The 71,466-nt window shown below is 51.8% G+C and overlaps 3 protein-coding genes across 3 annotated transcripts; 1 reads left to right on the top strand and 2 right to left on the bottom strand.

Annotated features, from left to right (window-relative positions):
* Positions 1 to 9,576: 9,576 nt before the first annotated feature.
* On the bottom strand, positions 9,577 to 10,107 carry CGCS363_v015039 (uncharacterized protein; the record flags this gene model as incomplete). The annotated part of the gene is made up of 1 exon (XM_036646888.1): positions 9,577 to 10,107. The coding sequence occupies one exon, from the start codon at positions 10,105 to 10,107 to the stop codon at positions 9,577 to 9,579; it is 531 nt and encodes a 176-aa protein (XP_036487899.1).
* Positions 10,108 to 27,968: 17,861 nt separating this feature from the next.
* On the top strand, positions 27,969 to 29,108 carry CGCS363_v015038 (uncharacterized protein; the record flags this gene model as incomplete). The annotated part of the gene is made up of 1 exon (XM_036646887.1): positions 27,969 to 29,108. One exon carries the CDS (start codon positions 27,969 to 27,971, stop codon positions 29,106 to 29,108), a length of 1,140 nt encoding a protein of 379 aa, XP_036487895.1.
* A 1,796-nt stretch (positions 29,109 to 30,904) lies between these two features.
* CGCS363_v015037 (uncharacterized protein) lies at positions 30,905 to 33,472 on the bottom strand (the record flags this gene model as incomplete). The annotated part of the gene is made up of 2 exons (XM_036646886.1): positions 30,905 to 32,760; positions 32,872 to 33,472. The coding sequence occupies 2 exons, from the start codon at positions 33,470 to 33,472 to the stop codon at positions 30,905 to 30,907; spliced, it is 2,457 nt and encodes an 818-aa protein (XP_036487897.1).
* Positions 33,473 to 71,466: the final 37,994 nt, after the last annotated feature.

The raw sequence follows: 71,466 nt of genomic DNA, 5'->3' as shown, positions 1-71,466 counted from the left end.
GTATATGTATCCTAGTACTAGTCGCCTGGACTACATCGGCTATACGCTAAATCGAGAAAAGCTGCAAAGTAGCAACTTCAAGAGGGGGTAGAGAAAAGCGCTGTTTTGTCGTCTCGGGGTCTGTATTGGCCTAGTCCAAGGGGAAGGGCCTTGCTAAACTACCTCAGGGTTACCTGGGAACACTGGGTAACTAGGTGAGGCTTCTGGGAAAGGGACGTATGATTGTCTCCTGCTGATAGAAGGGGAACTTATAGCGAGGCGGGGGGCACCGTACAGAATTGGTCATAGATATCTAGGCACGGAATCAGGAGAGGGTGGCTAATAAAGGTGCTCCAGGAGAGGTTCCCTTTTCTTTTCTTTTCTTTTTTACCTTTCAGGCAGCTATCACGTGATCCTGCCTATGTGCAGGTACAACTGCCAGAAGGAACCAGGAGCGAGTAAGGGTCATTCAGCCAGGTGTGCCCACTCAGCGCCTGATGATGGGAGGTAGTCTGTACTGCTGGACCGAATGGTATCATTGCGGCCTTGGGAGAGCGGGGCGGGGGGGCTCTGTCCATCCGAGACAGGGACAGTACGCAGCTCTCGGCTGTAGCGCGTGAGATGTATGGCAGCTAGCCCGTCAGAGCCACAAGGGGCGACCGAGCCTTCTCGCATTTAAGTAGATGCACGAACGATTGTCGGCGAGGAAGGCCCTGGCGAGGGAGATAACGGGCAGGCCAAGAACGACCGTTTGTTAAAGTCAGTCGAGGGCGTGCACACGTCCGACTCTAGACTGCTCCTGGGAGCAGGGGGACCAGGTGCTACAGGCTGCGGTGATGGCGGTGGGGGCGAGCCGGCGATAACGGGATTGTTGGAGGCGAAGGCCGGCAGCTTGACCGCGGGCGGACTCACAGGTGCCGATTGGGAGGAGGTGCTGCGACGCCCGTCGACGTCGGGGCCCACGGGACGGGCAGCGGGGGACATGACCGTTGCACGCGTGACTGGGGTGCGGAGAGGCCTCGAGGACTGCTCCAGAGAGACAGCGTATGGCGAAGAGATGGTTTCGGGGCGAACAACGTCTGCTAACTGGCTCATGGGAGAATCCTTAGGGTTGATCCCTTGCTGTGAGGCGGGTGCATCCTTAGCAAGCGCGGCTGGCGGGGGAGGCGATGGCGGGTTCAAGGTGTTCTTTGCGCCCGGCCTAGCATCAGCTATTGTCTGCGGGGAGGCGGAATAGGCCAGTGGCATCTCATCCACTGACGTAATCGCTGATCTGATATCCCGTTGCGGGTCAGCGTGGGTTGGAAAGGCCAGGTCTGCGACAGGATGTGGGGACGGCGGCTGTTTGGATACGTTGGATCGGGCTGGGCTTGTAGTGGCAGGATGCTCTGGAGGACTCGGCTCATCATTGGGGGGCGCCGGCTGTTCGGATAGGTGGACCGCAAGGCTTCACAGAGGAAGACAGGAGCCCTCTACCAGGCTCAACTTTAGGCGATCCAAGGACGTGAGGAGTGCCAGGCGTGATCCTTTGGGGTTCTCTTGCGGCGGATGATGGGGGCGGGCGCGTAAGCTGGACGGACGGGCTGACGGCTTCGGATTGACGCTTGCGTTTCCGAGGAGGCTGGACCGAGGGTGGGCCGCTGGATGGGGATGTGCTGCTGAGAACACGCTTCCTCGCCCGGGCCGGTCGTGGGGCTGGCTCCGAGGAAGAAGGAGGCTCGCCAGCTGGGCAGGGGCCGGCTGCTCCGCTGGGGGAGTATGGGATGGCAATCGGACTCGACTGCCTTGCTAGACGCCCATGGCTCCCACGAGCAGGCCTCGTGACAGCTATGGGGATGACGGAATCCGAGTCGGACAGATTCATAGCGATACCTCGACGGCGACGACGGCGAATTCAGTACCATAGCGCAAGTTGTCGCTGATTTACCGCGTAGCTAGCACGGTTAGATATAGTAATGCGTTGCTTGTATCCAGACTGAGCTGAGGGGGTTAGGCGTGGGAGTTCCCGGTGGACGGCTCACTCTGTAGTACTAGGTACCTCTGTCGCCTGAGATGAGGGTTCAGATGGTGTCTTAGCTGGAGTGAGGGGATGGGAGGTTGACGACGGCTTGGCTGAGGGGAAGTTGTTTCTTAACGCGACATAGGTCTCATATTGCTCCTACCCTTCAATCAGCATATCCATAAAAAACCGTCTGTGCTTACCAAGCGCATCGTACGAGGTGGAAACATACGCTCCTGCTGAACGATCTGGCTGTGTGCTTGCTGATGCGGGCTGCAGGGACAGAGCCGTGGATATCTGCGGGGGGTGGGGGTGGGGGGAGATGTTAGACAGATATAATAGAACTATCTACATGAGATAGGTAGGCACATTAGGGATAATGATAGGATACCTAGATCGGTAACCTGAGATGTGTAACCTTGTGAAATAAGAGCGCGGCGGTAGCTACGGCTGCTAAGGGCGACGGCGAGACGTAACAGAAGGAGGTTGCTGCGAAGCTTACAGGGGCTAGATATAATAGGGTGTGGGAGGAGATGTATCATGTTGACCTGGCGTTACAGGGGGAGGGGATTTCAGGTTAAGTTAAGTGTGGCCAGGGTATAGGACAGAGACTATTAATGATTGGTGTAATAGACATATATAGATAGTAATACCTAGTACCCTATAAAGGGGAAAATGTAGGAGCTGAAATAGGATAGTTTTGGGGTATGACGAAGGACATTTCAGGAAGTGCTGGGGAGGAAATAGGTATTCTGATCGCCTCAGCTCATTCAATAAGAAGATTGATCACTGTGCTAGGGCGGAATACAACCTGCGGAGAGAGTTTAGGTGGTTAATAAACGGAAAGGATAATGACGCCATAGGCGGACTTGTATTCCGAAAGTGGGATGTATGAGGGGCTGAGGTACGGGCTGTGGGTCGCGAAACCAGTTCATAAGCTAATATATGAACGAGGGTGTTAGAGACGCCGGACCGGCTTGCACGTAGCATAATAGGCGTGGGCGTCGAATCAGACAGGTAGAGGCGCTTTACTTTACACATATATGTATATAAAAATGACTGCTGACGTCTTCCGAAGGAAAGCAAATCTAACTATCTAATAATAATAATAAAAAAAAAGGGCGTTCTGTTTAGGTTTAGGCAGAGGAAATGTGCGGCTTATACTAGATTCAATAGAGTATATACGTGAGACAAGCTTATTTCTATACATGAGTGCAGGTGCTCATAACATGGTAAAAGCCATCCATGGATGTAATTTATAGCTCCAAGCCCTTTTTTCTTTTTCTTTTTTTTCTTTTTTTTTGTTTTCTCTTTTTTTTCTTTTTCTTTTTGGAATTCCTTTCCCTTGCTGGTCTTACGTGACTGAGGTAGGTAGCTGATAGGGAAAGCGATCGCGGAGCAGATCTACCATTAGTTGAATAAGTCTGTGACTAAGAGTGGTAAGGCTGTGAGGATCTTAGATATAGCGCCCGAGGCGTGAGATGGTGCGCTAGCTATGGTTATGATACGACGGCGAGCCTTTACGTATAGAGGTGGGAGCTGTCGATTTGAGAGTTGGATGGGGAGCGATGTGAGGGGGATGAAAGAAGTGCCAAGCCAGATCGCTTGTTGAAGTCCGTGGTTGGGGAACAGATGCTGGACAAGGGACTGCTTAGGGGCGGTGAAGAGGTGGATGGGGATTGACGGCGTGGGGCCTGGACAGGATCTAGTTGGCGGGTTGCGGTCGGCGGTTGCTTAGGTGCGCCGGTTGCATGTTTGAAGAAATTTGATGTCCGTTGGCTTTGGTACGGGCTTGAGTTGCAGGTTGCGAGGGGCTGCGAAAGGTTGCTGGCGACGGCGGCATGCGAAGATTGCCCCATCTGCCAGATGCCTGAAGCACGGAGACACGTGAGTGACTCCTCTGGGAAGTTCGCCCGTACTGCTGACGGACATACAGGGCGGTCGAGGTCGGTGGTGGGACTAGTGACGCGAGCCCGAGACTTCTGGTCGTGGTGATGGAAGCTGCTGACCGCGGGGACGGGTCGTTCCAGACCTCGACGTGACGCTGGAGGGGCAGTGGATGCGTTATCGCAGGAAGTTGGTTTGGGACGCTCTGTAGCTATCGGATGTAGGGGCGGTGTAGACATGGAATCGGGGCATCCAGAGTCCGCTGCAGATGTACCGCGTCCTAGGAAGATACGGGTTGTATAGGTGCATGTATGAGGGGATTGATAGGCGGTGACGAGAGGGCTTCTGGTGGGTAGTAATGCGCCTCTATCAGTGTGTGGAGGTCTTGGGGCTCGGATAGCGTTGATAGCGTTGGATAGCGGTAAGGGGCGGCTTGGAACAAGAAAGCTCCTCTCGCGTGTGTTCTTAGCAGGTGTATCAGGAGTATCAGATCGACGCCTGCGTTTTGTGGGCTGAGCAGACGGTGGAGTGTTTGGCGAGGATGAGCAACCAGCGCGCTTCAGTGCCCGGGAATGTTGTACTGGAGGGCGGTATGCTTTGTGATTTTCTAGAGGTTGAGGCTCTAGGGGGGCGTTACTTAGGGAAGATGAGATGAGAATTGGGCTTGACGGCCTCCCTTTCCGATTTCGACTACTATATGTCGACCACGCGATGGCGAGCGGGACTTTCAGGTGTGATACTGAAGCGTCCATGAGTATATTGTAGGTACCGAGTGGGAGTGGTAGCTGATATTGAAGCGGAGGAGTGACAGATGTGCGTGCGTGGATGCGGCTGGTTTGGTAGGTGGCATTACAGTTATATATTGCGGCCTGCAGAGTCTTATAGGCGCCTTAGTAGTGCCTTAGGTTGGTATCCTTGTTGCGTCAGCGGCGGGGTCTTCTCGCGTTCCGCAGTGACGTGGCTTTACCACATATTGAAACATGCCTAATAACGCTTACTAGAATATAGTAGTAGATTCAAGGGCCTGAGATGTGTAGGTGCTATTACTTGATACCCGAAAAATTAGCTCAGGGATCAATATGAGTTGGTACGGGAAGAACAATGGGGCTAGTCTAGGAAGGAGGTACATTTTCAAGCTGAGCGGTATCTGTGTTGCCGAAGGTGAGGTTAGGGACCGGTATCGGTTATAGCTATAAGATCGAGGGGCGAATTCGGAATATCCATGTGTTAGGGAGACCACCTAAGTAACATCAATCAGGTTGTCGTGTAGACTTAAGGTGATGGTTGATAAACGAACGGCTAATTATAGGGGAGGCTTATCTATATAGCAGGGCGAGAGGCGTTACAGTTTATCTTATCCTAGACTTCAAGACTGAATATATATGGCATGTTATGTGTGGTTCTCTAAGATGAAAAGGAATGGGCGAGCTGCTGAAAACGGACGTTTGGTTAACATATTACTTCGCCGTAGTACCTGCTGTGGAAGGTATAGCCCTACGCCATTCTACGACCGAATACTAATCGATTAAACGTAGTTGGCAGTACGATTTGTCGAGCGTATATGAATATGTGAGGATGGTTGCGCAGAAGCAGGCTGGTTAGAGGAAAGAACAGGTAAGGAGGTAATATATAATAATCGTAGCCCACTGTTAACGCTATAATTGGGAGGGTAACCCTAGGAGAGAATATCTTGAGGCGACGCTTCTTCAGGAATGACAGCTAAGAGTTATAAAAGACCTCCCACGTGCTAACGTATCTATATATTCTATGTAAGCAAGAAAGCAAGAACTGTGGCCTATGCCTCGGCGTATGGCTGGGTTAAAGAAGACCAACCCCATCGATAGGGAGGGAGCCTTGCCTGCTGAGGACGAACCGCGCAATACGAAACAAAAGACATAAGTCAGCATCAAAAATACGCAATATCGGGTTGGAGCTGCTCGTGTGGCGTTTGGGACGCTGGAGGACTGTGCGCAAATCATTAGAGGCCTGCTAGGAGGGAAAACAAGAAGATCATACCACATAACCCGAACGGCCTAACCATAACCCTAACGGCCTAACCATGACCCTAACATGCTAACCCGCTGCTAGCATAGCTTTATTGCTTCTTCAGTGGATATCTGCGGGGACGACAGACCACATCCGAGCAAAGGCAGTTGCGGTTATCGTTGATTTATGTAGCCGCAAAGCAGGCATGATGGGGGGCTTATAAGTTGCTAATTCCTTGCGCTTCTTTCTTCTAATGGCGTCCTCAATTATGCTGTGAGAAGATGTCGATCTACATATATACGCCCGAAGAAAGATACACTAGCCTATCGCCTATAGCCCCTTCAGTCTGAGGTATATAGACGTTGCGATGCTTCTTAATGCCCAGCTTCTATCCCTTCGCCGACTACTACGCTAATGATACTTACAGAAGGAGAGACGCCTCCTAGGTCTGGCTGGGGGCTCCTCGGCTCCGGCCCCGGTCAGGGCGGCCTGGGGGAAGGTCCGGCCACCTCCTAGATACTGCCTCAGAGGCATCAAGAGCTCAGGTGAGATCGATGAGCCCTGGATCTTAGAAGCGGGGTTCAATACGTCTACAGACTGCGGCTTTAGTCCGTACAATTAGTTGCCATGGATATAGCAACTACATACGTTGGGCGAGGTGGGTGAATCCAGCGGGCTTGTCATGAAGGTCGTTGAAAGAGTATAGGATATCTACGTGTGTAACTCTAGGACTTTCCGGGCGCCCAATTTCCTGGTCAGGTCTAACATGCCTAAGTCTTAGTACATACCTCCACAGAGACTAATTGCTAATAAGACAAGCATATCTGCTACGCTCTGGCCAGGTAGTGGCTAGCGATGAGGGCATATAGTCGGTCTACGCGAGGGAGGAAATAAAACGGCCACGTGTAGTGCCTAAACGCCCGAAAAGCGCTCAGAGTCTGGACTGATAACAAAAGGCTTTAAAGTCCGCGTAGGCTTCATATGGGCAGTCCCGTATCAGGTGCGCTGAGTATATCGAGTGAAAGATGGGTTGTGTTACTCCTTATGCTTTGGAAAGACATCTGCTCTAGGACTATGTTCCATTTCATGGTTTCGATTAGTGTCATGGTGAAGCTTAGGTTATTATTAATGCTCTATCACTAAGTAGTATTAGAGAGGAGGGGTATAGAAGTTATCTAACAATACAGGCTAGTTGCTGCAAATAGAGTGTATAACTTAAGTCCCCAGGGCTATATATCTAATAATGGGGAAGGATGGATGTGAAATAATCCCCGGCGTGTTATGTAGTAATTATTGAAGTCTTTTGGGGGCCTTCACTAAAGCGTGTGGGCAGGTACTTATAGTCGCTCGCGTTTAATACTGGAAAATTGCAGAATGGAAGGGGCGGGCCCCTGTGTTGTAGAGTAGTAAGCTGCAGTGTTAGTAGACGATGTAGCCTACCTTACTGAACCAAAGTTTCCCTAAAAGGGTATGCACAGCAGCACAGCCTCCGTCACACGTGCACCCATCCACTGTCTACTAAGCCACAGGCGGCCCTGGTTAGAGCGTTTCCCACGGGCACCTTGTCAGGCGGATCAGACCACCCACCCTCATCGTCGTCGTCGTCGTCGTCGGATCCGCGCAGTGCCGTCTCCCCGACTTCTTCCGCTGGAGAAGTCTCGATGCTCTAGGTACCCTTCCTACTAGATCCCCGGCCGCCGTTCGCTCGTTCTTGCCGGCCGCAGCTCGCGTGCTGCATAGGTACATCGCTAAATTGAAACCGGGCGTTTCGGGAGCTGTAGTAACGGAAGCTCCACGACCGCTCGCTTGAAGTCGGGGGGGGGGGACACTCATGGTAGTGAGCTTTGAGAACGTGGATAAGCCTAAAGTATTACTGTATTACGTTAGTGGTATATTAGATATATCATATATGTTGCGAAAAGGACGGGAGGGAGATTTGACATACGCGGGGCGGCTCTCCCATTCCAAGCATAGCTTCCCTATTGCTATGCTTCGTATTTTCTGTCTTGAGCCTGCAGTGTGGGTGTCATGCATGGTCGACAGTCTCCGAAGAGGGATGAGCAGAGGGAGTGGGTCTCAAACACGGCGAGGAAGTTGGAAGACTTAAGGATGGAATCGAGGTCGGTCTCTTTCTCGTAGACCACCAGTACTAGGGCCTCACAGGGGATTAGGGCATGGTTGACGTCCGCTCTCGGCGCCTTACAGGCGTGGATGAGTAGGCGCAAGAGGCGGGAACTGTCAAGCTTTTGCTTGACGCTTGCCTACGGGTTCTTCAGCGGCAGTCCCGGCGCGCGGATAGTGTCCAGCGAGATGGCGAGGACGGGGGGCATGGGATGCTGTTGGGTGGAGCCAGCTTCGGCTTGGTTCCTGATAGCAGACGGCATTGTAGTGGTTGGACTGCTTTTGCGGGCGTGAAGGCGGCGAAGAGGTGAGAAGCGATATATTGACGTGGTCAAGTGCTGCTGGTTGCTGTCCACCTTACCTTAGAGAAGAAGTGGTTGTATAGTGGGTTGAAGCGAAACCTAGGAGGCAGGTCTCCCTGTGAGGTAAGCAGAGGGCAGGCGTGCTTTCTGTGGCGAAACCGGCTAAAGGTGAAAGTGGGATGTGATGATAAGAGGAAGGCGCTACTCGGAGAGCTTGCGAGGGGAGGGCGTGTGATAGCGAGCAAGAGAGTGAGGGGTGAGGAGTCGACGCTGGCGCAGTGGAAGGATCTATTGGTTGGTCAGTGGGACTTCAAGACCCTGTAGTGGAAGGTGGGAATGTGAAAGGGTGATCGACCGTACTGTGAGTGCAGAGCCTTTTTATAACGTGGGAAGCCTATAGGTAGGGAGAGGTTACCTAAGAGGTTACTGGAGAGGAGAGAGAGAGAGAGGGACGGAAGAGGGGAGATATGGAGGGATAGAGAGATGGAGGGATGGAGAGAAAGATATGAATTTAGGTGACGAGGTTAGGCGTAGGGAGTTCTCCACTGTTGGAAGCAGAGGGTTGCGCGTGCTAGGTTCTCAGGGAAAGGCGGAGGAGGGGATGGTGGCGTTTACTTATGTGATAGTGAGGAAAATATTAGATTGAGTGGTGTGAAGAAGGTACTACCTAAGTAGGCCTGCAATACAATCCCCCCCATGATCAACATATCTCTGACTTTTTTAGGGGGAAGGGAAGCAGGTGGGACTCTACGTATATTCTTTCGGCTTCTAGGCACTGCCCACCCCGCCTCCCCCAGGCTGGTCCTTCCTTTAGGCCTTGTCTTGGTCTGTTGAACAGCGTCGCAATGCTGGCTAGCGCTTGGCTTCCTCGGCATTTATCACTATACGAATGCAGCGGCGGTCGAAGGTACGGACGGCGCCCTCAGGCTGCCGTCCTATAAGAGACGTCGTAATGAATTGCTTGCAAAGGCCGAGTGGGGCTGTCTTCATCCACGGGGAGGCAAAGGTGGGCCTCCCCCCCCTAAGTGAACTACAGTGGTGAATTACTCTATAGAGGCGGGGGATATCAGAGATTTCCTATAGGGAAGGGGGCTGCGACGTGGATGCTTGCAGGTAAGACGACCCTTGCGTAAGTCTGCTTGAGACATGGCGTAGAAAGTATCTTATGAGCATAGAACTAATGAAGTCAAAAGAAATAGTGCTCGTCTACGTAGGGCTTGGTGACTGGTTCTCATTAGGATCGGCGTCTGTAACCATGCTATGCTTCTGCTCGCCTGCTGCCTATCCTGTCTAGTTAACTGCCTAGAAGGCGGCATCCCGCCTGCATCTTCGCCTTGTCCCACCTAGCTGTCTAAAAGAGCCTGTTGGCACGACACGGAAGTCGGCATAGGTGATCACTGAAAGGCATAGACCTCCAAAGATCGCCCCCCCCTCTGACGATATCCTTCCGTGTGGCTTAAGGCGACTTAAGACATAGATTCCTGAATGATGAGAATCATACCGGTCTGCGACTCTATTAGCGTGGGGCAGAGTGCGTGGGTGCGTTACCATACGTACATTAGGGTCGTTCTCGTCAAGCGAGGCCTCGAACTCGCCGGCAGAGCACGTGAAGAGGTGGCTGTCGTCGATGGTGAACGTCCCGTCGCTATAGAACCGACCACTGGGGACCTTGATGATGACGCCGCCAGGGACGTTGGTAAAGCCGCCGGTCTCGCGGAAGATGTGCATAATACCCTGTTTGGGCACTGCGGCGAAGCATGGCGTGTATGGCCCCTTGGCCTGCTTTTTGGACTCGTTGGCCCATGTCTCGGCTACCTGCAAAACCGGATGCATGGCGCGCGAGGGCTGTGGTGTGAAGGTTAGTACGCTAGAAGGTGCTTGGGGGTTAGGGGTACCTTAGGCTGCTGCACTTACTTTGGTTACCTGCCTGAGGATGGGATGGGGAAGGTTAGGTGTTGTCTACCAAGGTGGCTATGGTATTGATAGGTTTGTATGGATGTGATGGTTGGGTACTTGGTTGCTCGCCGTTGTGAGGTGTGGAGGGGAAGAGGTAGTAGAGAACGTTTGGGAGGGGAGAAGCACCCTTTAAATAACCCAGATATTGTAAGGGTTTGAGATAGCGCTAGACGTTCGCAAGGCATAGGCGGGAAGGTGGAAGGTGAGAATGTAGGTGAAGGGGGAAGGAGTGGCGGGTGCGATAAGAGGAGATGCTGGGAAGGAAGGCACCACCTTAGATGGGACGGCAGGAGCATGCCTGCTAAGGAGTCTGATCTATTTCGCTCACATAAGGTACGCCCAGATACTTGCAGGCAAGTACCTTGGATACTGAACTGAGGTAGGCACCTCGCTAGGACCGTCGGGTCCCGCCTTTTCATTGATGGTTAGGTTAAAGCTGCCTGTGCAGGCAGCCTGGTTAATAAGGTAGGTGTTCTGCCTGCGTGGGGCCTGTTGACCTGGGACCGAACACAGGCATCCATGGATCCTAGTGGCCGGGTCACCCTTTACCCGCCCAGCGATAACTTCAACCACAGCGTACACAGCACTTCAATCAGGCGTGCGACGAAGGCTTTGATCGAACGCGCGACGAAGGCTTTAAATTGGGCGTAGTACGGATGTTGAGGAAGTTTCGAGCCCACCCAGTAGGGGTTTTCACAGTAGGGGGAAAAGCAGTAAAAGCACCTCAGTCAGTGCCCAGTCCAGCAGGCGCCACATACCTTAGGCAGAATACAGTGTACCTAGCTAGGTACACTACCTTGAGCTGCACAGGCAATTCAAACCCATTCTTTATTGAACCTTCTATATGGATGCTTCCATTGCCGCCCGTTATGCTCTCTATTTTTGTCAACACTCTCGCTAGCGAATCTTCAACTCCGCTGGGCGTAGGCGATGCCTGCGCTCAACCGTTCGGGCGGCAGGCATCAGCAAGTTTGCTAGTTGTTCATAGTAGACGTTGTCTTATCCGACTTTTCGAGTTAGCGCATTGCGTAATTCGCTATTTCAGGAGTTGTGTGGTTTTATGATGTGGTGGAGTGCTGGCTGATATGACCCTTATATCTAATTAAGAGAAATACAGAGCAGGCGTTGATGTTTATAGTTTCTTTTGCTCCTTCTTACCTTTAGCACATCATTACTCTTTTTTCCCTTTTTTCTTTTTTTTTGTTTTTTTTCTTCTTTTCTTTTTTCCGTTTTCCTATTGTTGTGTCTAAGGTAGTGTGGGTAAGGGTGCTATAAGCTACTGAAACTCACGTAGTAGCGGGGAGTTACTAGCGTGAGCAGTAGTGCGCATTCCTCGTCTGGGAAGAGGAATAGGATAACGTAGATAACAATAACACATCTAGGTGTACAAACGTTTTGGAACAGTGCCTTATAAGGTGTGCGCCAGTTTACATAACTACTTAGGACCTTATCTGCTACGTGCTCTACGGTTGGACAGGCTGTGAAGCTGACTTAATATACCTTATATTACTAGCACTCTAGTTATAACATATAAAATATGTAGTCTTTTTAAGCATAAGCCGCAAGACCTGGAGCGTGTATACTACTAGTGGTTACTTGTAAATATAGTAGCGTTTGTAATGTTTGCGTTGTGAGCGGTACAGTTGCAGAGCATAATCCATGCTAGACACCTGCGGGAATGCTGACGGAAGGATCAGATCACATGACTGTAACGGCCTGCGTATGACCCTACCGGCTTCACCCGCTGCCGGTTCAGCTTTCCTATATTTGCACGCGTCGGTTGGTAGCCCATCGGGATAATCGGGGAAAGACCACATCCTTTAACCCTAACAGTGTAACCATGACCCTAATCGCCTAACCCGCTGACAGCTCAGCTTTACTGCCTGCGCCCGCTTTATTGGGTGTCCATGGGGCCCAACGCATGTCTATTAGAAAGAAATGGTCTTATGCGACTGGCCAGATCCCCGCACTATGTATACGTATGGTGGTCCGTCCACTGGCAGCAGTTAATGGAATAGTGTGAAATTCGACAGAATTAGTAGTTTAGGAACCCCGTGGCTTTTGCGTGTGGCTGTTAACCCTGTGGGTATTAGCTAAGATACCCATGGTATCCGAGGAAAGGTGTATAGAATCCCCTCAGTAAGTCGGAATAAAATAAATTAAGGGATTAACATACGCACATGATACTACTAACCTCCCTCCCCCCCCCTAAATTAAACCCGAGAATCCCGCGAGTTTCATAGCGGGCGACAAGTGGATCTCTGTAGTAGCTCTGAGGAACACAACCCAGGTGAGGATCGGAAAATTATAAGTGATTCAATATCGTCATCCGAAGTGGGAATATATGGGCATAAGACTAGGGCAGCTGATATTCTATATCATAAGATCGCTTCAGCATTCCGAAACAGTTAGCGTCGATACCTATTAGCATCAACACTGAGGTACAGGGTTTCTTTTGAAATTTGGGGGATAATGTCAACAGCTAAGATGTAGGCACTGATGATCCTGTCTTCTTGGGGCGTGCGTCGGGCAAAGTCCTGCGGCATGAGGCCCGACGGATCGGCCGGGACGGTGCCTGTTGGCCCGGGCGGTTTCCCTGACGGGGAATAGCATTGAGTCTTGGCGCCAGCAGCGCCTTCGGTATGGGGCCAGGATAAGCTTTTCCGTGGCTGGAGACCTCATGAAGCCATCTCCAAGCGAGTAACGCAGGCAAGGCCGTCAACCTTGTTAGCAATTTAGCCATCATTATAGCGATGGCCGAGTGCCACGATAGTACGTACATACGTCTGGCGCAGATGCTTTCGTTTCTGTTGAGGTGGCAGCTACGGTTGGGATCAGCTTAGGCAGTTATTCCCAGAACCCTGGGATGGGGACAGACGCCTGGGACGGAAGTGAGTAGAGGTCCCATGTACTCCACTTTTATTTTGTGAAGAACAGGCTCTCTTGCTTTGGATGGTTTAACTGGTTTACTTCGCGATATTAGTTGTTGGTTATCTCGTTATCTTCGAATACTTTGGCGATATCTTCGAACTTGTTGAATATTTTAAGAAGAGATGATGGATCATGACAGCTATATCGGCGGAGGATGATTGTGAGGAGGCTATCGCTACTTTCGAGGCGGCGATGGATGGTGTCGACGTAGTATGGTGATAACATCTTGATGTCGAAGGAGTAATAGGTTGTGGCAGCGTGAAGAGGGAGATGCCTGCCCCCTGGCGATTCGCGCTCTCTTCATATACCCCCATAGGTGGCTATAGAGGTTTCTCTGTGACCCAGGCCATCCTGGCCCTCGAATATTTCCCCGTGAGAGTCAGACGGCAGTCAACAAGGTGCGCCTCTAGGCGGCAAACTGCGGAGAAGAAAACTTAGAAGGTAGGTAAGAAAGAGTGTACTCCACTTTAAAGGGAGAGCACGGGCCACAGTATTCCTCACGAATTGCTGTGGCCCGTGCATGCCCAATCTCAAGGGCGCATCAGTACTTCAGTCCATAAGTACCTATTTAAAGAACCTATCATTCCCAGTTTTCATGAATAGGTCTCCACTTGACAAACACTGCAGCTCCTGTTTCACGGGCACCCAACCGCAACACCGCTCCACGTCAGCTCCATGTTAGTGTTTACTGCAATCACCTACTACCTACATATAAACACCTAGGTGGGCAGGGGGGGGGGGGGTTGGAGAGAGAGAAGTGCTTAGGGGTAAGGCTTAACCTTATCTAACATAAGGTACTTGAGCAAAGTAACGGTAAGTCTGGCAAGCTCTGACATATGAGGTTTCGCGAGGTTAGAGCGTATGGTCCAACATTAAATATGGCTATCGTACAACAGGCAAACAAACAAACGGGTAGGGGCGATGCTGTTCAGCCCTTTTGATGCTCTAGGCATCCCATACGGCGAATATGAAGTGAAACGACTGCTGGGCGCCCGAAATACCGCAATACTTGTGTGCCACCCGGACAAGAGACCTCGTCTCGGGATCCCGCTGGCACGCTGGCCGCAGTCGCGGCATGTTATTGACGCCTATAACTATGTCACAAGCCCACCAGAGGGCGCCAGGCCGCTCAAGGACTTCGAATCGTTCCCACAGACTTTCTTCCCATCCAAGGAAACCGCGACATGGCGCCGGCCCCAAGACGAAGATGTTCCGGCCTCTATTGCGCCGTGCAGCATCTGTCTCGCTTTCGTCTTTCGAGACAGTCTCTTGGAACACGTGGAGTATGAACACAGGGACATTGGTGACGGCGAGCATCTGGCGGAAGCCGAAGGGCTGCAGTCTTGCCGTTCCTGCGCGCAAAATATAGGTAGCTTAGCGACAATCAGATTTTGTGCATGCTACCTTATATGTCAAGATACAGATATTAAGTAGTGATATAGTATATTATGTTAAGTATGTCTTTAGGATATCTCAATACTTCGGGTGTAGGTGCAGAGGCTGTTGTTATACCTCCTTAGAGAGCAGGACTGATACTGAATAATACATATAGTAATAACAGCCCACGCAATTAACCACACCAGAGCAGTGTGCTTGTTTTATCCTGGGATGGTTACTGCCATTAACATTAGGAAGGTCCTGTCAGTTCTACAGAGAGGGTGGTCATGGGGTAGGGCCCTGGGCATCTAACCCTGTCTAACGAGTGGGAAAGTACAGTATGAGTAAGTATGGTCTGTGTTTGTTATCTACGTAAGGTACAGAAGGTGAAGAGATAGTTCTACATGTGTTGTATTTAATAGCCCAAGGTAGGATCAACTAGCTCAAAGCGGCATATCTGTCTACCTACTATGCTAACCTCTTCAGGAGGGGTGGCGTGGAGAACAGCAGAGAAGGCTGGTGCGTGTTTCCATACTGCAAATTCGGTTATAGTTTCAAATTTCGCATGGTCCCATTGAATCCAGCAATGCCTGTAAGTCAGTCCGCCTACGCGCCTCCCGTCCACCCTCGAGCTTCCGCCGGACCCTGTCTACAGTTCCACAGAGTAGTTTCTCTTGGTGCACTGTGCCCTGGATGCCTATGAGCTTCCTGATGTCCACGAGCCTATGCCCGGTGTCGCCTATGTATGCGACGACGGATTTGAGGCCTAGAGGCTCCCAGGCGCTATACTCCTGTGACTGGATCCTGTACGTCGCAGCACCAATGACCAGGAGCTCGCGGCTGAGGTCAAAGGGAGGGGACGCTACAGCCTTCCAGGAGTCCCAGGCGTCTGAGGACGTCTTCCAGGCCTGCGCGTCGCCGATAGCTCGAACCTTGAATGGCGGTGAGCCTGGGTCTGAGCCGCGGTCGCCGTCCGGATTCATGCGTACGGGGATGATTGATGGCTCGGCCCCGATGCATAAGGCCTCCACGACACCAGCTAGCGGCATGAGTCTCGCCATCCGCAAATTTCGGATGGTGTTGTTAATGACGTGGGCGAAGGCGGTGGCGATAGCAGGATCAGTAACGAAAGCCTCCTCACCCCAGCAGACTGCGTACTTGTGATTGGGAGAGTCTTCACCCGAGGCGGCTTCGCGATTTTCGAGGCTCTTGACGAGCTGGGCGTCGCCTCCGTCCGGGACGATTCTATACACACCAGCATCCCTGGATTTCTCGTGGCCGTCGCGGGCTTGATAGAAATGCAGAAGTTGCTCTAGGTAGTCAATCTGTGACTGGGAATACTTGAGAGCCTCGCTGTACCCGTCGTTATGGCTAGCATTCAAGCCGTCAGTATAGGCATTGTTGTTGCTGTCGGCTTGGGTGTTGTCGTCAATGTCGCTGTCATCGTGACGACGCGGGCGCTTGCGGCCTCGCTTGGGGCGAGGCGACCTGGATCGTTCCCACCCTATACGGAGAGGTTGACCGGTTACCAAAGGCACATGTCAAACTCCCAACTGCCAGCCGCGGGGCGGTGGGGGGGGGGGGGGGGGGGGGGGGGGGGCGGAGGGGGACAGACGTACTCGGCTCGGGAGTGCGGGGAGGAATCCTGCCACGCTTAGGGTTGAACGGAGACCTCAAACGGGGCTCCGGCGGTGTATCGCTGGACATATTAGAATCATCCGTATAGTTGCTATGATTGGGCCGGCCTGGCGATGGCTGCGTGGGGAGGATTGGTTGTGCGGAGGACGGAGGACCTAAAGCGCCGGGCTGCTGCATGCGCATGGGGTCCTACGTAGCGGGGGGCACTTGGTGCTGGTTGCGCAAGTCGTCCATTTCTTCCCTGTTGTCCTGGGGCCAGGCCTCCCCTGATTCGCGTATTCGCTCGATCTCGGTGTTGGAGGGCGCAGGCGACCTGTTCCAAGGGCCATCAGCAGGTGTCCAACCGAGGCCTGGCGCGAAAGGTTCAAGTTTGCCGCGGCTGGAGAAGTGCGGCTGGACTGTGGATTCGTAGACGGCCTTAGCGCGGGCCTCGGTGACTGCGGTTGGTGCGTTGACGTTGGTGGTGAAGATGACGCCGATGGAGCCCTCGGGCGCCGCCTCGGGGCCAGGATGGCCGAGGGCGTGGAGCCTCGATCTGAAGGCTTTTATATGGTCCGACCTGAGGAGACCACGATAGCGCTGTAGGGTACGGCGTTGGAGGGACTCAAGGAATGCTGATTCACTGCCGAAGAGGAACACCACCGTACAGTATCCAGCAAAGGTCACGGCGCCTTTGTGATCCCGAAAAAGCTTCCTGTGTAGGACGTCCTTCGGTCTCTGTTCGTTAGATGGGTTGGGATATAAGAAGAAAGCCGAAGGCCTCATAGGCCCTGGATTGGGGATAGGCGGCTTCAATTGGCTGTGTGACTTGCTAGGTCTTACTGTGTTTATAGCGTTTCAGGCATTCGATGTAGATGACACGCCCTTTTGTGCTTCGACATATGACCACTCCCCTTTCTTCCCCGTTTATTCCCGTTTTCCCTTTTCTTTCCGCTTTTCTTCTGTTACCTGCTTCTCACCTTTATCTATTTTCCTTTCACTTCGGTGGTTTCTTCTTTCTTTGCTCACCCCATTCTATTGTCCCCTTCTTTGCTGCACCTGGGCAAACTACTGGACGTATCTGCTTGTCTGCAATGTGCAAGGTGCGGCTAAGTGCTCAAAGGTGCTGCTAAATCTGTTATGTTTGTATACGTACCTAGGGAGCAAAAAGGGTAAGTAAGTAGGCAACACTGATGGCACGATCTCAAAAATAATCGATCCTGCCTAGGTACCTTGTATAGGCCACATAAAGAACCATAGCGGATTGAGAGGAAAGAAGAGGGCAGCAAGGGGAGGGAGGAATGAAGTTGAGACAAAGGGCAAACGGCATTATGAAGAAGCTTTCAACTCTCTTTAGAGGCTAAAACGGGAGTCATTGAAAACAATATAGCTGTCTTTGTCCTTTTCTGGTTGTCTACCTACCTAGTTAGTGGGCCCTAATCTCAGATGGACAAACAGTTACCGCCCTTGGACATGTTGGTATTGTGGCGGAGGATAGGGTAGTAGGCGGGACCAGGGAACGTCGTATCAGCAGTAGCTATAGAAGTGGATAGTAGGTAAGGGCGTTCTATTAATGTTTGTTTGTTTGGGCTGCTTTGCGTAGGAGTGTTTGGTGCTGACTGGGCCTGGGTAGTTGTGACAATGTACCCCAAGGTAGTACGTGGTCATAGCGTGCAGGGGAGACAATAGTAAGTGCCACGTCAGGGGGGTGGATACTTGAAAGAAACTGGAAGGGAATAATACCCCTTGCTAGCCAAGGGCTATAATGGTTCCAGTTATTCCAGTTGTGGTTCTACCTTACTAAAGGGAGGGGAAAACATAAGAAGGGGGGGAGGGGATTGTGCGCATCCATGAATGAAATTCTTACGTGGGAAGGTCTTTTGAAAGAAAGGAAGACGAAAGAGAGGGAGACATTGTGGAGCCCAGTGGGAACACTGGGGCAGGTGGAGGTGAGGTTTCTGATAGATGTATACTTCCTAAGTCTATGCCTGAGCCACCTCACAAAGGCCTTGGCATTTATTCACCACGACTTGAATACCCTTTCATTGATAACCTGCGTATTTGTTTTCCTATCCTTGCTTTTCCTACCTTTTATTTTCAGCAATCTAGAAGCATGTTAGTTGCATAAAAAGGCATCTCGGACACGGTTGATACCTAATACACTTCACAACAGAAGCTGCCTTGCCTTCCTTCTGTAAACACAGCAATAGAAAGGCAGGAGGCTGCCCGAAGGAGTGTATAAGCGTAGAGAAATGGGCTATGGACGGCGTTAAGTTAACGACACTGGAGAGCCTCAACTTCGCGTCCGCCACGGTGATCACACAGCCCAAGATCTCGAACTCCCTAAGGGATATTGGAATACTGAAGATCGTCGCGAGGAAGGCGCCTTTGATTCAGATAATCTCGATATCCTCCTAGAATTCGGATACGCCTGTATTCATTGGAGGCACTAGAGTGCTTCGCGGGTCTCGAGCGGCTCTTCATAAACCTTTCGGACGATGGTGGAGGCACAGGTGTTCAGCTAGGTCAGCCGGACATATCCAAGCCGCCGTCGAGGGACATCAAGGAGGTGTGGATCACCTACTCATCCCCAGACCAGAGTTCAGGCCACCCGTTAGGAAAAGAGAGCACGGTCGCCATATCACACCTGCTAAATGTGTATAAGCTTGGCCTGGGCTCCCGGGTTCGCGGGCCGAGTGCCGCCGGGACGGGGGTGATTACGAAGCTGACCGAGCTCGAGATTATCAGCGACGACGAGGGTACTACGGAGTAGGTCGCCAAGCATCTCTAGCACTCTCAAGATTAGTGATTACCTTCGGGGGGCAACGAAAAGGAGTTCGGCACATGGGGCTTGTTCAGGAGGCTGCGACACTCCAAGTACCTAGCAAGCTCAAGTCGCTAGAAATCACTATCGACACCGGTGAGAAGGGCGAGTGTGGTTTCAAGGCGGGCGACATCCTCAGCTTGCACTGATCTCGGGTACGTCGGAGCGTTTGAGGCTGCGTTTGAACCTCAATGCTGCTACGTACGATAGAAGTGAGATGGAGAAGGTCCTCAGAGGCATCTGGCGAGACCATAAGGGCCTAGTGGCATTAGAGTTGGGCGTGACGCTTTGTTTACTTACCAAGCCAGAAGGAGGGGGGCCTGAGATCCCTACGCCAGACACGGCTCCTGCGGGCGGTCACCAGCTCTGGAGTCTGAGGGTGTCGGAGATTAAGGAGGGAGTGGAGGAGTCAAGGACTCGGCGGTTCGTAGGAGACGTCAAGAAGCTGTTCCCGGGATTTAGCGAGCTTCACTGCATAGATAGAAACATTGGCTATCCAGCGGGCGCGGGACCGGGGCACTAGGCGGGTTTGTCAGGGAATCGCCCCTCCCTATAGATAGGTCAGTGTGGGTGGCTGGCGCCAGCTGACATTAGCATTACTATCCCAATGCTACGCTTAGAGACTGCCTGATGGCTGTATAATAAGATAAGCTAGGTACCCAGCCTTTTCCCGACCCTCTCAGATGGATTCTACAGTGTACAATATCAACCTCTCTATACTCTACCTAAGTTATATAATGTGCTATGTAACTCTGTGTGAGGCGTTATAATTTTTAGCGCGTGAAGAAGAAAGGAAAGAAAGGAAGGAGAGGAACAAGAGGAACAAGAGGAACAAGAGGAAGAGGATGGAAAGGGGGAAGGGCAAGAAAGGAAAGTAAAGGAGACGCTATAGATGACACTAGGTGGATGCGAATGATAGCAGTGGGGGAGGCAAGTGTGGAGTGTCTCTGCGTAGTGCCTATGTAGGATTCTGCTTGCTGGTAAATACACAGTAATCAGAGGTCTCCTGGTGCCTAGTCCACGCCTCATTGTAGCCCTCGCTTGCTTGCAACCATTACCTAGCTGTCTATCCCCTATCACACCAGACTCCAAGTGTGTGAACCCAGCTTTGTAAGCACGCCTAGAAGCCCGACAGCGACAGGCTTCTCTTATAGTGGTGCTAGGACCACAGTTAGCGAGCGGACAAGTAATAAAGGTGAGGCGGGGTAAGGGCTCAAATATCGGACAGGACGTCGATGATAACCATCTACATCTCTATGACCTCGGACCAGAGGTTCTCACTAGAAGGCTGTTAGCCGAAACATCTCAGAAGCAGGATGAAGGCGTCCGATGGGACCGCTCGCGGGCAGAGGTTAGAGGATCAAGAGGGGCTGGAAGGGCAGGTAGACATACCCGTCCTTGCCGACTGGCATCAAGACACGGATCTTGGCCTGGACCTTAGGCTCCTTCAGGATGTAATCGAGCGTGCCGGGCTGACGAGGATCCTCAAAGTTGGAGACTGTCAAGAAACCGCAGCCTAGATCGAGGGGAAGGGGGGTATATACCCGCGTGTTTCCACCAGAGCCCCGGTCGTCTCGCTGGCGTGTGAAGTAAACGGCAAGCTTGCCGAAGCTGGACGAAAACGACGAGTACTGGATTGAGACTTTGTGGGAGACGTTGTCAGAGTCCTCGCCAGGCGTCTCGGTAGACCGAGCCCGTCCCTAACGGACATCGATCGTTCCTAATAAGACGTCCGTGGACGTGCCCAGTCCATCTGGGTGCTGCAGGCGAACCAGGAGCTTAGCGGTGGCTGCGTCGTCGGTTTGGCCGTCGTCGTCATTGGGACCCCCAAGGCGGACTTGGATTGGGGTGGAGAATCCCCCGTCGTAGGTGGGAGTAGCTGGCTTGTTGCAGAAAAGCGGAAAGTGCTTGTTCGCTTTCTCATCAGTGATAAGAACAGCGACTGCATAACGCCAGGTCAATCTTCCATCCACAGGGGGGTAAGCAAAGGGCACCAGAGGAGGGTGTGCTTACCAGAAGAGGGGGTGATTACGAAGTTGGGCTGCACGTCCAATCGCTCACGTTGAGCCGCAGGCGCTGGGGCTAAGTAGGACCTCGGTGCCATTGCGGGTAGGTACCTTAGGTATTCACACCTGGGCTTGGGCTGTAGAGATCGGTGTAATCGGGTAGGTTGGAGCCTGTGTATGGGGGCGGTTGATTTGGAGGAAGGAAGACGGGAAGGCGGGGGCTTTCGTGGCTTCGGAAGGATAGAAGGCGGTTCACTTCGCTTCGAGGTGTACGCCGTGTATGCCGCTGGGCTGCTGAGGTAATCCGACCGCTTTTGGGAACGCGATGTCGTGCGAGTGAGGGCAGCCTTAACGCAGGAGAGGTACTGCCGCGTGATGTGGCAGGTGCAGGCTTGCAAGGGATAAAGGTGTAGGAAGGGTGAGAGTTGGGGGGATGGGGGGGGGGGGAGGGGAAGAAAACCCTGAAAAGGGACCACGAGGAAAGGAAGGAAGAGGAGAGAAAAAAAAAAAAAAAAGAGAAAAACGAAAAGAAAAAAAAAGAAAAAGAGGGGAAAAGGTGTAGGGAGGGACAGGGAACAGAAGCACTCCACGTGAAAGCGGAAGGTGAGGAAGGCGGTTGGTTCACTTACCTCCTTCCTAGCTTGTGGGGTGTAGCTGTTTATACTTGAGGAAAGTGCACTCAAGATTGTGTTACTTGCGTATGCGATCTTGATTTCGTCGACTACCGAATAAGGAGGATAGAGAAGCAACCCTAAGGTAAGCTTTTACTGATATACCTACCCGTCTAGTGATTGCATGTATGTATCCTCGTCCTTTGATACCTACTTCCTCTATCTTACTAAGTATAACTATCCAAAAGCTGACTACCTGCAGTCCTGAGCAACGAGGTTTCAAGAGGGCACGAACCTCACTTATCATGACATGACCAATGGGCCTACTTTAGTGGGTAAAGTTTGCATAACTACTAGTACCTTATGTGGGACAGCTCAAATACGTATTAGCCAGAATAAGTACTAGATAACGCCGGATCATAGTACTGCTAGACGGGTTCAGGCTCCTGAGGCATCATGTTGGTTACTTGTGGTGGGGAGTTCTGAATCAACACTGGAAAACGCTGCTCGGTAAAAACCCTATTTAACGCTTGTGCGTAGGCGCCTGAGGCTTCCTAATGAGATAGGTTAGTTACTGCAGAGATGGCGGAGATATTATAGGCGTGCGCTATCCAAGCGATGCTTGGATTGCGTTTCTGAGGAGCTGTATAGATGCGGGGGATGCCGTATGAGTGTACTTATAGTGTCTGGGGCTAGTCGCTGCGGCGGTGCTTTCTATACCGAGGGGAAGGATGTTTTGAAGGATACGTATGACCCTTACCTAGCAATAGAAAGATCCGAATGAATATAGGATCATGCTGGATAGAAGGGAGGCTATGCCTGGGTATAGGTGGAAGGATCCGCATCAATATTCAGTAACATTAAGATCTGGGGGGAATGGCGGACGGCACTAGATGAGGATGGGCCTCCCAAGCCCTGCTATATAATGCCCACTTATAAGACCATAGCCTGATCCCTAGGCAATTATCGCCACTTAGGCACAGTGTGGGAAAGTCCAAGCCGTGCCTGTTACACTACGTGCCGAGCTAGTGTCTCTAGAGAAAAAGAAGTCCTAGTATTAGAGGCGGGAGTGCACTAAGATTCATATGTAATAGGGTAGATAATCTACAACCTATGATAACAGGGGACAATGATGGTTAACGCAACACTGAGAGCGGCTCCTAAGGCTATGTAGTATTCCAACGGGGGGGGGGGGGGGGGGGGGAGGGCTATAATAAGACAGGCACAGCGGAGTGCATTTATCAGTACGGAGAAAAGGTGGGATTCCTACGGTTCCCCCCTCCGGCAACCACATCCCTCAATCAACAATGTCACTTCCCGGAACCCAAATGATCACATCCCCTAACTTCTAACCACTGACCCTAACTTACCCCGAACCCTAACCTTCAACTAACCCTAACCCGCCCGAAAACGCATCTTTGCCCGTCCAAAAATGCTCAGAAACTTTCTATTTATTTCTGCGATCTTTTCTCGACTTTTGCGGCCGGTTTGAACACATTGCTGCTCTGTCGGCGTGCACGAAGTACGGGCGCGGTGCGGTGGTGTGGGCCGCCGAGTATGGGGCACCCAGCCTGGGGCTGGTGCTGTGGCTAGCCCACGCACTAGCTGTGGCGTAAGCGTACGAATACTAGTTTTCCCCCGTACCGATACCTGCACCCGGCACAGCGTACGGGACGTATAGAATGCTTTACTTACGTTTGTCTGTGAACTGCAAGGATGCGGGTGGGGGTGCAGTGCACTTGCACCCTCGGTAGCCACCTGCTGCCTACCACCACCAGCACCAGCACCAGCACCAACACCAGCACCAGCACCAGCACCAGCACCAGCACCAGCACCACCGCCGGCACCGGGGGCGCATAGGTGCAAGGGCTTGTGGCTTAGGCTGCTCCATCCTACTTATCGTCACCTGTTCTCTTAGAGGTGTTACGTGGTTTGTTGTGCTGTATAGATGCTGAATTACCTTCACCCTCGGTTCTACGACGTCACGCTGTGTAATGTGGTCTACCATGTGACTTTAGGAGATCGTCCTAAGCTATAGTATAAAAGAAACATCCTGTTCCTTTCTATTCCAAGTTCCCACTAAGGAAATAAGAGTGCTTGCCAGGACGTCAAGTCACTATCTCTTCCGACTGCTAGTATCCTTCCGAGTTATTAGTAGTAGAAGGTGCGAAGGTGTAAAGGTACGACGGCCACTATCTCTATAGCTGCTGCTGCTGCTGGCTTCAGAATGCCCTCGCCGCCGCCAGGTGTTCGGACGAATATCAAGCTGGAAATGGTGAGGGGCAGCGCTAAGGATTTATTCTTGTTCGGCACGAGACCTCATGACGTCTCCTCGGCGATGTAAGGGTGACTGTGATGATTGCCGGCTGGTGCTGGACTGTCATCAGCTGGGCTTAGATATCAAACGTATTTTGCTGCTGGGGTTTAAGAGAGGTACAGCGAGACCCATTTATACTCTTCCTTCTCTTCACCTCATTACTCCCATCTAGCGGGGTGTACACTAGAAACGCACTATAGAGATCTAACAACCACGATTCTTAGCTATATGCTTGTGTAAATAAATGTGTGGAAACGGCGTTGTGCAACACCTAGGGGGGTGCTGGATGAGGGCGACGTGACCTCTCACTCCACATATCGCTATCCGCCGCTGGGCTTCATCGGCGACGTTATCACCCTCATTCCTAACACCAGTCGAGGGCCTATAAGCTTAATCGGTCGAGCACTCCTCTAGTTAAGGGGAAGGTGCGGGTGCGAATCCTGGGAGGGTCGCAACTTTTGCGGCTTTAAGTACCCATATAACCTTTTGCCCTGATCTCGGACTACCAGTCCGTTTCATCACAAGCTTTTCCGTGAGTAGCAAATTACCATTTTGGTCTTTCGTTTCGCTTCTTCTCTGCGTTCTGATCTATTAGAGTGCAGAGACCAACACTTATACTACTTTCACATGGCTCCATCTGAAAAACTTTCTCGTCTGGAGGGTTTGTACTAGACTATTTCGAATAGGGCGCTAATAAAGATGTAACTCGCAACGAGGAGTGCTTACCCTAAGTTCACTTTTTGCTCTTACTTAACTTAGATTAAGTTCTCTGCCCTTCTGCAAGGCACTGCCTAGCTCCGTATTATGGGTATATCTAGGTCTCTCCCATGCCCACCCCTGTTCATCTTCTCCTTCCTCGGCACGATAATCCTGTTGGGGCGATACACGACCACTCACCACAGTGGAGGATATGTTCGTTCTCATGGTGATGGATAGATCGGCAACAGAGGTTAATACAGAGGTCGAATCACGTAGCCTAAGGCGGCTTTCACTGTCGTCCTAGTACTATTCGTATACCTACTAAGCATAGGTATTCTCATTCATCGCAGACGCCTTGTAAGACGAAAGCCTAAGCTAAAGGTATAGGCGACGGCTATAAAAATTACTACAGACCCACTCCCTCCTCCTCCCCTCCTAGACCTTCTCTCTTCACGCAATATCCCAATGATCAATGGCAGATGGGTTATTGGGGCTTTGGTGGGTAACGCCTTTGAGTGGTTACCCAGCGCCTATTGAATTTGCCCCCTCCCCCAAGATAGAAAGCATATACGCATCCTACTCAATGACCATCATCCCCCCTCCCCTTTTATTCGCCTGTTAATTCAAAAGTCTATCGATCCTTGATAACACTCCCGCACTGCTCTGTCCAGATGGCTGTCCTGGCTGTTAAATGTAATACTAACAAAGTCGCCAGGCCGTTCAAAGGCAGATCGTAGTTCTTGGACTGTCTTGAGGAGGTCCTCTTGAGACCGTAGCTGTACATATGTGTTTCAGGGGCTGTTGCGGTTGCTTCTTGAGGTAGCCCAACCCACGTATTAACCAGACGAAGCCTGTATACATATAATCTTAATAGCGATAGTCTATAACTGGGTTGCTAACTAGGGTTGACTTTAGGCGTATCTCTCTCAACAATGGCGTGTTTCGGGTGAGGCTAATATCAGCAACGCACATCTACGTTAGTGGCTCGCATAGTAAGCCAGAAGCTGAAGGGCTGCTCTTTATGTAAACTAGCTACTTGCCGGGCGTGTTCAGGCCGAATAAGCAGCAGTAGTATTACCCAACGACGCTAGACGACGGAGACACCGGATGATGGAGATGCTGAATGGGAAGTGTAACGGAGACGCTGAATAGTAAGTGTAACGGAGACGCAATGCCATCATGACTGAGGAGACTAGGCAGCAGCTCATTGCGAAAAACTTGTCTTAGAGAGATTATAACCACTGAGGATCGATTACCGTTTATATAGTCAGCTATTTGTTCGGCGTATCCTGGCTGAATAAGGATATGTTCGCAGTCGCCGAGATCTAAACTTCACATTTTGTAAGGCAGGTATTTAGATAACACGATAGCTGCGAGATAAGAACCCAAGTCTGGGTGAGGGTTTCCTATGAGAAAACATAATCAGAGCTATTCTCAAAGCCAAGGCTAAGAATAAGTCCTTAGCAGCAGGAACGTCCAGGTACATAACAAACGACGCCGAATGACGCTGGACGACGCCGGGCGAGGGATGCCACTATACAGCCTGAGGCTCTAAACAAGGGGAATCGATTGTGCGTAGTACGGAGGGCTGAATATATACTGGATGACGCTGGGCAGCAGCAACTCTATAAAGCGCTCCGTGATGTTCAGCACTTGTACATCTGTCTGCATGAGTCCCTAGTGATGAATATATAAGGGAGTACTAACCTTGCTTCTCATAGCACAATCTCACCAGGACAAGCACCAATCCATAACCAATTTTCCGCGGGCTTTGAGATAATCCCAAAGCAGCCTAGAGGCGAATCATCGTTCAGGTCACCTATTACATAACTGAAATTGGTTTAAGTAGCTTACGGGTAGGTTTAAATGAGTAAGGTATCTGTTTGAAATAAATGTCAGACGATGCTGGACAACAGAGCTGCTGAATAGGCCTAGGGTCCTGATGTATTATTCTTAATCATTGGTGGTAGAGAGGGGTCTGAATAAACACCGGAAAAATGCTGGGTAATAGAGACGCTATAACACGCTATATGTAGAGGACATCATGACGCAACGGACTAGCTACTGTAGAGGTAGTCGAGATTTTACAGCTACGGTGTAAGCTATCTAAGCGATGCGCTGACTGCGTTTGTGGATAGCCGTAGGAATGTGGGCGATGCCAAGGTGTATTAATAGGTTTGGTAGGTGGTGGCTGCGGTGGTAGTATCTAAACCCGGGGTTAGGTGATATCCTAAAGCACAATAACCTGCAGCTGGCGGTGAGGTGAGATGACCGCCCAATAATGGGACATTCAAATGGGCCCCTGGAGCTCTGGTGTGAGCCCTAGTAGCGCCAAGGTCTGAATAAAGCCCGGGTGATGCTGGACGATGCTAGATCCAATGATAGATAGAGAGCAGCTGCTAAAACTTGGGATTATAGCAGCTAGCGGCTGCCATTTCGGATTTCAGTAACCTGGGTTTAGCATTATAGTCTCAGTTTCTCATATCTCCTCTACTCTCTGCTTATTCTAGTTAATCTCCACTGCAAAACCGACACACCATGCTACCTAGCGTAATCTTAACATACCCCCTATTATACCTCTCGCTCATTGCTTTGCATTCTTGTTAGGCTTGGCTACTCGCCCTGCGGCTTCCTGATCAGGCCCGGGGCTTCCTGCTTCATCTAGGTAATAATAGCGCCTCCCTCATCTTTCCTATTAACCTCTCCTCGCCTACCTACGAGCTTTGTTGAATCAACTGATCTTAGCTTAACTTAAGGCGAGTATACTTCCGGATCGACGGACGCTCTTTATCTGTTCTCTCTCCTTGCTCCTTCCTCTGGTCCTTTCCCTTTACGACGTCTCTCTCCTAACGCTCTATCAATACAACAGCCGTTTTGAATTCAGGCCTGTTCTACAACCCTGACGACTGATTTCCCTCTGCGCAACACCACGTCAGCTTTTACAAATTTATCTCTTTTCTCCAGATCTCGAGATTCTCTCGTATCTGAGAGCATCCTCTGCAGAGGACTATACTCTCGTTCGACCCCTACTATCGCCTCTTAGCCTTCCCGCCTTCCGCGTCTTTGAGCACCACCTGCTTGAGTTTAGAGTTCACACTACCTCTACTGCTTTCCCTCGCCCACCTTGTTCCGCGCTGCACGGCCATCCTCACTCATTCCGCCAGTAGGTTCGTCAATATTCCCTATTTCTACTCTGGCGTCAGCAGCTCTTTCCCCCTCTAACTAAACCTATGCTGCAGACGACTTTTCCTTCCCAATTACCAGCCAGCCCTGGCAAAAAAGACTCATCAAACCTCGGATCACAGCTGCTGCGCCATCCGTTATATTCTTGCATATTTCAAGCTTAATCCGACAAGATGAAGGACCCGGTCGAGCCTCGGAACGTCGAACCTACAGAGCTCGTCGATGCTCCCGACCATATCGTCTACGCAGAGGGGACTAGTGAGCCCCTTAATTTCAGTAACCTCACTATCATTCCTATCAACAAACCACGAGAAGAGATCTTCTTTTTCAAGAGGATGGAAGGAAGTAACGCCAGGTTCGACGCAATGGTTCAGGTGGGCGGTGGGGAACTGCGCCCAGATGCTGAGGAAGCTGGTCTGAAGAGTGCTATCTGGGAAGTTATCGACGGCGTGTACCTGTACCGTCGGGCGGGACTTTCCTTCAAGGTCCTCCAGTCCGTGGGGTCTGCGGAGTACACATCTCCGGAGAGGTCCTTCCACAGAGTCAAGCACATTTTCAGCCTGAAGACGTGCGCTTTACTCGCCAATCGAGATGTTTACGGCGGACTGCAGGTGCTGAAGCTAGCGCTCTCTGGTGATACCTTCGACCTGGCCCGGCCCAAGGATCACGGCCTCGTCGTCCATCACCCCAGATGGATCAAACGTGTGAAGCATATTGCGGATCTCCTGGGCCTGGAGATGGGCTCGCCTTACAGCGGCCACAGCATGATGCCTACCGAAGACGACGTTGCAGACTGGGCTGCGGGTCATGCGGAGAAGAAGTTAGCAGCATATACCATCTACGCCATGCTCAAGTTGTACGTGTTCGGCGATCGCATAATCACGCACGTCAGTATAGCAGATTTGCAGCAGCTCAAGAGCTGTCTCCGGAAGGACGGTCTAGCGCCTCGGTTTGAGATCCACCTCAGCCACAAGCTGTGTGGGGTGCTGCATGAGTCTGGAAAGTGTGTCCCTTTTGTCCAACGGCTGGGATACCTAACTGGTATCGACTTCGCTATATATCATTGGGAAAACGGTGTGATTCTCGATGGAATAGTGCCCGCGCGGACGGGAAAAAAGGAGACGACCAGAGAGGCTTGCGCAGACGGCGGGAGGGAAGACACGGACATAGACGACTATAATTCCGAAGTTGACGATCTCGAGCTCACGCTCGCGGAGAAGTACCCAGACGACTGGGGTGCTATTTTGCGCAGCGGCCTAGACGATGTAGGACCCCAAGGAGCACATCTACCCGGGCACCCGGCGTTCGTGTGAGAGGTGGCCGAGCCTAGCCTGTCTTCTTCGTGACGAGGCTGACTCTCGGCCCCACTCACTCCTTTCTACCTTACATACGCCCAGGGAGGCCATCCGCAAGTCCAGGGATCATAAGGTACCCGCGAGTCTGCTGATGCTGGGAGAGAGGGTTTCTACGCCGCAACAGACAAATCAATTATTACAGGTTGTCTTACGACCCTAGCTTGGTCAGGTTGATAGATCAGCTTCTGAACCTCGCTCGTATGATTGAGGGCTTCATTCATAGGATGCTTGGATTTAGAGACCACATACAGCTGCTTTCCTTACTTCAGGGGTGCGCATCCGTCTTGGGCTACGAATCAGGACTTCATATGTAGCGCCTCTCGTGTTGAAAGGCTAGGTAATTAGGCATGAGGGAAGCTGGGAAGAGCAGCTACTGCTGAGATTGATGAAACTGGCATTTAATCACCATTAGAGGGCAACTCCAGCATTATCAATCTAGTATTAAGCCATGTTTCTCTATCAACTCATAGGGTCCCACTTTATTCATACGTATTGATCACATTCTCTAGTAATCTCTGACTATGATTACCTTGGACACTAAATTAAGCCTATATCGTAGAGACACCCTCACCGCTAACCCTAACAACTACAATTACAAGACGTAACGTAAGGTCGAAATCCGCTTTACAGAGTACCAAAGCACCCTCCCGGGCCTCCCTAAGGGGGCCGCGCTCAAACGGTTGCTAACCCTGAATCTATCATTACTAGAATGCAAGTTAAAGGTCATCTATCGTATCGAATAGCTCTGAATGATATAGGTACTTCGCTACGTCCGAATAGAATAGTATACATACACCACCTAGCTGTATAAATATACTATAGATGTCATCAGTATCCATTGGAGTCGTCTCTTTGCTGTAATACAAGCGGTTCAAAGGGTGCATTCGCGTTGGATAACAGGTAGCCACAGCGAAACAGACGTCGGAGGTCGGAGGTTGGAGGTCGGCCATGATAGGTCTGTAGACTGTTGTCCCCCTTCTTTCCCTATTTTCTTCTTCTTCTTTTTAGGTCCAAAGCACGAGATACGGCCCTACATCGCGCATTATACGACCACCAAGGGATCGCAATCCCATGTACTAGGTAAAAGTATATGTCCTTCCCAATTACTGTTAGGGAAGGTAGGCGAAATAAAATCAACTATCTCTTGTAACGTCTAGATATACTTGACGGACTTGCTTTGTTGTTGAGGCAGGTAAGGTACTCTGCTAGGGATATGCTATGGGCAACGCTGAAGATGGAGCGACGCCAATCAACCTGCTGCTGCTCAAAAGGCCCTTACACTAAGGATAACGAGTGGAACGCGAATCATAACGTCAACAAAACATACATAGGTCTCAAATCGTGCAGCCCTATAACCCGTAATCGTTTTGTTTATTCAAACAGCTTTAGGCCAGGAACTACTAATACATAAGTTGCTGCGACTCCCTGTGAACACCTACGCATGACCCCTGTTCAAGAAACCGAGGCCTGTCCCAGCCGATCTAAGCACCTAACTGGGATTGTGCATAGGGTGTCCACGCTCCCTGTAGTTAGGCGATATCACAATTGGTAGCGTCTAAACTAGTAGGTTTCTAGGCTTCTCAACTGGTTTCTATAGCCTTCTCCCTCTCCCCGATTGCGTGGCTGCATAGGTACTATATGGAGGGATGGTAGAGATACTTTAGCAACCGCGTAAGAGGCTGTAGTTTCAACCGCCAACGTGCGCGGCCTGTTATGTTGCCTCCCAGGCCTGCCTCTACTTGGGACTCTCCCACTCACCTTACGCTTTTCCTGGCGGATGCTTTCGTGACAAAGCCCCGCCTGGTGGTGTTAGTGGGGGCGTCTGGCGATAGCTCGACCGGGTTGTTGATGGAGTCCCCTGGCTGTTTCTGGGGTGTTTTGCTGCCCGTGCTTTGCCTGGCAACCGAGCGCGTGCGATGCCTAGGGGGGGACTGTCTGGTGATGATGGTGGCGGGTGTGTCCTGCTGCGGCTCGGCCGAGTTACTGACGTGTTCCGCTTGCTGTTCTAGCTGTCGTCGAGCCTCCTGAGATCTCCATCTAGGTGTTGCGCCGCCTGTGCTTTTCCTGGCGACCGGGCGTATGTGACGACGCGGAGGGGGGGACTGTCTGGTGATGATGGCGGCGGGTGTGTCCTGCTGCGGCTCGGCCGAGTTACTGATGTGTTCCGCTTGCTGTTCTAGCTGTCGTCGAGCCTCCTGAGATCTCCATCTAGGTGTTGCGCCGCCTGTGCTTTTCCTGGCGACCTGGCGCGTGCGACGACGTGGAGGGGGGGACTGTCTGGTGATGATGGCGGGTACGCCCTGCGATGGCTTGCGTCGGGCGTTGTCACGGGGGGGTTGTGGGCAGTCTGACGGCGCTGCTGCCGCTGCAGAGCTGTTGGTGCCAAGCGCGAGGAAGCTGTCCATAATGCCTATAACCTGCTGCCGGGCGGACTGCATTGCTGCGACGTCTTGGTGGTTGACGAGCTTGAGCACGCTGGCGCAGAACTCCCGGGCGAGAGTGGACACGGTGGTCTGGCGCTTAGTACTCCCGGTTGCGCTGGTCGTAGTCCAAGACGGGCGGATCTGAGCACCATCCCTGTCGGTCGTCTGTCGGACCAGCTTTAGCAGGCGTGCCCATGCCACGTGGTTGAATCGCTGCCCGTACGAGCAACCGTCGTCGTCCCCATCCCCCCCCTCGGCTGTCGCGTCGCCGTCCAGGAGCGGCAGCAGATTCGGCGCCCGGAACTCGGCGAGGTTGTCCCGCACAAAGTCTAGTACGCGTCTCTGGAGCTTGACAGCCGCAAGCGCCGGGAACACGGCGGAGGCCCAGCCCTCGCGCAACGCCAGTGCATCCAGCGCCTTTGACAGATGCTCCCGCAGCAGCGGCTTGTCCTCGAAGGCGAGGCTGGCGTCTGCGACAGCTACAGCATGCTCTGGACTGATCCAGCTGATGACGTGACGCAGCACGCAGACGGCCGTCTTCATCTCCGTCACTTCGCAGTGCAGGATACGCCTCAGGTCGGGGAATGCGAGCGATTGCGAATCCCTGATGGTGTTGTGGATGAGGCTGTAGGCTTCGTCGTCTAGCGTCGCAAGGAAACCGTCCACCCGCGCGCGCGGGGCGCGGGTCGGTTGTTCTCCCTCGGGCGTAAAGAATACATTAGTGACGTTGGGGGCGGCGTCATGGCCCGACAGCTTATCCCAGTCGGCTCGCGTGATGTGGTTTCGCTCGTCCACAGGCAGGTCGGCAAGGGTGCTGAGGACCTCTTCGAGGGCGTCGGCCCAGTACTCGTCGATGCCGAGGCTAGCAATCCACTCAAAGTAGGATATGTCAAAGGTATCTAGGCCTAACCTTGTGCAGCACCACCGAGTAAGGATTGGCCGCCACCTGTGGTTGTTCCACAACGTAACAAGCCTCCTTGTTGGCAAATACATCTCACTGCTGGAGTGGACTTTCTTGACATAGGTCTCATCGACGATAGCGGACCCCCCATCCTGCTGCTCGTTGCTCTGCCGTTGCAGGGAGGTAAACAAGTCAAGCATTAGCCAGGTCTCCCCATGGCTGTTGGGCAGGCTTGGGTCCCGCCTGTTAACGCGTAGCTCGACGTTCAGGTCGTATGGTAGACGGTCTTTAGGTGTGTGCATGTCGCCCGTCAGCCTCTCTCGATGATCCGTCTTTATGGGTTTGGGTTTAGGTTGGGTGACCGGGGGGGGACAATGAGGCTTCCTGCCTGTCCTACCTTTATCGTAGAGCTCGCACGTCCACCATGGCTGGGGACCTGCTGCACCCATCTCCTTAATGTACTCGCGAAGTGCCTGGATCCGGTGCTGGCCGGCCATGACCTCGGCTTTGCCCCCGTTGACCTCTGCCCAGCGTAGGAAGGACATCTTGGGATAGGTGTCGCCTTCGTCATCATCCTCCTCCTCCTTCATATCCTCATCCTGCTCATCCTCCTCAACGTTACCAAATGCTTGCTGCATGCGACTCACTTCATCGGCGCTGCAGAGGACGATGATGCGTTTCTCAGGCGCCCGCCGTTCTAGCCTGCTGCTCCTGAACATGTGCAGTAGCTCCTGGACGTGGGCTGTGTTGATGGAGCGGTTCCTGCCAACGCTCCAGGTCGTGTCAAGCACAGCAATAGGCATCTTTGCAACGGCGAGGAGGTAGGGTCGCGCCCGCTCGCGCGCGGACGAGCTATCTTGGTAGGCGATGCGGCGCTGGTACTCCCTCCTGGCCCGCACGCGCCTCCCGGCCGCTGGTGGTGCCGCTGCGTCCATGTCGTGATTGTCGTCGCTCCCATCCCACTGCCTCTTCTGCTGCGTGCCACGCAGTCCAGTCATTGCGATAACGCGTAGTCTGCAACTGCCGCTGTGTACTTCTCGCTTAGTCCTTGTGTGTACTACTCCTGTGGTCGACGTTGAGTAGGTGAGGGGGCAGGGTAATTAGGCCTGGGGCTAGCTGAGCGGTTGTGATGCGGGGAATGATGGTGATGAAACTTGAAAGAAGAAGTGTTTGTTTGCCTACCAGCAGGTGAAGGGGGGATTGCCCGTAGCAATCTAAAAAGGGAGCGTGCGTAAGTGCCTCCGTACCTTACCTTACCTGAAAATTGATTAACATGAGGTGATCCAATTGAAATTAGGCCTAGTTTGTGGTGGATGCTATGACTGGATCTGATTGGTCTGAGGCTAATTCAGCTGCACTGCTGCGGCAGTTCTCTCTGGAGACGATATGTGATTGGTGCGTGGCAGTGGAGATGGGGACACCTAGCCTATCTGTCATCTAGGTACCTTACCTTAGCAGCCTGGGATGCCACCAGCATAACACACTACCAATAGAATCAATAAAACATAACGTCTTCCTTAATTGTCTCGAGAACGTAAGTCTATACGCCTTAATTAACCCCTAGAGACGTAGAGTAAAAAGGACCCTAACCTTTAACTAACCCTAATCGGCCTGAAAACGTATGTCTGCTCTTTACCTAAAGAAGTACACTGCGGATATCAGTCTGCTTATACGGCCTTCGCTTATAATCTTTATAGCTAGTATGATGAAAGCATGAATTTTCTCCCAGGTCGGCGTGTACGCAATGGGTATGGGTGTGGGTGGTGTAGGCCCCCGCCCTGCTAGGGGCTTGGTTGCTGTTGAGAAGGTGAAGGAGAAGGGCCACGTCTTTGTAGTTACGTAGTATTTCTTCTCTATAGGTAGCTCTGATCCAGGGCATCCTAAATTTCGGGGAGGGTCTTTTTGTTTTGTTTTGTTTTGTTTTGTTTTCTCAATCCCTCAGCGTTTATAGTTATAGTCTTGAATAAGCCTTATGGCCTGTTTGAATTAGGAGTATAGGGTGTCGCAAAGATTCAACAGGTGTACATGACTACCGTATTTTTTGTGAGAAGGTAGCGTAGAGTAAGGTAGCCTGAATTCAAGTGCTGCGAATCGCCTTAAGCTAAGGTACATACGGAGTAGATTAGTGTAGCGCAGGGCTGTATAACGCTGGGACTGGGCTTGAAGCTCAGGCGACGCGACGTGGGTAAGAACGGGGGGCACGCCCTCTTAAGGGAAGCCTTGATATCCTGTCTGAAGACCAGTGTATATAAACGTTAGTGTAGACTGGGGCTGTGGCGATATGCTTGATGGTGGCGAGTTCTAGTCCCTGTGAGAAAAGCAGTGGTGGAAAGGGGGGCTGCAAGCTGGTCGGATGCCCGCACTTCAAGGTATGTGGCTACGAAATATTATGTCTTTAATAGGAAGGTACTCCGACCTGAATTCTAGAAGGACGAGCTTCTTAATAGAGGTTATATCCTCCTCGCCAGAGAGAGGAAATAGGTGTGCTGGTCTGCTGCGCGTACCATAGAAGACAGACGAGTCTTTCTTGCGTACCTACTATCCAGGAGGCACCTGGGCGGGGAGCTTTGTAGGCAGCTTGCTATGCGCCAGCTGCCCTTTGCTAGGCAGGTGTACAACAGGGTTATCTCTGTGCTGTGATAGCTTCCGCTATTAAATCGTTGGATTATTATAGTGTGTTATGCCTTTACGCGGCAACTATGCTACCTGATTAGGTATGCCCTATATCTGGGCCTATTTTGAAATACAGGTTCTGCTTGTGACGGGGGAGATTATGGGAGTGTATGGGAAATGACCTTGATAGAGCGATGCACAGCTCGTTAATATTGTTATTCATACGCCTTGAGATCGACCGGCTGAGGAGATTTGGCCAGGTTCGGGTTACAAATTGTAGTACGCAGGCTTCTAGGAGTCGATAGTATGCGGACGATCTAGGCTCACAGTTCAGCTGGTCTCTGTTAATCAAGCCTAACGTGAAGGTATACGTATCGCTTGCTCACGTAGTACACACCGTCTCAAACCTCCCTCATCCGTCTTCCCTTATAAACGATGTTTCGGGGTTTGCCGCCTGGAGGCGTACGTTTTGGACTGCTGGATCTCCCTTCCCTTACTTGGCTATTTATAGTAGGAGCCTGGATAGGAAAAGAATATAGCTTTTTCGGGGGTCTATCTAATATAACCATATTAGTCTGATTATTTGGGCTTACTGTGGGAAGATATCCGACCTTACCTACCGGCTGGGGCTTCTCATACGTCTGGTGTAAAAGGATGGATAATAAGTGATGGAACCTTGAGCTTAGGCTCTTAAGATAGGAGGATAATTAACGCTTGAAGTTCTGGTGGTATAACAAGCAGCTAGCTTCAAAATCAAATAGATAGTATCAGAGCTATACGACATAGAATGTTAATAGGAAGTAGATTCATTCTACCGTTTTCATTATTTTTCCTTCTTTCCTTTTTTTTTTTCCTTTTCCTTTTTTTTCTCTTCTCTTTTTTTTGTTTTTTCCTTTTTTCTTTTTCTTTTTTTTTTTTGGTATTTTTGGTATCGGACTAGTAGTGACGTAACTGGAGCGCCCAGCACCGAGGGTTGAGAGGACGGTGGGGAATCCAAATAGATTGCCACTATTAAGCATCAATAGATGTTTAGTCAGCCTTGAGTATGCTCATAGAGGTATAGTATCCTACAGCAGCCTAGCTTGGTAATACTGAGTTGTGGTGCAAGGGTCTGTAGGCAGGCTGGTTTGTTCAACCTGGGTATGCAACCGCCGCGGAGGTGTGGCTAACAAGAATGGCAACGCTAACACAGACGCAAACAAAAACATACACGCAAACAAAAACACAAACGCAAGCAAATCACCAACAAAAACACCAGCAAAAACACCAACAGACACACCGAAAGAAGTCCCCCCCTCAAAAAAGAAAAAAAGAAAAAAAAGAAAAACACCGGCAGCAAAGGCAACAGCAAAGGCAACAGCAAAAGCGACAGCAACAGCGACAGCAAAAGCAACAGCAAATGCAGTACACACATCACTACCCACAAAACGAAGGCTACCATGATTCCCAACCATCTATCTTCATCTTACCGCCAGTATAAGCATGATACAACGGTTGTGTTTAATTGGCTTCTCCAGACTGCGAGGGACCAGGAGTGGCTGGTGGGGAGGCAGGAGCTACCACTTCTAGTAACAGACTACGTCTACATTGCTGAGGAATGTGTCGCAGCCGGTATCCAGATGCCTGAAGTGGAGAGGAGGCTACTCAGCTACTCGCTAAGTACGCGCCGGAAGTGCTCGCAGTGGTTCCAGTCGCAGGCGAACACCAACTCCGAGTGGAAGACGTCGGATATCAAACATGCCTACTTTACTGACCAAATCGAACGGATCCTGGCTTGTTTCCCAACAGCAGCCTCGGATATGCTAGAACGCCCAACCGAGGGTCCGGCATGGTCTACCAAACTTGGATACAACGCTCGTGGACAAAGCCTGGGTCTTGACAGCAACGATAGCGACGACGATGACGACAGCGATGATGACAACAACTTCAGGGATAGCGATGATAGCTGCAACAGCATTGACAAGTCTGACTCCACCAGTGACTCAGGCTTGACGCTGCCCGGAGACGACATGGTCGACAGAACGGACGATGAGGATATGGCGATGATGCCAATCGAGGATAACGGCGTTGTGGAGATCTTCTGCCTTCTCAATGATGCGAAGCGTCTGCGGGACTACCTGCGAGGCGTGTGGGCTCGGTATGAGGCGCGTGCCACGGACGCCATCACGGCAAGCGTTGTGACGCAGGCGGCCTTTACAGCGTTTGCGAAGATTGAGACGGACTTCGCTAGGCGCTTCTCCCACCTCCAGTTCATCGGCCTCCAGATTGGGGCCATCTATGTGGACGCAGCCCTCGGGGAGACTTCCTACTACACGTGCAAGGTTCCGCGGGACATGCCGCATCACGAGGGGAAGCCCACGTTAATCGATCCGGAGGGCTCCATGGGATGGTTCCAGAAGGACCTGGCATTACGCATGGAGGCTTCAGGGTGGGAGCCTACACAAGAGATGGAGGAGTGGACGTTTCGCCCAACGTCCGTTATGTTGGAGAAGATGGCTGAGCTTACCAGGGCTGGGGTGGGCATCGACGACGAGGCCGAGCAGCGGCGGTTCCTCACGCCGAAGTACGAGGATTGCCTTCAGGACTTGCGTCGGCTCCGCCGGCTTCATGCGGCAGGGCCCTCAGGCAAGGGGGACTGCTTTCCGGCCCTCGATCTGCTCGCGCGTGCGTTCTGCGGCCGGGAGATTATACCCGGTGGTATACGGCTTTCGCTCGCCTTCATGTGTCGTGTTTTCCTCGATATTCCAGAAGGTCTGATGGTTCCTGTCGATGAGAGGCGGGCGGCGGAGGGTCATATCACAAAACATAAAAAGTATGAGGGTTTCTACGACTTACACCTTCCGGCGCGCTGGCCTAAGGACATGGCGAGGGACGTTAGCCCTAGAACGTACGGGCTTAATCTCGTGTGGACGCTTCACCAAGTGGCCCAGCTTCGCGGCCAGTGTTGTAGTCTCGACTGGCGCCTAATCGACCAGGCACACCTCTACAATGCTCTGAGGGTGACCTACCCAAAGACCCCAGCATGGCCGGACATGGACGTGGTGATCAGGTTACAGAAGAATGCCATTTTCGCCGGCGAACCACCAAGGACCAGCAGCGCTTGCAGGATGCGACACTGCGTTGCCCGGGGGTGGAAGCTTAGCGACCTGGCAAAGTCCCACCCAGATAAGGTACCATTGGGGAACGCCGACGGCCCACGGACGGCCTTAGCTGCGAGCGTCAGGGGTCCTAAGATGAGGCCAAGGGCTGAGATGGACGCCGAATGGCTGCGTGACCGCAACACTTCAGGGCGGCGACGCGAGCTCGTGCTCGCGCCTTTCCTGACAGGCCTGTTGCGTCAAAGGCAGGCGACTAGCCTCTGGCAGCCGGCGCTGGACTGCAGGCTGGCCGACGGTGTGTTTCGGAGGGAGTTGCGGTCAATGGGGGTGAGACTAACGACAGGCGACGTCGCTGCTACTGGTGTGGATATCGTATCCTACGTCGAGGCGATGGAGAGGGTGATTAGACGAGAGGTCCCGGTCCTGTTCTTCCACTTTATCGCAGTTTCCGAGTCCGGGCCACGACTGTTTGGTCGGGATTTGGGCATAGGTGCCTGGCTCGATAGCCTGCACAACAAGACGGAGGTGCGGGGGTGGCAGAGGAAGATGGCGAAGAAGGAGGAGAGCCTGCGGGCTGCAACCAAGGAGTGGCAGTCCCTTTGCACGTAAGTAGAGAGAGCTCGATACTCCTTCCCTTAACCCTATTATGAAGATGTAAAGTGGCTAACAATAGGGCTGTGGGGGTTTGGTTTAAACAGGAAGTTAAGGCTGGATAGCACTATACTGTCTACCTAGTGTGAGATGGGATGTTTATCTTTACTTGGGTATAGGGTGAGGGGGAAGCCACCTGGGCAATAGGGTAGGGGGAGAGGATAGGGGGGGCGGGGGAAGGGAGGTAGTGAGGGAAGTGTGATCGTGGTGGACCTATCGTCAAGACAGAGTAGTTGGGACTGCTCAGGTGACATTCGCGTGCAAAGAGATAACAGAAATCAAAAAGACGTTAGCGGCGAGAAGCTCAAACAACATACAGCCAATACTACTACCTATTTGTCTAATGCGCGTTTTAGAAGGCCTGGTTTATCTCCCCTATCACCGCATTACCTTCCCATTAGCGGGTGGGGGAAGTGGATCCAGGCTACATATATACCTAGTACGGACAGTAGAGTCGGAACGCTGTATTAGGCAGATATATTACTTAGGAGAACTGCAATATACTAGGGGTGGACGTCTATACCACGTAAAATGCATATAGTCACAACTCGCTATATGCAGCATACAGGTATATAACACTAGGTGACAGGTTCCACTCCAACTACCACGCGAACGGGTAAGAGCAGGATTAGGGACAGTCTATTATAGGTGTTAAACTCAGACTACCAGTGGCTTTGCTACTTATAAAAGCGGTAGAGATGTATCTACTACCACCTTATAAGTTAACCTTATTAAAATTACTGCTACCTATTGCAAGCAGGCATGTAGATCTGAGCGTGGTCTGCTGAGAGGTCCACCGGCGACCTGATATGCATTCTAGAGTGGTTGTTTGTTTGACAGGGTTACTCTATCTAGACAGACCTCCCCCCTCCCCCCCCCCCCCCCCCCCCCCCCCAGTCCCTACAGCGTATAACCACCTGGGAAGATAGCTAGGTCGTCAAGCGACAAGAAAAACTACTCAAAGCGAGCTGGAGGTACCTAAGGGAGGCGATGATAGCAAGCGCTAATAAAAGTCCGGGCCCTGACGTTGAACAGGCAAGGTTGTGACTGGCCGGCTTACCTAATCACATGACGAGCTGCACCAACGCGGGTTTTAGCAACTTTAACTGCGAACATCTCTACGAATACTGAGTGCAACTGGATAACAAAGATACCACTGTTACCGCTGAGATTAGGGCTATTGATTAGTACCTTTTTTGCTTGTATATATCGAGAATTCAATATGGCTGTTTTCGCCGAGGTCATTTTCGCGAAATTCGTGAGATCGGAGGAGTTTCACCTGACAAGAACATCAAAAATGAAAAGTCGATGTACCCGAGCAGAAAAAGGTACCGTTGAATAGCCCTGATCTCACTGATTATAGTGGTACTCTTTTTTTTTTTTTTTTTTTTTTTTTTTTTTTTAGATACATGAAGTACCCATTGAGGAAATCGCGAAGAAGTGGTCAATTAACGTCGAAAAGCATGTGTTCGAAAAACCCGAAAATCGCGCATTGACAGGGGTTTCGGAAGTGGTAAACGCAAATGGGTGTGTGGATCAGTGGCACTGACGTAATCCGACATGGTAGATTCCTCCTCTAGGACGAGGAATGGGTACTACTAATACTAGTGGTTTGTCGTAACGTATACGTTGTTCTTGTTGAGGTTTATTACTATAAGTCTGAAAGTACGTAGCTTGGGGTAGATGGAAGGGTATATGAGTCTATTGTGAATATAAGGAAACATAGAGTAGTCCCTAGTGGATCAATCCAATGCACGGGAGACGTTAGACAACAGCTTTATTATATCCCCTCTACGTGTTGCCAGGTGTGCAGTTCTTCAAACTGCCTCCTAGGCATGCGTGGCCCTGGCATAACCTCTTCGTGCATTATACTAAGGTAGAGTGACCTTGGGGTATTGCTGGGGACGCTGGATGCCCGCAAGAAATGTCAGCCCATGTCGAGGAGCGCTCTGCTGTGACGCCTGCTACTAACGTTTCGCTCGTCACATAGCTATCCGCGGACATGCCTTAATAGCACTGCTATTCGTTATGTGTTTACACACCTAGGCAGGTAGTTCGAACGCTCAGCCTACGACGGAAAGCAGCGCTTGTATTTGCTTACTTGTGTATTTCAACTACTGCATCCTAAACCAGCAACAGAGACGCGCCCCTTAGAAAGTCCTTCGGCTTATAACGTTGAATTTCTGCTGCCCAATTGCTCCCCCAAGTCCCACGCCAGAGTCTGAACCCTCTAGCAGCGTTACCACGAAATGCTGCGTATTACAGCGTCCCGCCTTCTACCGATCGGAACTCAGTACTTTCTGTTTCCTTTCTCCTTTGCTTCCCTTCGCTTTTATATTATAAAGCGGCGATGATCCTGCTGAGGTGAGACGCGACTCTCTAAGACACTGATTCAACATAGTCTGAGTGTGGCGTTCTAGCTGAAGAAGCCTGTTCAACAATTCAGACTACAGTGATATAGAATACTTTTCACTACAATCCCTCTAGAATTTCAATTCCTATTGAGGAGAGATGTCGCGCTCTAGTTAGCGTCGTTCTCAATATTCTGCAGTGTGCAAGGCGGGTCGGACTCGTATAGGAGTTATGTCTCCGCTGTTCGGACTTGGACTCTTGACGTTGAGGGCTTAGACACGTTTATTTCATCCATTTTTGTGAATGGGTTGGAGGCTGCAGCCTGCCTTGGTAGGCATGTCTGCGATCCATGGATGTGGAAATCATGCCGTTTTGTTGTGGGGAATTGGCAGGCTTGGCTGGCTTCAGTCCTCCCCGCTTAAGGGCACCTGAGGTGTCTGGCCTCCCTTCGTTCTCTTTATAGGCCTTTGTTTGTTCTATAGGTACAGTGACTAATGATTATGTCCTGCTAGGATGATCTCAGCAGCGGGCGGTGGTGCGGCCTGGATTGCAATGGAAGCTGGCCCTATTGTACTTTTATAGGTGCTCTATTTTTGTTTGTACTTTCTGTTCATGATTGGCTTTGTGCTCAAAGGCGGTGGCTGGTGGTGGGGCTTGCTGAACGCATCCTCTTAGGTAGGCCTTAGAGCATGGTTCAGCCCAAGGTGGGAGGACCGGGAAGGGGTCTGTTCCACATCGCTGACGCAGAGGTGCAAACGGGCACAGGGGTCCGCGAATCCATTAATCCGGCCCTGTGAGTGGCAGGACGTGCATCAGATGCTCCACCACTAGCCCGCTTTAAATTTGTCCTTGCATCCCCTTAGGCGTGAGTGGATGTTGCGAGCAGATTCTCTAACCCTTCTTCCTTCCACCAGAGCGTGGCCCAGATGGCTGTTACCATAAGCTAGGCTGCTCATAAAAGTTTCCTTATCGAACGGGATAGGTACGGTTGGACTCTCCACAAGCGCCCTCCTATGGCCGACCTCCCGCTTTCCCAATTAAGTGCCTCCGCTGCTGACGGCTCCACTGGGGCTGAACGGGCTGGCGCGGAAGTGCCCGCTCTGCAGCTCGCCGAGATCCACCCCGCTACAACGCCGCAGTACAAGCAACGGAGACGGCAGAGAGGCGCGGCCCGAGACGCCCCTCCGTCTTGGTCCACCGCCGGTCTGGACCGGCCGCGGCTACGCTCGCTAAGCAGGCGTCAACAGTCAATAGACATTGCTCATATTGACGACGGCAAATACGTTGATGTCGCTAGCCAGGCGTCAAGCCTGGCGCCGGAAGTGAGTCTCCGGACTTACGAGCCCCCCCCTAAAAGCGTGGACCATAGTTATCTGACACCCTTAACAGAAGCAGAACAGGTGGATGAAGCGTGCGATGTTGCTTTATAACGTTGACAAAGATCACATATTGATGTCGGAGGAGCATAAGCGCTTGTCGCTGTTATACTTTGCGAACCATAGTCCCCTTCCAAACAAGGATGTCACTACTACCCTAGACGGGGTCGTCAGAAACGCCCTTAAGATGGTGAAGGGGGAGGAGATATTTGATGCTATGGTAATGATAACAGCCCTGATTCGGTGGAATCTCCATCCGCCAAGCACCTGGACGAAGTATATTGTCGTCCTCGAGTGCCTTGAGTGCCTAGACTACCTTGATGATTGCGTGGACGGCAGGAAGGAGTATTCGAAGAAGGGTATGATGATTGTCAAACCAGAGGAGCTTAGCTGGAACCACGACAACCGTTCCTGGTACTCTGAACAGTTGCGTGTCTCGTGCGAGGTGCTAGTGATTGAGCCGCTGAGGCCTAAGTCAAGGTGAGATGGGTCCTGATCCCAGGTACCTACCTACCCCTGGCATACTGACAGACGGGTAATAACAGGAGGCGCTATAAGGTCCGTTGACGCTAGGTGGGCTGGCGAGGCGTCGTTTTGCACTTACAGTGCGGATGAACGGTAACGTAGATTGAACATAAGTATAGTACCGGGGAGGGTGTAGTCTGTTTGTTTAGGCTCTCTTTCTACGTTAACAGTTCACCGAGAGGGTATAGAGCGGACCCTGCCGTTTGCTAAGGCTCTCCGTATTAATGAATGCAGCTAGTATTATACTCCTCCGCTTTACTATTATCTACCTTAGCTGGATGTAACGGCGAGGTATAGAGGCGGGTATATGTAAGAATGCTAAGAATTGAGGGCTAGCGAGATTGGAGTTTATCTGTGAACCCGCTAGTATTTTGAAGTATGTCTGCTCATATGTAGCACTAACCTGTAGCATATTGTTTAGACTGACTGCAGTGTTGTATAGTAAAACACTGTGATGGGTTGAGCGGAGGCGTAGAGGACCTTCCTCAACGAAGCGAGGTAGTAAGGTTTCATGTCAGATACCTTAGGAAGGGGGGATTTGATTACCCGACTCAGTACTGTCTACTTACCTAAGGTAGGTAAATTGGACGGTCACTTAGCTCCTCCGTCTTCCTCCTTTCCCCGATGTTGACTTAGGAATCCCTTGGTATGTTTCCTAATTTTCTGCTCTTCTTCTTCTTCTTCTTCTTCTTCTTCTTCTTCTTCTTCTCCCTCCTCTCCACCATCACCATCATGATTATCTGCTTCTGCTTCTTCTTCTGCTTCTTTCACGTCTCTATCTGTTTTCTTTTCCAGCGTTCCCTAAGTATGTATGTTGTGTTCCTTTATATTCTTCCCTGGGCTCATTCCGACCCCTGACCCTGAACCCGGTTGAGAATTCTGCCGTGTCCTCTAATCCAGCCGTTTACGTCTTTTCACAGGCCTGAGTCGTTCATGCCACACCCGATACTCGCTTACACGTTTTCGTTTGTCGCGGTCTCAAAGGGTCCGCAAGGGCTTACGTCTCAGAGCTAGCGTTTGCGGGGGAGGAAGAGGCACTTCCACGACCGATCCCCTGAGTGCAGGGGGCCACTTGTTATACGTAGCCTCGGAGACGTGGATGAATAAGCCTGGTCGCTGTGCAATTGGAGAGGAACATAAGGGATAGAAGGTATTTCGGGACTGCCTGAGACGTGGTGCCTGTGTAATAAATAGCGAAAGGTGCTATATAGAAGGGGATCTTAGAGAGGAAGGTGTGAGTAGGGGGTTATGATTAGTAGGGTTAAGTGTGGGCGGGTTATGAATAGCCTTAGAAAGAAGAAAGCTGCGTCCTCAACCTGAGGCCAGAGGCATAGGGAGCAGCGTGCGATATATAAGAGGAGCGCGGAAAGGGGGAGAGAAGGTAGGCGGCTACTTTGGATGCCTAGATAATGTTGTTTTATATGTAGATTGGTGATCGCCGCACTTGGCTTTACGTCCCCTGTCTAGATATGAAAGACTACCTATGCACGCCTTTCAGGTGGATGTGCTAGAGGATCAGGAGATACGAGACCAACGAGTGCATCGGGTACGTCCTTGGCTATGGATACTCTAAGCAGGATATAGAGGCATATTAGCTGCCTAGCAGGTATCGAAGCAGGTAGCGAGGCAGTAGCAGGCTATTTTGAGATAGGTAGTAGGTCAGAGGGAGGCAGAGAAATAAGAGAGAGAAGAAGGCATAAAATCATAAGGGGTTCGTTAGCTCAGGGCAGACTACGCACAATATTGAACTGAAAAGCACCTGAACAGTCTGTGTTGGGTACTAGTGTGAGCTGGACTAGATACATACCTTACAACTATAAGTACTAGGTAAGCTAATAGATATGCAGTGCGCACTAAAGGGGTCAGTAGCAAGAGGAACAAAGGCAAAGAAATATAAAGAAGAGAATAGCAAACCTAGCGAACAAGAAGAAGAATCACAATGTAAGCAACTATTACTCAAATTGATCATACAAGAGGCGAGAGATAAAACGCAACTAGGGTTGTTTTGAGGATAATAGAGTTCTATAATTCAGGTAGGTAAGGTACTTATCTATATTAGGTGTGATGATACTACTAAGGGGGGAGGGGTGGTTTAGCATGAAAAGTTTATAGATATGCCATCCTTCTTCGAGATAAAAGTTCTTAGATTGGGGAATAGTAGACGTAGTCTTCTTATACCCTCTGCGACATACTGCGGCGTGACGTCTACCGTTTCGCTGAGTTGGCTATGAGGTTTGCATGACTCTATCGTCAGGACCTGCAGTGACGACTTCGCGATAGTCAGCGGCAGCAAATCATCCCACGCCGAGAGCGGGAAGGGGACCCTAAAGCCAAGGTGTAGTATCTTCAAACGCTGGTTGTTTGTTGCGATTAACAGAAGGAGTCTGTGTGCTGCTTCGGCATGGTTGATATGAAGGTTCTGTGTCGGGAAATTAAGGGTGAGTGACCGGAGCTTTGACATGGGCCTGACAGCGGCGGCGAAGTCTGCCACCGTGAATCCGGTAGAGACCCACGAATGCCGGAAGGTACTTTCTTGATTAGCCGTTATGATTAGCTGCTTCAGATGGGGCATCCGCGCGAAGACGCCCATGATACGCCGGTCTACTGCAGACGCATCGAATGAGACGGCGAGCTTGGTTAACGTCCTGAGCTCTGGGAGATGCCGCAGGGCTTGGTGGCCCTCGATGGCGACCATCAGTTCTTCGAGCTTGGGGAATGGCCGGCGCCTCGGCCTGGATGGTGGGTCCCAGGGGGGCTCCGGGCGCACGAGGCTGCCAGGCATATCGACGGGGACGAAGACTCGCAGCCGGCGGAGGTTCGGTGCGCCCGACAGAGCATCGAGAAGCGCGGCGCACGTGTCCGCCGGGGGGAAGTCTTGGTAGTGGACGTCGGTGGGGAATTCCCATCTTTGGTAGCAGAATAGCTGCGCCGATGTAAGATTCGGCCAGTAAGGCCGACGGCGGTCCGGCACAGGTTCCTCATGGCCTTCGCCAATCTCATGAACCTCTAGATGATCGAGCTTACTGAGGCGGGACACCAGATCGATGAGCGACCTAGGGGCTTCGAAACCATTTCCCCATGACCTCACGCGCAGCCTGGTCAAGTTCTCCGCCAGCCCTCCGATGTGCTGCGTAAGATCGACCACGGAGGCGACATGGGTGCGTCCGAGGTCTAGAGTGTGGAGCTTTGGGAAGGCACGAATAGTCTGCATGATCTCCACGTCCGCGCGGGAGGGTTGCACAATATCGCCATGTCCACCATATTCCGGATTCCTTGGGGGCTGCATGCATCGCCGACACCTGCAGCTATCGGCGTCGAGGAAGGCCTCAATGTGGCTGGCGTATGCTGCTCGCCTCGCGGGATTGATGTTCGGGTGGGTGATGGCCTTGACGCACGCGAATCTCCATACGAAGGGAAAGGCCAAGTCGAACCATTCCTGCCCACATGTAAGGAAGGGGGCTAGGTGGCTTGGGGCCTCATGGCCTGGCGTTGCGACGTGGCTGAAGATGGATAGGATGATCTCTCTGGGCAGACTGGCTATCCAGCCTAACGAAGGACCCTGGCTGGGGCGAACTGGAGGGATCGAAGCCATGATAATGGAATAAGGGTGGGGGGGGGGTTGGGGGGGGGGTTTTAGGAGGCTGCTAGGTTCGACCTGGTATCATCATTGAAAAGTAGCGTGTAGGTAGGTGGTGATTGAGGCTACGTGGGAAAGAACCAGCTAGAGGTTGTGGGTACTATATGTAGTTGGCAGTATGTATGGAAATTAGGGGGCCTGGTGGTTGACACTTTTCTTATATACTGACACGTTCAGCAGCAGCAGCAGCAAGCTGATGTCCTATCCCAGGCGGCTTTTTAGGGGCAATACGTTCACAGTTATCTTTTGCTGTCCTTACCAGCTTCAGTCTGCGTGGAGCTTTAACTTTGGTACTATTGTGATATATTGGTATGTTGCTGCGTCTCGGCGCACCTCTTTAGCTAAGGGTCATGCGACCCTGATGGGCTTCTGAACCCCGTCGCGGCCGGCCACTTAGCGACCCTATGGTGTGTGTGTCGAAGCGGTCCATCACTAAGTGCCAGCTGGCATAGGCAGAAACAGAGGAATCTACTGCGAGGGCAAGGTATACCTTTGATTTCGGGTATCAAAGTTAGGAAGGTAGTCACAGACTAATCCTAAACATACTGAGTCGGTAGTAGTAAACCTAGGTTATCTTTAAGGTAGCATGTGTTAGAACCGCAGCCTTGGACTTCTAGTATAACCTGTATAGTATAAAAGGGCATGGACGAAAACCGTGTTTGATCTCGGATATTTCCCGTCTGAATAGCACTGCAGTGGGAATTACATCACTAACTAGTCAAGGGGCCTGATCATTGTCTTCTGGTCTACAGATTTCAGTGAGCTGCCAGGCGTATTAGACATCTCCTCAGTGCTTGATGATATCAATCTATGTATATCTATCTCAATGTCTGTGCATATATATGTATATAGCATTTTGGTGTAATGGGTTGTGGCAGCGTGAAGAGGGAGATGCCTGCCCCCTGTAATCGAGGCGATTCGCGCTCTCTTCATATACCCCCTTAGGTGGCCATAGAGGTTTCTCTGTGAGCCATCCTGGCCCTCGAATATTTCCCCGTGAGAGTCATACGGCAGTCAACAAGGTGCGCCTCCAGGCGGCAAACTGCGAAGAAAAAAGTTAGAAGGGAAGAAAGATGTATATATATATATATATATATAAGCCTGGAGGGGAAGGTTCGGAGGGAAAGCTTCCTTCAGATCATGCTAACTGGGCAATCAGACGCTGTGGAACGTCCGATATGTGAAGGGGGGATGTGGGGGGCGAGGGTCTGCTGCCGCAAGCGGCCGAGTGAATTACTCGTCCGGGAGGGGGAATAGCGCCGCTCAGATACTACTAGAGTGCCTGGCTGGATGTTATTTCCAGTGAAGGTAGATAGGGTAGGGTTTGTATACCTCATACAGACGGGTGTACCCAAAGGGGCTGGTATTTTAAGTGCTGGTTGTGCAGAGGTTACGAGTGGTAGAGGTATGGGTTCGTTCAGGCGGATAGGCGTGCTCATCTGCTGTGTGGAGCCTCCACAGGCCTCCACAGGCCTCCACAGGCCTGCACTGCGCGTTGAGTAGGTAGTTTGTTAGTCGAGGGTTATTACCTCCTCCTCGCCGTCCTTCTGTTGACTAGGACACGCGGCTGGGGGCTATGAAGGAGGCCCCTGGTCCCACTAGCATCTGCATACGCGAGACGGGGTTTTTGCTCAATTTAATAAGAGAGCGTGCGTGTAGGTGGAGAAGGCCGATGTCTAGGAGATTGCTAGGTAGGCCTACTCAGCGTATACTGAAACCCCGCGGTTCGAAAATAAACATCTGGTCTGGTGCGATTGTTAAGTATTGTCATCATTTAATATACCCATAGTATATGATCGATCTATGGTCTCTAAAGGACTCAATCTATACTAGCTACGACGAAAAGACTAGCAAGAACATATCCCATAACCCTAACTTTCTAACCATAACCCTAACGAGCCTAACCCGCTGCCGGCTCAGCTTTCGCTGCCTTCGCACGAGCGGGTCAGCGTCCAACGGGACGAAGAGAGGAAGAGAAGATAGGGGTTAACAGACGAGCTTTGCTAATGGATACAATTTAGAGAGACTAGTGTACACAGGACAGTTGCTTCGCCCGGTCTGTTGTCCAATTTGGACAGTATAGAGATAGACTGTCACGGTCATTAGTTCATGTGCTTATCTCGTGAGAAGGCCCGGCCGGGCAGTGATGTGCGTGTATCCGAAATCTCGGACACAGCATCAAGCCTTCTACGCAGGCCTCGAGAAGAGCATCAGATCAGAAACATCAGCCTTATGCGAGTGGGTGTCACTAACGGAGAGGTGTTATTCAAGGCGCTAGTCCCTACTAAGTAGTCTCAGTAATTGAGGTGGTCGAATATCTACAGATGGCTTGCTTATATTGGTTATCATCTTGATTAGGCTTCTGAATGTGGTATAATCTGGGATACATAAACAATGAAGAACTGCGCCTCTGCGTCCGCTTCCACTTCCACTTTCACTTCCATTCCCGCCTCTGGCCCTGGTTCCGGCCATGGCACTGCGAGCCCCGTGATGTATCAGGCGAACTTCACCCGGACCGATCCATTGTTCGTAGTGAAAGTCCTGAGCTCTGGGAATATCCGACGTAGCCTTTTGCCCATTATGGCTATGTACTGCACTGAGTGGACTGTGGTTGGGGGCGGGTACTCATATGTTGTTGACGACTCTGTCGTTAGGACTTGGAGTTGTGAGTGCTCCTCGCCAGTTAGTCGGGGCCAACGCTTGAGCGGGAATGGGACGGCGAAGCCGAGATGTAATTGTGTTAGTTTCTGGTTGTGGGTAGCAATTGATAGCAGAAGACTATGCGCTGCTTCTGGATGTTCGCTGGAGCGGAGGCTGAAAGCTGGGAAGTTGAAACGGAACAACTTGAGCTCTTCCATAGGTTCGATCACAGCAGCAACGTCTGCTACTGTGAAATTGGATTGCAATATCCACGACGGGCCAGGGATGATCTTGCGGTTTGCGAGTAGCTCCAACTGTGTCAGTTGCGTCAACCGACGCAGGACATCTAAGATCCCCTTCTTAACCCTGTACGGGTCAAATCGGACGCGGAGCTGGGTCAGATTCTTGACATCGGGTAGATCGCGCAGTGTGAGATGGCTCTGAATAGCAACGCTTAGCTGCGTGAGTGCGGGGAAGGCCCGGCGCGCCGCCTCCACATCCGCTGCTGCCCCGCTCGGGCCCTTGTCAGGGTACACCATGCTTCCGACGGCCCTGGGGATGAAGACCGAGAGCCTCTGGAGTTTCGGGGCTTGTGAGATGAGGCTAATAGCATTCGAGCATATGTCTGGAGAAGGAAATTCCTTCTTAGTAAGATGGGCCTCAGGCTGGTCAAAGTGGGGGCCTGAGAACAGCTCAGCTGAGATCAGTTTGTCCCAGCTACAGGGTCGAATCGGCGTTTCTATGAGGCCTTTGCGAGCAACCTCCTCAACGATCACATGCTCGAGTTCTCCTTCAAAGTCGGAGATCATGTTGATAAGTGACGTATGCCCAGGCCGCCGGTGAGTGGCCGACTCTTCGTTAACATGAACGTTGGCGTCCACCTCTTCCCAGCACTTGATATGAAACGTTTTCAGCCTTGTTGCTGATTTGCCGATCCGCCGCAGCGCCTGGAGCAGCTCGGGAGTGGTGTGCTTGCTCCTGGCGAACTCTAACGTGTGTAGCCTCGGGAAGCTGAGGGTCTGTAGCACTGCGATGTCTGCCTCCGACAGACCCCTGGGCGCCTGGTTGCCGAAGCCGCGACCGCGCGGAAGTGGGCGGATGGTCGTCCATTCCATGCAATGACGGCATCCGCAATCCTTAGCGTCGCGAATCCTCTGGACCTTTTCTGCGTACAGTTGCCGTCTCTCCGCGGTCTTGATGCCCTCGCAAGCTATGGTGTTCATGCAGACGTCCGACCACACATGCGGACAGGCCAGTTCGAACCACTCCGCGTTGGCTGTTAGGAAGGGTATCAGGTACCTGAGCGGTCCTGCCATCGAGACGTAGTGGCTAAAGATGGAGTCGATGATCTCGGGTGGCAGTCTCGCCAAGGGGAAGGACCGGTCCGCGTCGGCAGGGAAGGAAGCCATCGCAGCGGGGACCGGGGGGTTTGGTAGTAGGGGTGGTGCCTGCCGTCTTAGAATAATGTAGATCGAGGTATATGTGAGAGCGATTGATGTACTACTGTCTTATGTAACTGTAGGTAGCGTGTGGTGCTGCTGGATAACCGGAGAACGTGATGGAGGACCTTGTAGAAATTCGAGTGCGGTTATAAGGGGGCGGGGAGAAGAAGGGGGTAGCTGTAGAGACTGATCAGACAGGTATGGAATGAGGTGTGAGTAGGTGAGCCTGCGAGCGGAATGGAGATGGGGATAAGGGTTGGGGGGTTTTGCAGGATAGGGAACTTGCTTGTGGGTGAGGAGGTTATGTACCTTAGATTGAGCGATTACTTAGTAGAGGTTTTTTTTTTCTAATAGATAGTAGATGCTGTTAAGGTGACTCTGGCTGTGGTGGATATATAAATACCTTACATGCTGGAGGGGAACATTGTCTTACCAGCCTCCGCTGTGAATAAACATCGTGAACAGGTATGCAGCAGTAAAATTAAGCCGCGCGCCTCCGTGCGGCAACCTGCGAAGGAAAGTTTATAAGAGAGGAAGGAAACTTCGTGTTAGGGCGGGAGGACATATCCTCGGCGCCTTCCCAGATCCCAGAAGCACCGGGCGAGTTCCTTCCTAGCGCTACTTACCACCGTCTAAGGTAGGTAGCAGTCAGATAGAATCATAATCACTTCCATCTTCTGGCATTTCGACTGCACAAATATAGGGTCCTTAGTACCCTGGGGAAGTGGCGCTCATAGTCATCCGTCGTTTACTATATATACCTTAGGGTATGATAGACGTAGATTGTCAGAAGTTCGCGATCTGATTATATGCACGCGAGGTGGAATTGGCCACCTATGTGATGGATTTGCGTCTCTTAAGTGGCTTTACTAACTACATAATAGCTGATGGGGCTGAGAGGGCCTGGCGCCGGCCCTGACCACGGGCTGAGTTGCCGGGAACACGGTCCAGCCACCTCCTAGACACTAAGGTACCTCATAGGCATTAAGAGCGAAGGTGAGATTATCAGGGCCTTGGATCTTAGAAGCCGGGTTTTGATATGTCTACTACAGAACGCCACATTTGTCTCAGCAATTCACCACTATATATGTGATTCATGTGTTAGGTGATGTGAGTAAATCCAGCAGGCGGAAGAAAAGAAACCGAGGCGTTGTGATATGATGTAGAAGTATTTGGGGAGCATTACTAGGCTGCATGGATAGGTAGAGTCACTCATGTTCCACTGAAAAGAAATGCAAGAAGAAAAGGCAACAGAGCGGCTCACTGTAGTATAGATTAAACAAGCTGATGTGCTGGCAGACGATGAAATTATTAGCCCTCTCCTGCCCCCCCCCCCCCTCCTCTACTAACTGACGTTTCCCCAAGAAAGTGTAACCATGGCGGCACAGCCTCGATCACACGTGCGCCGAACCACCATATCCAGACAGCGATAGAGAACGGCATACCTAGATATGGTGGGGTCCCAACCTACCCGCAGCTCTTCAGACCAGCCGTACCCGTCCGTCATTGTTCGATCCACGTAGTGCCATCTAACCTACTTCCGTCGTCGAAGGTACCTCGCGGCCCTCTCCTGCCTACCATTAGATCCTCGTCCGCTGTTGTGCTTTCTTTCGTCGGCCGCGACTTGAGTCGCGCACTGAATACGCCCACGTATTGCAACTGGTTCCTTTGGGAGCTGCGGCAAAGGAAGATCCACGACGGCTTGCTTGAAGTTGGGGGAACACTTATCGTAGTCGTTCTTGAGGACGTGGATGACCCTGAAGAGTTCCTATGGTGCGTCAGTTATCTAATATGTTAAGATTTATACCCCGGCGGGGAGACAGGACGTACACAGGGTGGCTGATATACTCTGAGCAGGGCTCTGCTAGCCTCACGCTTCTTCCATTCTGCCCTAAGATGGGACTTGTGCTCGTCGTCATCATTGACGTAGTCTTCCAAGGTTGGCCATTTGACTCCGGATTGAGGCACCGTTTGAAGCCGGCAATCTGGTGTTATGCATGGTCGAGAGTCTCCATAGTAGGAGGAGATGAGAGAGTGATCGTCGAAAAGGGCGAAGAATTTGGAAACCTCGAGAACAGTATCCAGATCAGCCTCCTTATCGTAGATGATAAGCACCCGGGCCCGGCGGGAGATTAAGTGACTGTTATCGCCCACTCTCACTGCCTTGCAGATGCGGATGAGTAGGCGCAGGAAGCAGGAGCTGTCGAGCCTCTGTTGGACGCTTGCAGACGGATTTTTCGGCGGCCGTCCGGGCGCGCGGATGGTGTTTACCCTGATGGTAAAAACGGGAGGTATAGGATGCTGTGGGGCGGAGGCACCATCAGCGCGGTTGTCGGAAGCAGAGGGCATTGTGGATATCTAGATGTGCCTGTGAAAGTGGGGGTGATGAAGGCGATGCGAAGTGAGTCGTTGAGGTAGATAACTGCTGCTGGGGTGTCGTCTACCTCAGAGAAGAGAAGACGTGGTTTTATAACCGGGCGGAGTGAAGGTTAGGAGGGAGGTGCTTATAAGATAGTCGGAAGGTAGGCGTGGTTTCTGCGGTGGAATCGGCAGAATGTGAAGGTGAAATGGGATAGTTGAAAAAGAGGAAGGCGCTGCTTGTCTGACTTGCGAGGGGAGGTGCGTGATAGCTAGAGGATGAGGGAAGAGCAGTTTGCGTTAGCGCAGTCTTGGGATATAGCAGTTAGTTGACGATACTGAAAGACTCTGTTGTGGAAGGTGGGAATGGGAATAGGTAAGAAACGTACTGTATGCGTAAGTAGAACCTGTTACGACGTAGAAAACCAGCAGGTAGCGGGATAGAGGCTAGGTAAGAAGGGGGGGGGAGAAGGGGAAAGAAGGGAGCGGCGGAAGGTGGAGAGATGGGGAGATGGGGAGATGGGGAGATGGGGAGATGGGGAGATGGGGAGATGGGGAGATGGGGAGATGGGGAGATGGGGAGATGGGGAGATGGGGAGATGGGGAGATGGGGAGATGGGGAGATGGGGAGATGGGGAGATGGGGAGATTGTGATATTGTGATATTGTGATATTGTGATATTGTGAGAACGATCAAAACGACGAGGGATGAGAATAGCTAGCGTGGGGTGTGTTCGACCAGCTGAAGAGGAGAGAAATGCGCGAGCTGGATCCTCGGTGAAAGATTGGTGGCAGGAGCAGCGTATATATAATAGCGAAAATAATATCAGCCAAAATCTCAAGGGTCAGGTGTTGTGAAGAGAGTGTTGTGGCCTGTGAGGTAGGCCTGGGAGAGTATCTCCCATCATTATAACTCTATGTCCATCCTTTCCCTAGGGCCCGCGCGGCCCTTCCATCTGGGCATTATCTTGTTTGGTCAAACGACGTCGCTATGCTGAATGGCGCTTAGCTCCCTCGCCGATTATTACTACAACTACAGGGTTGGAGTCGGAAGGTGCGGACCGCGTCCTCGGGCTGTTATGCCGTGGGAGACGCGGTATTCAGTCGCCAGTACAGGCTGAGTGAGGCCATCCAGAATTCCAGATGCACCAGGGGAGTGAGGGTGCCCTCCTAACTCTTCAGCCAACTGCGCCATATGTTGTGTATGCTATCCAGCTTTCTCTCTCTCTCTCTCTCTCTCTCTCCTGCCTCTTGTTGCTATCCGCAATAGTGCCTAGGCATGATAGGCAAAATTAGATGCTCCCCCCTCTCATAGCCAGGTAGCCGGTAACAGTTGACCAAGATCACCAACGCCAGCCTGTCAGGTTATGCAGGGGAAGACACTCCTCTCCACGAGCAAACCACCACTCGGCAGCGGTGTAGTTACGACGTGGCTAGCCTGCCTCTCTATTTCATCCACCTCTTAATCATGCCCTTCCTTGTGAGTATACTGCCTCCCTCCGGCTTAAATCCCCTACTGAATGAACCCTAACCTATAAAGTTATGGCAAATAGCTTGCGCTTCTCAGCCTGTCACCCTTCCCCACTCGTCTTGAGAGGGATATGGCTTGTTGCAGTACCTCTCTAGAGCCAGCCTTGTATCGGATGACTCGTGCTGCCAGCGAGGGGATCGCCAGTTTCTGTCTGAGGATTCCGTGTTTACGGCAGGCTGGGGGAGGAATGCAGCGGGGTGCAGATGTTACTCGCTTGCTGACGTGAGGGGTGGTACTCATCTACCTACTTCTGGGTTAACCCAAGTAGGTAGGTAGGTAAATCAGGTAAATCGGGAGAGGTCTTTGATTACTGCTAGCTGCACCCATCTATCGCATCTACGAAGGAGATACTTCAAGTAACTATACTGCGTCCTAGCGAGAAAGCGCACGCCGGGACCTTTTATCTATACGTCCGCCCTTGGGATGCCTTTGATATCTGGATATCTCATATAAAAAGGAGGACTAACTGGCCTCCCGAGCACGCAAGCCTCTGAGACTATCCCTCGCGAAACGCCTCGTGACTCTTCTGATGGAGGATATTGGATGCGGTTTCCTAGTAGTTCTGCTACACAAGGTCCCTAGCCCAGTAGGTGAATGGGAACACGCGCTATCATGATGATTAGTACCTCGTAGGGACAACTATAGGAGCCATCCTACTAATTTAATGCGTCTAAGGTGCTACGGAAGCTTGCTAAAAGGGCCGTCGTTACTCCGATGCCTAATATTGGCCCTGTCTAGCGGTGGGGGAACGTACTATTTGCGTCTGAGTGAATAGTAAAGCTCACAGCAAAGTCATTGCTAACAAGGAAGGCCTTTAATCAAACGACGAGAGTGTGCCCAATGCATACATGCATTCTAGCCTGGATATATCTTCCTTGTCCCTTATGGACACGTCGAACCAAGGATTCGGGGTTTCCTTTAATACTAATTTTATTTTTATTTCTCTCTCGGTTTTCTTTTTTCTGTTTTTCTTTTACGGCTATTATTTCCTCAGGCTTTCGCTTTCAGATATCGAAAGTCTTTGCCTATGCTATGGTGCCCTAGTCCCTCACTCATAACCGATGCTACAGGGCTTGTAAGATCAACACCATTTTAGGAAACCTATGGTTCAATGCAAACAGCAAACGACTCTCTGATTCTGTTAGGCCCAGAAGCGTCAGTAGCCTACTACGTTTATACCATCTTTGCTTTCGGCTGCTTACAGCATCTATCGGCCTATGCTGCTGTGGCAAGGGGCATCGCTGAGCCCAAATCCCACCGGCGGACAGAATAAGGTTACCGCTAGCTGTCATGGTACCACTCTGTAATAAAGGACCAGAACAAGTCTTTAGTAGATGCCAGTGCCTAGGAACCGATCAACAGCCCGCTAAGACCCGGTATCATACGAGGCAAATCGGTCTATGGGTCCAGACGTGGCGCTGATGGACTGCCGCCACGATATAAGGCACGATGATGAGCTGTCTTAGGTTTAGGGGGGGGGGGGGGGGGGGGACTTTGGTGAAGAATAAGGTATGTGCCACGATGAGATGTTTGCGTCTGTGATTAAGCCTGTGAGCGATGAGGGTATCTTTGCTCTTTCGGCTGCGCCTGACTGGGGAATAGAATAACGCGAATAACGACACGGACAGTATCGGCGTGGGAACGGTCTGACGGGGTTGTACTACTAGGACAGCGACATGAAACGTCAATATGGTTCATTCTACTAGGGATCTATCTGCTGTATGGCTTATTATGACGTAATAAGGTTATAAGTATTCCTCAGTCTACGTTATAAGAAACACGGCCACAACACATAAAGCATATAGATGGATTCACTACAGGCCGCATAAACAGGGTGCACCTGCCATTAACTGGTGCTCAACAGTACCTAGTACTATCAGGTTAGCGATGTCTGTATAGTGAAGAGCATATGGACAGATTCCATACTGCCTGGCTTGATGCCCACCCACTAGGACGTAGACAGAAGGATCATATGCTATGACCATAACAGCCTATGCGTAACCGCAACAGGTTGAATTGTAGCCACTCTAGCTCTAGTATCTTTACACGCGTCGTTCGGCAGCCCATCAGGGCAAAAGGCAGAGTATCGCAACACATAAACCTAACAGCCTAACCTGTTCCTAGCTCAGCTTTGCTATCTTTGCACCCGTCGGTTGGTAGCCCGCCGGGACGAACGGGGAAGGGACACATCCAATAACCCTAACAATGTAACCATAACCCTAACAGCCTAACCCGCTGCTGGCTCAGCTTTGCCGCAGAGGTAGGCGTTAGTGAGTCAGTTGTCCGCCGGCACCAGGGCATGCTGTCGAAAGGGTAAGAGGGCCCCAAGCGAACAACAAGCTTTGCGGTGAGGCCTGGCTGGCGCAAGCTTTCCAGTGGCTGCACCTCGCGGAGCCATCCCCACGCAATTCAGGCGGGCAACGCCGTCAACCTTGCGAGCTACTCATCCATCACGGTGACGATGGCTGAGAGCCACATTAGTACATACGTCTAGCCTAGACGGTGTTGATTCGCAGCTATGGTGGGGTGGATTGGTGCGGGTACCCAGACTCCTGGGGTAGTATCCTGCGAAGCTACTGGACCGCATGAGGGCTGATCCAGGTACCTTTCCTTTTCCTTTCCCTTTTCTCCCTAACTGCTGCAAGGTTACAAGCCACGGCATCTTTTCTACCACTTTAGCCTGGCTATATCCACCTGTCAGATAATGAAAGCTGCGGAGAACTTGTGTCATTATGCATATTCAAGGTTCGTAAGAGGCTCTCTATTAACACCAGCGCCGCCTGATCACTCAATACCCGTTAAATATACCGAACTTAACTTACTATGGCTTGCTACAGTATAGTAACCGGTATAAGCTGGAACTGCGCGGCCTGCGTGCACTTCTCAGTTATATGGTGTCCTGGAAAGCCACGGCAGAATCTAGAACACTTTGATGTCCGGACGTGTTCAGTAGACTACACAGGGTGCAGGTCCTAAAGAGATACCGCCACGCCGCCTCAGGGCATCTGCATGGGATATATAGATAGCCACGACGTAACCCTCGTGTATGTATTGAACACGTGGCCAAGACAAGCCTTTCCGTGGCTGACCTTGTGGGGCCATCCATGCGCAGCGAGTTTCGACCTTGCTCGCAACGAAGCCATCGTTAAAGGGAGGCTGAGAGCCGCAAAAAGCGGCGAACAGTCATGTTCGGCGCAGGTGGCCATCCCGTGCCCCTGGCTACTTACGTATACTGCGATCTTTATACTGGACGAAGCACTAGCTGGAGTGCTCTTACTGGATTTGCCGACTATGGACCCTCTTTTAGAGTGGTTTATAAAACTTCCTAGACATAAGCCTAACGCATTGACAATATCTACAGCCTCCCTCCTCGTTGTAAATACCCCTGATTCCTTTGAGTGATGCTTATATGAGGTATATAAACTAAGGCAGTAGGTATTAACCTTATCAACGGAAACGGTTGTTACTAATATGGTGCTGACAGCTGAAAAAGGTGGCTGCCCTTAGGATCAGCGTGAGGAGGTCGCCCTCAGATACCACTAAGACATCCTCATCATATAACATAGGCCGGTTTATGAATTTTTAAAGTACCCTGGAAGTTAGGAGGGATGATGCACAGCATACATACCTAGCTACTATAGAGCATAGGAGACAAGAGGGAACTAAAACAATGACAATAATAGCGATAATATGGAACGCTTAGATGTCTCCCATCACTGAAGAGTAGAGTATACACTTGCTTTGCTTACCTATCTTATGGAAGTATGGTGCTTGTTTCGCGGGGGAAAAAAAAAAAAGAAAAAAAAAAAAAAGAAACCTAAGAAAAGGAAAATAAGAATGATAAAAAGTTAAAATAAATAAAATAAAGTAAAGACATAATACCCAGATAGCAGAGCATAGGCCACAGCAAATCTCACAAACGTTGTGGCCCGTGCGGGGCTGATCCCAACGGAATGGGACTGAGTGGAGGGATTCCATTGCAGCAGTACTTATTTTAAGTACCTACCTATTGTTCCTAGTTTCATTGAACCCCTTTGGTCTCCACCCAGCAAACAACAATGAACACACCGCAACCCGTGCTCCATATCAAGCCCACAAAATGTCAGGGTCTAATGCGACGACCTTCTACACATAAACGCCTACGTAGAAGGGTGCAAAACCGCTCCAATTCCAGGTTTCATCTTGTTCTAACATACTCAGACAAAGCAATAGTAGGTAAGTATGCTCTCATATATGAGTTTTATTTGAGGCGAGGTATGGCGCAGGCTGAGGCGAAGTGTTCTAACATATGTGGTGTTTAAGCAGTAAACAAACAAACGTTCGGATACTATGCACTTCAGCCCCTTTGACGCCCTGGGGCTCCAATATGGCAAACTCGGCCATGGCGAACTGCGGCGGGCCTTTAAGGCCGCGATGCTCAGGTGCCACCCAGACAAGAGACAAATCTTTGGTATCCCGCCAGTACGCTGGCCGCAGCCGTGGCAGATCGAGGAGGCTTTTACATATCTCACGAAACCGAAGGAGGAGGCCGCGCTCAAGGCTTTCGAACTGTTCCCACGGACGTTTTTCCCATCGGAGGATCCCGTGTTCGGGCGCCGTCCCCTAGACGAAGAAGTTCCAGACTCAATCGCGCAGTGTAGTATCTGCCTCGCCTTCGTCCATCGGAACCGTCTCTTGGAGCACGTGGGACGCGAACACAAGGACGTTGGCGACGGTGAGCACCTGGCGGAAGCCGAAGGGCTGCAGTCTTGCCGTTCCTGCTGCCTAGCGATGGCGAGCGCCGACGCGTACGCGAGCCACATGGCGGAGCAGCATAAGTGCCCCGTGTGCGATGCCTCTGAGGGGTTGCTGCTTGACCACCTTGAGGCCGCCCATGGACTAGTGAGGTGCGGGAGTTGCGACGCGAGCGAGAGGTTGGCCGCGCACATCGTAGTCCATCACTTCATCTTTGGCTGTCCAATATGCGGCATACTGACCTTCGCTGACGGCATGCTGAATCACATGGGGCAGGAGCATGGGTTTCAGGCGTGCGAGGGATGCGAACGCTGGGAGGCGGGTTCTGAGGGCTTCCAGCAGCACTATCAAGACCAGCACCCCCCCTGGTGCCAAGTCTGCAAGGCGTTTACCCGGGACATGAGCCCCCTAGGTGAACACCTCATTCGGTTCCATGGCATACAGCTGTGCGCCCTATGCCCTACTAACGAGTTCTTCGACCCGGATCATATCCTCACCAAGCACGCCATGAAGCCGTGTGATGTGTGCCTGGTCCCTTATGAGGAGAGTCGCCTCGCGGCACACCTCCGCTTTTCGCATGACTGGCTGGTCTGCGACGTGTGCTCGTCAGCCGAGCCTGACGAGGGGGCACTGCGTGCCCATCAGCAAGAGCACATGGGCTGTGAGATCTGCCAACAGCCCGTCGATAGGGAGAGGTACCAACAGCATCTCGAGGCCTCCCACGCACTCTACTCATGCCATTTGTGCGGTAGGGGCTTTGCCAAGGAAGCGCTTCCAGCCCATTTCAACGAATCACACCCGCCGCTGAGGCCTTGCGCTGTATGCCAGACACCACAGGCTGAGAAAGACATGGGAGCGCATCTGCAGCAGGCGCATCAATGGGTCACCTGCGCTCTCTGCTCCGGGCTGATGTCCGAGGTTGGGCAGGAAAGCGTAGATGGACGCAGCTGTCAAGCTGGGAGACGTCCTACGCAGGGTCTGGACGATACAGGCGGCAGCAGTGCTAGCACTGACATGATGTCAAATGGACCATACGGGCGGGCTATCCAGGCACATAACCTTCCTTTGTGTCTGTTATGCTGCCGTCTGTCTACGCAGCTTCTGAGTCAACTCCTCCAAGAGAAGCATCAACCCCAGCCTGCTGTCCCACCGCAAGGGAACGGCTCCGGTTTCCCGCCAGCGCCGCTGGGCCGCGAGGCCCCGGACGGCTCTCGGGGCCTGGATGTGCCCGAGGCCCAGCCTGAGGACGACCACGCCGGGAGCACGCATCTTCGACGCTCGCGAGAACCCGTGCAACGAGAGGCTGAGGGCTCTGATGGTGGGGTGGCGGAGCGGCGCACGGCGACTGCAGCACTGCCGATCCGGCCTTCCCCGGCGCGCGCGTGGGCGCACGACGGAGCGGACCCTCCGGCCGACACTCGGTCGGCCGGCGCTTGCGGAACGCGTGTGCTGTCGGGCGGGGGACGTGCTTTGAGACGGGCAACGCGGTTGGCGCGGACTACAGCGACAGCGACAGCGACAGCGACAGCAGCAACAATGCCCCCGCCGCCGAGGGCGTATGCGCAGCCCGTATCATCGTCGACGCCACGTCGGAAAAAAGCCCGGGCCAACGGGGACGCTTTGCGAGAAATCCAGGTGGAGTTGACAAGCAAAGATATGCGCAGGCGATTCGTGGACATGGTGAATTCGGACTCGGACAAAATGCGCCTGAAACCTGCCTGTCTTGCTGCGGAAGGGGACGGACAGGAGACGTACCAATTCGTCTCCCAGATCAGCCTGTTTGTGGACACGTGTGACAACGCCGTCGGATTCGCAAAGGTGTGCTACTACAGCGGGCTTGCTAAGATGGCTCGTGAGCTTGATCGGACCAGAGAGCAGTCGGCGAGGTTACGCACGGACTCGGCCGAGTATGAGAAGATCTTGGACCTCAAGGGCCTGAAGCGAACTAAGGAGGCGGTAACGAAGCTCTATAACCAGGTAGCCCTGGGCCGCAAACTCGTCAAGCTCTGCGGTCCGCATGAGGGATTGCTTTGTTTCCTCGCCCTCAGCGACAGAGGGGTTAGCAATGGCCTCAAGTTTACGAAGGACGACTTGGAGACGTTTCACTCGCGCTTAAGCCACTTCAAACCTCGATGGGACGCCGGTGAGAAGTACACGAAGTGCATTTCTGATGGGACGGGCTGGGGGGGACTGCAGAAATATCTATCCGAAAATACGATTTAGTTAAGAAAGGTTGCCGACCCAATAACTACACACGTCACGCCAGGGAGGTCTTCTGTTCTACAATAACAGGTGGAGGTCACTTAATGTATATGATTATCCGTTTTCGTAAAGTGAAAGAGATGTATTACCTCATTATACAGCCGTGAGCAGCAATAGGAGTGTCTGGAGCGTGGCATAACCTGAGCCTCAGTAGACCCTCGGCCTGCGAATGCGGTTCTTTATGCACTGGCAGGACGTGACTATAGGCAGCAACCAGCCCCGAGGGTTCAGGTGTGTTCATGGTCTGACGACCAGTCGCTAGCCGAACAAGCCAGCAGAATATGTCCTCGCGATAAGTGGGAGAGATGGCACAGTGTACTCACTCCCCTTGGAGTTATCGGCGCTTAACAAATAATAGCAAGGGTAAAAGCCTGAGTCTGGGCAAGTAATTCAGGAGTTACCTAGCCACGAATAGCTGTCTGCCTAGGTACCTAGGTAGACAAATATAGTACTGATCAGTGTGCCTAGATGTAGGCAGTTGCGCACTTCAGGTTGCGGGTGGTCGTTCCTGCCTATTTTGCAATCCCACCTACCTAGGCGGGCCGTTCTATGCTGCGGCAGGTGGCGATGCGCCTTCGCGCTCTTGCCTAATAGGCTTCTTCTTCAGCCCAGGCCCCATATGTCCCTCAGGCCCCCAACTTCCTACTCTACAACCCTCAACTCCACCGATTTCGCTTTCACACCCACCCATCTCGCATCGTTGACGTTACCTCCTATCTTCCGATATCACACCATCGCCTGCTTGACGCCTGACCTGGTGGTAGTCTCTGCCCCTGCCTTGAACGGGACGATTGAGGCGGTCCTATACCTTACCCCACGAAGAGGCCGCGCCATTGAGGTCGATTGCCACACGCTCCTGCATCACACCTCGTCATTCTAGGTAGCCATTACGCCCTTCTTTGCTCATACCCCGCGTTCTCTTTCGTTCTACTTCCCTACTTCTTAACCATCACACCTGCACTTCGGATTCACTCACGCACAACCGCAGACTACCCACGGTCATATCGTCCCCACGTCTCACTGCTGCCATGGACACCACGCCCCCCCTGCGGCTCAACTATGGCCCTTTCAACAAGGTTGCCCACATCGGCGCCGAGGGCGAGTTCGCCAGACTCGACAAGGCCCTTGACGAGGTCCAAGGAAATGCAACCTCACTGTGGCCCTTCACCCATGCTATCAAGAACAACACAATGCGCAAGGTTCTCGAGGATACCATGCTGCTCCAGAGCGGCAATATTGCCTACAACGACGTCGACATATACATCCACGACGTCGAGCAAGTTCAGGCGTACTTTCAAGGCGACCCTGATTTCAGCAAGGTCACCTTCTTCCACACCAACGACCAGAACATCTACGAGTGGGTTTGCAAACACAAGGAGAAGGACGGCGAAGTAAGCTCAAACTCATCTACAGAGTCACCTTATATCCCAGTGAAACTAACGTTAAGGGCCTAGGCGTCTCGCATGTTTGTTATTACCACAGAGAATGCAGCATCACACCCAAAGGCATGGGGTAGTGCGGCTCAGGAGGCAGCGAAGAGAAAGTCCCCACAGGTGATCTATAAAGACCACCACCAGCCTGGTGACTCAGCAAGCGACGACGAAGTGCAGTTTATCAGCGAGCACAGGGCTGTGGAGAGCAAGCGGGAGGACCCGACTAGCGATGACGACGACGTGCAGTTCGTCAGCGAGCAGAGGATGGAAGGTTTTTAGATGGCAGGAGGAAAGACCTCGCCCTGGGCGATGAAGACGTCTAGGCTGAAAGCTATCAAGCGTTGGGGCATCGAGCCACATCCAGCGCGGGTGGTTGAGGAGTAGTTACTCGGCTCAGGCGACGCAGGACATGCAACCAAGAGGTCCAGGGTTATTGTCTCTGCTTTGCTGGCGCTGTGGAAGACGATACGAGGCTGCAACGCGTGATAATCGCTTCCAGCAGCTTCTTTACAGGGGTTTCTTCTCGTTTCGCCTCTTCCTTTTCTTGGTCCTTTTTTTTTTTTTTTTTTCTCTTCTTTCCTTTAGATGCTCTCTTACATACTAGCTACTTCACTTGCATTCAATGCGTGCATCTCGCCTGATCCCACCCCCATTGACCTAAAGTAACCAGGCTGGTGTGAGCCACAGTGGCGTAGGGCCAAGAGTGCGGCTGACAAGGCCTCTATCGTGTGTAATAGGTGCTTCACGCCCACCTCCATAGAGGACCTGTTTCGTCAGGCAGTTCAAGCATTCCATTCATCACCTCCTGGCATTAAGTTACGTTAGGCAAAGGTGAAAGCTCTTTTTTTTCTTTTTTTTTTTTTTTTTTTTTTTTTTTTTTTTTTCTTCTTCTCTTCTTTTTTCCAAGCACCTTTTCGTTCATACCCATTTCAGCTTCACAGCCCTCGTCCCAACGAGGCGGACCCCCTCGGGAGGCAGCACTCGATCTCTAGGACAGCTAGCAGCACAGGCGGACATGCAGTACAGCATGCCAGGCATGGCAGGCATGCCATGAGTTATTCATTCAACACACAAGGCTTCGTAGTTCTATTCCCCACCGCAACAACAACAAGAGTCATAGCTAGCAAACACCGCTGTGCCTTGGAGGGGGACATTGGACAAGGGCAGGGGAGGTGACTAGGCCAGGTGGGCGATAACACTGGCCACATAGTGGACCTCTGCAACGTCTACATGCTACGTAAGAGGGGACAAACAAAAGGAAAGTAGCAAACGCCGGTTTCCGAGACACAAACATCGCTACGCGAAAGGAACGGGCATACATACCATGAGCCACTTCCAGGGAAAGGCCCGTCGAGTTAATCCATGTGTCTGTTATACCTGGCTCTACACCACTGAGGACCCCGAAAGAACGAGGCTTCTAGCAGGACTACCCGGAGCATCACCCTGTCCTATAGCGAATGGTGGTGTGAGGGGTGTAATGTCTGATGTTATTTTCTTAGCTTCGAATGAGATCTATAAAGGCAGTGTGCACCTGGCGCGGAAGGTTCAGCGTTTAATGATTCGAGCTTCGAGACAGGAATGGGAGGATTGAAACAGTTCTCAGTAAAGAAGACGTGTGGGTGGTTTTACAGCTGTGAGAGTGAGCCATCGACAAACAACGACCGGCAAAGATTGCAACTTTCGGATGGCAGCCTGCAGGGAAACAGCAGCCGTCATTCACTGTGGCGGGAAACCAACAACTTAAACACGCGATATCTCCGCAACCGCCCACGCGGCAGACTTTTTCTGTACAGCATCCGGGTGCCCTTTTCACCTTGTGTAAGTCGGTATTTTGGCAGAGCTTTCGGCCGGCGTCGAAGGCGTCAGACACCCGTTTTTCTACAAATAGTTAATTGCGACTTCAACACGCAATAGCTCGACGACCATCAACGCGGCAGGGTTGTGTTTTGCACCATCCGAGTGCCCTCTTTGCGCCCTACACGCTCCAATTTACTTGGAATTTTCGGCCGGCGTCGAAGCGGCTTATCATGGCGCACAAGGTTGATCCATCACCAAACGCCTCCGCGTTGCTCCACTTGCCGGAGGACCCCTACACCACGTTCGACCGCATCTCCGCCGCTCTTCAAAGCCTTCAGCGCCCAAAAGGGCCCTACGTCCACCCACGAGTCATCGCCTACCCCAACACCTCGATGAAGACCTCATGGATACCATACTTCGAGGATGCTGCAGCGGCCGACGTTATTGGCGACTTTCTCAGGGCACCAAAACGTGGCAAGACGGCCTGGTTGGGCTTCTTCAGCGGCCCGTCTCGGAACTGGGTCGGCAGAGGGGATAAGTGGACGAAGGACCCATGGCACTGCTTCGCCGCTTTGGTGGTATCGGATAGCAAGAAGGGAAAACACCTGATTATCTACGACAACGACGCCGAGGCTTGGGTTACAGAAGACAGTCGGATCTCGGTGGTTCTTTGCGGCCTGCAGAGAAACCTCCACGATCAGCTACGGGAACGCCACAAGGAAATCACAGTGTGGTACTCCAAAGACACCACGCACGCCGGAACGGAAAGGTGTCTGAGATACGCCATTCGCAAGGCTCGGGAATGGTCACTTACAGAGGACGGGAAGCTGCAATATAGCGACGACGAAGACGCCGAGGTCGACCCTCGCGTTCGGGGCTACGTCAGGCTGCGGAAGAGGTGATTGAACGTTCACGCGACGGAACAAGGGGGGGGTGGCCTGATTGGATTGTCTTTCCGATTGAACTACTGTAACAGGCCCTGGTGAGCGTGAAACATATCGTGCGCCTTTATTTGATGTCGGTCGATCATGGGAGAAGAGAAATAAAGAAAACAGGAAGGAGGGGAAGAAGGAGAAGAAGACTGTAAATCAGAGGTGGGGAGAGAGAGAGAGAGAGAGAGAGAGAGAGAGAGGGAGAGAGAGAGAGATGTATTCAAACCTACCTAGATTTACTACCTAGTGTAGGGCCTCAGCACTCGAACCAATGGATGATGTAAACTCCACCCGCCAGCCGGTTTCCGTTGCAACTAGCGTCCTTAGAAAGGGGAATATTCTACGTAGCCTACGAGCACCCTTTCGGAAACGCCGGCGCGTATTCATGCCTTCGGTTTCGACCTCGCAAATGTTTAGTTTATGTGACTCTATCGTTAAGACCTGTAGCGAGGACGACTGAGACTTCCGTGGCGCGTTGTTCCACGCCGGGAGCGGGAACGGCACCTCGAAGCCGAGATGCAGCCTCTCTAGGCTCGGGTTATTGATCGCGATAGAGCCCAGCAGGCCGTGTGCTGCGGGGGTGTGGTCGCAGTTGAGGAGCCATGCGGGGAAGCGGAAGGTCAGGGACTGCAGCCTCGTCATGGGCTTGATAGCCACGGCGATATCCGCTACTGTGAACGTCGAACACCATGAATGTGACGGGCATTCCCCTTCGTTGGCCAGTAGCTTTAGCCGTTGGAGGTGAGGCATCTGCGGTAAGATGTCCATCATGCTCCTGTCAACCTCGGACGGACTGAAGGCGATGACGAGGTTGGTCAGCGCCGTGAGCTCCGGGAGATGCTGTAGTGTCGTGGGGCTCTGGATGGCGATCGTCAGTTCCTCGAGTGCGGCGAACGGCCTACGCCCAGGCCTGGGAGGTGGGTCCCAGGGCGTGTTAGGGCGTACAAGGCTGCCAACCGTTTCGCTGACAAAGGCCCGCAGCCGGCGGAGGCTCGGGGCGGCTGAGAGGGCGCCGAGCAGCGCGCTGCACTTGGTCCATTCGGGGAAGTGTTCGTTGTTGATGCTCCCAGGGAACTCCCACGTGCTGGTAGGGGTGGGCGACATGAGAACCCCACTATCGTCTCCCTTATAGGGGAAGAGGTGCGCTGATTGGAGCCTGGGGAAATGGGGCTGGCGACACACCGGTCTGGGTTCCACTTGGCTGGGGCTGCTGTGGCATACTTCGAGATGCTCGAGATTAGTATGAAGGGAGGATAACAGGTCCAAGGACGACCTGGGACGTTGACATCCATCCATCCAGGACCCAACGCGGAGCAGGGTCAGCTTCTCCGCTGACGCGCCGAGGTGCTCTCCGATGTCGACCAGCTGGGAAGTCAAGGCACAGCGGACATCGAGTGCGCGGAGTCTGGGGAAGGCCTCGATGGTCCGCATAACCGACACGTCCTCGTGGGAGAGTAGGGTGCGCATGTCGCGAAATGCGTCAGCCGGGTCAGCGAATGATATGATGTGGCGCCCTAAGGAGCAGCGCCGGCACCCGCAAATCTCGGCAGCGAGGAATGTCTCGATGCTGCTGGCGTAGGCTGCTCGTCTGTCGGCATTGATATGCTTAAACGTGATGGCGTGGATGCAGACCATCTTCCACACGAAGGGGTAGGCCAGATCAAACCATTCGGAACCGCATACTAGAAACGGGGCCAGGTATCTTGGCGCATGGTTTGCGGGTGACGCGACATGGCGGAAGATGGAGAGGATGATCTCCCGCGGAAGCGTCGCAAATATATGGAGGGACTGGCTACTGGCTGGTACGCGGCGTCGGGGGGGCCGGCGACGGAAACTTGAAGTGATGCCGTCAGGAGAGTCGTGGTGATGATGCTGGTCCATTATCAAAGGGGTAAGGTATTCTGAACGAATGGAGGTGCATCAAAGTGTGCAGTTGAATCGGTAATCAGCGGACGGGCCGAAGATCAGTAGTGAGTAATATGGGATGTTCGTTTTCGGGCGAGGGCAGGATGGAAGCAGGGACGCTGGTCAGGATGCGGCTTCGCTTTTCTACCATTATACGGGCTACCATGATTATTTCAGACGTGGACCATAAGCGGTTGAGTGTGCCTCGCCTCTGGATATGGTGCGATTGCAATCTTCAATGTCTTCCTACTGATCTATCTCTCGATAGGTCGTCTTGCCCTTTTTTAGGGTTTAGGTATATTGCTTTAGATGAAAGGCTTCCTCTGCCATGGCGCACCTTGGTGGCTAGGAGCTATGTAACCTTGCTAGGCAGAGGCAGGAAACATCTCAAGGATGGATAACCCCACCTCACGTAGCCTCGATATTTCATGCGTATGCTCTTCTTCCAGGTGCTTGACATATGCGTTCGCTTTGAACGCTATCTAGGCGGTTACCTCACTGAATATCCATATAGCGATACTACGTCCTACGTCGACGAAACGGAAAAAGAGGGGGCAATAATAGGAAACCGAGGAGGAAAAGAACCGTAACGTTTAAGGTTCCGAGTGGCGGGCTTTTGTTTTTATTTTATTTAGTCTATATAACGTGGGGGCTTGTCTCCTAAGCGCCTACCTCCACTGCGAGGCATTTGGTGATGCGTAGGTCGCTAGCGTCATACGTGTTTAAAGCTATTTACTGCCATTAGCAGGAGTGCTGCCTATGAGGCAGCTGCGTGGTATATTCGGCATCATCATCCGTGCGGGCTATATAAGGGCAGGCACTACTCCAGTATGAAATAGAACATCCACAGATAATCATTACCCTGTGCGGGTATGAGGGCCTTAAACCCCTTGCGGCTTTAGTGCGCTGGGGGATGGCCTAGTTTGCAACGACGACCGCTATCCCCCCCCCGTTGTGTGACTGGGATGCTAATGCGTCCTGGAGGAGAGGGGGGTGAGGAGGCTTTGCCTGTCATCCTCACTATCTCCGTATACAGCAGGAATAGTTCGTCGTGGGTTATGCTACACCAGGCGAGCTTCATATCCGGGGGTGGTCATGGCTCGAGGTATCCTTAGGGTGCAGCGACTCCTACCGCATGATAACCCAGGATTAGCGGAGAAAGACCCGATCGTATTCATCTGCATAATGCCTGGGCGATGGTGCTAGATAGAGTAAAGTAAGCCGGCCTTAGGCGTTAACTAGGCTAGGCTTCGAACTATCCATGGGTATCCATATGGATACTGTTGCGAAGGATAAGGCGCAATTGCTGCTTAGCAATTGTGGTTCCACTTTTGCAACAGTTATGAGCCCTTTGACTCTGCCAGTTATCGTGTTGTTTTTGAGCAGCAAAGACCCGCGTTCGAATCCCGACTCCGGCGTACCCGGAGGGGATTTTTACCTTTAGTAGAGACGATCGTAGAGGGATAGATCCAGTAGACGAGTCTCCAAGATCTAGGGGGTGTGTTGCGAAGGATAAGGCGCAATTGCTGCTTAGCAATTGTGGTTCCACTTTTGCAACAGATACTAACCCATAGGGCCCATGGGTAACTGTGGGTAGGGCTCTAATACCCATGGGTACCCAGAGATAAATACCCATATGGGTTATGGGTATGTGGTCCGTGCGCGTAATGTAATAACCTTTGTAATAATCTTTGTAATAATCTTATATATAGAGATATATAATAGATATAACTATATAAAAATTCTACAAAATACTTTATACTATAACTATACTATAATAATTTTTAAAGAATTTTATATAAAGTAGTTAATATTAAAATAATTAAAATATGCTTTTTTCTTTTTTCTTTAAATATGGGTAATTTTTTTGTAATAACCTCTCTGGATACCCACGGATTATGGGTATATATCTCTGGGTACCCATTAAAAGGGACCCAAGTTAATGGGTACCCGTGGGTATCCATGGCATGGGTAATTTGAACCCTAAACTAGGCTGCTGTGTGCAGCCGCTGAACTGGGGGCTATGTATTGTGATAGTATAGCCTGTCTTAGCGCGAGCTGATAGCATATTGAGAGAGCTCAACTGGATTGTGGTATTAGCCTAAATAGTAAAGACCAGGGATACAGTAGCACCTTCCTTTATAATAAGAGAGCATTTTATTGGGCGGTTTAGGGGGGTGGGGGTGGCAGGGGGCGGCGCTCGCCGTGCTGCCTCGATCTGCCGTTTGCGCGGAATCACAGCGCGTGCAAAGAGACTGTAAAGGGCAGGGCTCATCCACATATATTTCTGGATACAGAGCACAAGCAGATGTCCCAGCCAATATCGGGTCGGGCCTTATGACGCGAGACAACCAGATAGGCCCAACGTCTGGTTTGTGTATTAGGCCTGTCAAGACCGGGCCCTGCGGAAGGGAAATTCGCTGCCGAGTCCGTACCGCTAGTAGCCGTCCTCAGCACCAGCATATTCGCATGGTATAAGCCATAGTAATAGGACTGTTGTACAGGGCAACAGGGCATATGGATATAAGTGCCTGGACGTTGGGCTGGCATGAGCGCCACGCGTAGGCGATGCTTAGAGAGGGGGTCTGCGCTGTAACGACACTACCTTAGTGTTAGCACATCAGCGGCGATGTCCTGCGCCCGGCGATATGCCTCAGAAACACCTTACAGCCTAGAGAGCAGGTAATGAAGAGAAAGAAACCCAAGTTCGCGTTGGGGGTTCGAGCAAAGAGCTCGCTCCGCGCCATATACTTCACATATATTTAACACGAAGTTTCATCCCAATAGAATATTCAAGTATCGGTTGGTTAACCCTAACCAAGCCCCTGTCCCATACAAGACAATACACTATCAATGCATTGCTGGCTCCTGTGAAATTTGCCCTCGCTACTATGTTGGCTAGTCCAGCGGAGAAAACAGGCATGAAGATGGTGGATGGGGGAGGGGGGTCATTCGGCTATCCAAACTATGCTCTGACACCGATTAATGCCTTCAGTACAGCCTCGTCGGCAGGGGAGTGTCCAGGACCTCCATTAAGGGGTATCAGGGCGGCATCTCAATCGCCAGCAGCCGTCTATAGCGTACGTAAAGGGGCTGCTAATTGGGTCGGCGAAACTGGCGTAATATCAAACAGGAACTTTAGCACAGATTATACTTGTGAAGATGGTAGAAAATTGAATATGGGGTATTATCTGCTTGACGTACTAGCATACTAGTGTGACAGGGGGGGGAGGGGGGGGCATAAGGCCCGTATCTGCCGCCGCAGGGTTGAAAGAGTATTGGAGTGAATTAAAAGAAAACCAAAAGAAAAAGAAAAAAAAGAGGACCTCTCGCGCGGCCTAGTCCACTCCTGTGATATGGGAAACATCGCATCCTGTGAGCCTGCGGATTCAAAAACCTTTATTCATATCCTAACGCTCATACGGTAGGTTGCTGGAGGAAGGACATTGCTTGAAGTTGCCAAATCGAGCCTGCGGCCCCAGGTGCCTACGCCTGCCTCTTCTGAGGCGGCAATACAAGAGCTCTATCCTCGTCTCTAGTCCTCTTAGGCCGTTGCTTGTCGTGCTGGCTGTTCCACACTTGACATATGTCTGTCGAGATGACAGAAGGCGTGATGACGGGGAGGTTTACAGAAGACGACGAGAAGCTGAGCGTGGGATAGCTATACGTAGGGCTGGGGGCTTCTCGGTTGGTTTCCAGGGCCTTGG

This window comes from Colletotrichum siamense, assembly GCF_013390195.1.
Source record: "Colletotrichum siamense strain Cg363 chromosome Unknown KSG_Cg363_contig11, whole genome shotgun sequence".
NCBI classification, from domain to species: Eukaryota; Fungi; Ascomycota; class Sordariomycetes; order Glomerellales; family Glomerellaceae; genus Colletotrichum; species Colletotrichum siamense.
The sequence above is the reverse complement of the archived record's forward strand: the minus strand, read 5'-3'. Positions and strand labels throughout refer to the sequence as shown.